The 68535-nt window shown below is 33.8% G+C and overlaps 10 protein-coding genes across 16 annotated transcripts; 4 read left to right on the top strand and 6 right to left on the bottom strand.

The window, feature by feature from the left end:
* The first annotated feature begins 1308 nt into the window (after positions 1-1308).
* On the top strand, positions 1309-5313 carry LOC8280665 (ankyrin repeat-containing protein ITN1). 2 transcript variants are annotated; one of them, XM_048379363.1, is made up of 7 exons: positions 1309-1887; positions 1973-2122; positions 2720-2884; positions 2983-3138; positions 3635-3805; positions 3959-4296; positions 4602-5313. In XM_048379363.1, the coding sequence occupies exons 1-7, from the start codon at positions 1392-1394 to the stop codon at positions 5172-5174; spliced, it is 2049 nt and encodes a 682-aa protein (XP_048235320.1). In that variant the 5' UTR covers positions 1309-1391; the 3' UTR covers positions 5175-5313. The 2 variants fall into 2 exon arrangements, with proteins under 2 accessions (XP_048235320.1, XP_025012917.2); XM_025157149.2 differs by having other exon boundaries at positions 1310-1887; positions 3503-3805.
* Positions 5314-6966: 1653 nt separating this feature from the next.
* On the bottom strand, positions 6967-11596 carry LOC8280667. Its single transcript, XM_015718633.2, has 4 exons — positions 11461-11596; positions 10422-11084; positions 8211-9808; positions 6967-7529 (listed from the first exon to the last, which is right to left on the bottom strand). The coding sequence occupies exons 2-4, from the start codon at positions 11026-11028 to the stop codon at positions 7470-7472; spliced, it is 2265 nt and encodes a 754-aa protein (XP_015574119.2). The 5' UTR covers positions 11029-11084; positions 11461-11596; the 3' UTR covers positions 6967-7469.
* A 13448-nt stretch (positions 11597-25044) lies between these two features.
* Positions 25045-28225, top strand: LOC8280669 (probable myosin-binding protein 6). 2 transcript variants are annotated; one of them, XM_015718574.2, is made up of 3 exons: positions 25045-25924; positions 26069-27288; positions 27415-28225. In XM_015718574.2, the coding sequence occupies exons 1-3, from the start codon at positions 25243-25245 to the stop codon at positions 27472-27474; spliced, it is 1962 nt and encodes a 653-aa protein (XP_015574060.2). In that variant the 5' UTR covers positions 25045-25242; the 3' UTR covers positions 27475-28225. The 2 variants fall into 2 exon arrangements, with proteins under 2 accessions (XP_015574060.2, XP_002518101.3); XM_002518055.3 differs by having other exon boundaries at positions 25045-25930.
* A 5430-nt stretch (positions 28226-33655) lies between these two features.
* Positions 33656-36887, top strand: LOC8280670 (receptor like protein kinase S.2). The gene has a single exon (XM_002518056.4). It carries the CDS (start codon positions 34227-34229, stop codon positions 36735-36737), a length of 2511 nt encoding a protein of 836 aa, XP_002518102.2. The 5' UTR covers positions 33656-34226; the 3' UTR covers positions 36738-36887.
* A 141-nt stretch (positions 36888-37028) lies between these two features.
* Positions 37029-40101, bottom strand: LOC8280671 (probable calcium-binding protein CML22). Its single transcript, XM_015718568.3, has 5 exons — positions 39515-40101; positions 38037-38273; positions 37745-37947; positions 37464-37638; positions 37029-37363 (listed from the first exon to the last, which is right to left on the bottom strand). Exons 1-5 carry the CDS (start codon positions 39528-39530, stop codon positions 37230-37232), a joined length of 765 nt encoding a protein of 254 aa, XP_015574054.2. The 5' UTR covers positions 39531-40101; the 3' UTR covers positions 37029-37229.
* Positions 40102-40243: 142 nt separating this feature from the next.
* Positions 40244-45235, bottom strand: LOC8280672 (protein PHR1-LIKE 3). Of its 3 annotated transcripts, none has more exons than XM_002518058.4 (6): positions 44604-45235; positions 41973-42049; positions 41823-41877; positions 41441-41516; positions 41283-41352; positions 40244-40867 (listed from the first exon to the last, which is right to left on the bottom strand). In XM_002518058.4, the coding sequence occupies exons 1-6, from the start codon at positions 44788-44790 to the stop codon at positions 40421-40423; spliced, it is 912 nt and encodes a 303-aa protein (XP_002518104.2). In that variant the 5' UTR covers positions 44791-45235; the 3' UTR covers positions 40244-40420. The 3 variants fall into 3 exon arrangements, with proteins under 3 accessions (XP_002518104.2, XP_048234877.1, XP_015574106.2); XM_048378920.1 differs by lacking the exon at positions 44604-45235 and adding an exon at positions 44537-44555; XM_015718620.3 differs by lacking the exon at positions 44604-45235 and adding an exon at positions 42537-44490.
* Positions 45236-51136: 5901 nt separating this feature from the next.
* Positions 51137-57775, top strand: LOC8280673 (protein arginine methyltransferase NDUFAF7 homolog, mitochondrial). Of its 2 annotated transcripts, XM_048379294.1 has the most exons (15): positions 51137-51459; positions 51558-51634; positions 51751-51862; positions 52403-52485; positions 53058-53123; positions 53714-53814; positions 53971-54089; positions 54652-54692; positions 55011-55099; positions 55885-56047; positions 56120-56236; positions 56683-56727; positions 56894-57022; positions 57237-57508; positions 57587-57775. In XM_048379294.1, the coding sequence occupies exons 1-14, from the start codon at positions 51402-51404 to the stop codon at positions 57369-57371; spliced, it is 1335 nt and encodes a 444-aa protein (XP_048235251.1). In that variant the 5' UTR covers positions 51137-51401; the 3' UTR covers positions 57372-57508; positions 57587-57775. The 2 variants fall into 2 exon arrangements, with proteins under 2 accessions (XP_048235251.1, XP_048235252.1); XM_048379295.1 differs by lacking the exons at positions 51137-51459; positions 51558-51634 and adding an exon at positions 52001-52253.
* Positions 57776-58207: 432 nt separating this feature from the next.
* On the bottom strand, positions 58208-61239 carry LOC8280674 (probable pectinesterase 29). Its single transcript, XM_002518060.4, has 5 exons — positions 59748-61239; positions 59406-59565; positions 59085-59291; positions 58740-58966; positions 58208-58459 (listed from the first exon to the last, which is right to left on the bottom strand). The coding sequence occupies exons 1-5, from the start codon at positions 60170-60172 to the stop codon at positions 58300-58302; spliced, it is 1179 nt and encodes a 392-aa protein (XP_002518106.4). The 5' UTR covers positions 60173-61239; the 3' UTR covers positions 58208-58299.
* A 148-nt stretch (positions 61240-61387) lies between these two features.
* Positions 61388-63344, bottom strand: LOC8280675 (60S ribosomal protein L13a-4). Its single transcript, XM_002518061.4, has 4 exons — positions 62988-63344; positions 62376-62492; positions 62195-62282; positions 61388-61758 (listed from the first exon to the last, which is right to left on the bottom strand). The coding sequence occupies exons 1-4, from the start codon at positions 63257-63259 to the stop codon at positions 61615-61617; spliced, it is 621 nt and encodes a 206-aa protein (XP_002518107.1). The 5' UTR covers positions 63260-63344; the 3' UTR covers positions 61388-61614.
* Positions 63345-65799: 2455 nt separating this feature from the next.
* Positions 65800-68273, bottom strand: LOC8280676 (transcription factor FAMA). 2 transcript variants are annotated; one of them, XM_048378798.1, is made up of 4 exons: positions 67784-68272; positions 66998-67681; positions 66434-66859; positions 65800-66294 (listed from the first exon to the last, which is right to left on the bottom strand). In XM_048378798.1, exons 1-4 carry the CDS (start codon positions 67805-67807, stop codon positions 66205-66207), a joined length of 1224 nt encoding a protein of 407 aa, XP_048234755.1. In that variant the 5' UTR covers positions 67808-68272; the 3' UTR covers positions 65800-66204. The 2 variants fall into 2 exon arrangements, with proteins under 2 accessions (XP_048234755.1, XP_048234754.1); XM_048378797.1 differs by having other exon boundaries at positions 66998-68273.
* Positions 68274-68535: the final 262 nt, after the last annotated feature.

Here is a 68535-nt window from a genome sequence, read left to right as displayed (position 1 = left end):
ATGTAGATGATTTTCTTTGTTGGTGCTCATTGCTAAAGTGCCTAATCTAGAGAGCCTCTAACAAATGTCTAACTAGTACCTCCTTTTGGAACTAGTTTAAGGTACCAAAATATCTCCTTCTAGGATTAGTTTTTAGGTTAGAATTGTTTTGTTCACTTTATATGTCTAAACAAGATTTAACAAAAAGGTATTAAATTTGATAAAATAAATAGAAAGGACCGAGTTTGAGTTAAGATAATTTTATTAGGCTCGATAAAAACTTATTTACTCTGGTCGGACACTGGGCCTATATCTAGGTGAATAAAGTTCGAATTTAAAATTTCTGACATTAGTGAGGGAGAGTTTTAAGGTTCTCTGCAATTTACTCTTCTTATTTATTTCGATATTTCAAATAACTATATTACTTTTTCAATAATACACGATCATTGTGGTTCTTTAAATCTCTTAACCAAATAGTAAAACTGCATTTTGTATCCCTAATGTCCACTTGTACTCCACTTACAACAATAATTCACAAAAGTAATTCACAAAAGTAATCCACTCACGACTCATAATTCACTCAACTCACAAAAGTAAGTCCTATGCATAATAGGATAAGATCCTAATAATGCACTCGTCTATAAAGACAAGCAATAATGTAGAAGTAAAAAATAATTAATAAAAATCACACTAATAATATATCGCAGTTCACCATTTGATTTAGTTTATGTCTACAGCAGAAACTCTAAATTCCACTAATAAAATAGCATGAACAATAAATGAGTCTTTTCTAGTTAATTTTCTATCAGCAATATAATAAATAAAGATAAATTTAAAAATAATGACACTCAATATTTTTCAAAATCCCAAATAGTTTTTCCTCAATATTTTAATCACTCCGTTTTTCATGAGACAAGTTTCCCTAAACACTCGCTCTCTCACTCTTACTACACTTAATTCATCAAGGATCTTTTATTCCTTTAGCTTGCTCTTGTACTATCCCAAACATGCAAACTCTTCCCTATCTACAGGCAAAAGTGTGCATGAACTTGCTAAGGAACCAACTTGCGAGCAAGTCGATGAATTTCTCTTATTTTCTTTTAACATTATAAATTTCATGGAACCTCTAATAAGAAGGACCCACTATTAATCATTAGCTTCTGCTGTATTTTCCTTTTTTTTCTTTTCTATTCACCTACCCTCCTCACTATTAAAAATAAATAAAATTATCATCATTACAACTATCATTTTCCATCTAATTCAGAGGTAAAATAAAAAATTATTATTATTTCCTTTTCAACTTCCACTATCTACAATACAAAATCCAAGGAAAACAAGTCAACTCACTCGAGTCAAGTAGCTTGCCAAAGACTTCCTAACTGTTCGCAAAGAAGAAGATCAGCTCTTTAGAAATGGAGGTAGGTAACTTGTTCGAAAGTGTAATGAGAGGCAACTGGAATGAAGTTGCTGTAGCCTATGAGAATCCTGTTGTTCAACAGCAGAAGATAACTGCATCAGAAGAGACAGCCTTGCATATGGCTGTACGGTTTGGCAAAACAAGAGTTGTGCGGGAACTAGTGGGAATGATTGAAGAAAATAATGCATTCCGAGTCCTGGAGTTATCTAATGACAAGGGCAACACGGCTCTACATCTAGCAGCAGCACTTGGGAATGTGCCCATTTGCTATTGCATAGCAACAAAAGATCCCAGTGGCGAACTCATGAAAAAGCAGAATTCCAAGGGTGAGACCCCTCTTTTCTTGGCAGCTCTTCATGGCAAGAAAGAAGCCTTTTCTTGTCTTGACTTTCTTTTCAAAGAAACACATGGAAATGCCATTGCCTATTCTTTGTGTACAAGAATCAACGGTGATACCATACTTCATTCTGCTATTTTTCAAGAACATTTCAGTAAGTGCGATTCTTCTTCTTTAGTTGTTTGTCTTTTCTTAAAAGAAAAAAATTTGTTATCATATAATTCGAATCACTTTCACAGGCTTGGCGTTGCAGATCATAAGACTTTACCCAGATCTTGTGAATTGTGTCAATAAGGGTGGTTTCTCTGCTCTACATATTTTAGCCAGTAAGCCTAATGCATTCGAAAGCTGTAGTCTTCTTGGGCTGCTTGATTGTTTCATCTACAGATGTAAGAAGAATGCTTCCTTTTCTTTTTCTTTTATATATATATAGTTCAAGATATAAACCTTTTAACAGACATTCATTATGCTATTGGACAATCTAACTCCAGTGTATTACCACTTTTGCATCCGACCATAGGGGCATTGCATACTACTATTAAATAATCAGAGAGTATTTGTTAAATCTCATTCAATGTTTAATTGTAAAATATTCAAGATATCTCTCAATGAGACTTGCCTATTTTAATCCTAACAAATCAGTGATGGATATATAATCTTTAATTATTAGGTACCTCCACTTGATATTAATAGATACAATTGGATGTATTGGTGGGAATATTAGTTTTGGAATAGATAAATGCTATTTTTGTCACCTATTTTCTAGAAAACCTTTCTGCCTAATCAAATTCTAATGAATTGCTATATTAATTTTCACATTGAAGTTCAACCCTCTTCCTCTTCATGTAGATATGTTTATCTATGATTACTAATGCATGTCATTTTTAATTTCTTATCATACATTTCTTTTCATTAGCTATACACTTTACCTGTGTTAACTGATTAATCATAATCAAATTATCCCATGTTAAAATTTTATAATTAAGGTATAAGGACAGATCACCTTGTTCGGAAGGAACTACGAGAGAATGTAGTCAACCACGCAGTTCTTTGTACTGTGCTTGGGAGCAGTGACAATCACACAGAAAACTACCGAACATGCTGTCACTTCCGAATAAGATTAAGAGATGAAGAAAATCCCCAGGCGGAAGGTAGTTTATTCCAACACATTAGGAAATAATTAAATTAAGACCTAATGATCTATCAATTGTTAACTACTAATGGTTATTCTATTCATTGGCTCTTTCAGGATGTGGACACATTATCGAGGATTTCCCTGCAGCTATGCGTTCTCTTATGTGTGTTGTGATAGATTTTGTTTGTTTTGCAACTCTGGATACAGTGAACAAGTTGCTGAAGATAGCTAGCTTCGGACTACTAGACATGGGACGTGTAATCTTGCGTGGTTAGCCTTAACTATCTTCACCTTCCCTAGTTTCTTTTGGCTAATCTAAGTAGTCCGGGCGCTCTACTCTGGGCAATAAATGAATAACATGGATCCACTTAGTTACTTACTGCCCTTTATTTGTTAAGAAATTAGTTTACCATTTATCTTTCAGCGGCGTGTAATACTAATATACTTGGAAGGTAAGAATTTGTTTTCTGTTATCATTCTTTTGTTATGATGACTGTCCTCTGGCAATATCTACTCTCCGACTATCATTCAATTGTTTTGCATTCCCAAGTAACCAAGAGAGTTAACAATTATTGGTCGTTGTTAAAAGTTTTCTTTTTTTGTCTTTTTCTTCTTGTCGTATGGGATTTTGTAGGCATCTGGAGGATAGACAGCGTCAAGGAAACCAAGAAGAGACACAAATTGGCGATTTACCTGTTAGACAGACTGGTTACGTGTTCTTGGATGTATAAGTATCATCCTGATGCAGAGAATCTTCTTAATGCAGGAGATGCAGTCTCTGACAAAAGCTCCTTCTCGAGCAGCAACTGGGCATTCGAGAACATAAATCCTCCTAATACAAATGCAGAGAATCCAGTTAATCTTGCTATTGCAAAAGCAGGGGATCCAGTTAATCTCCCTAATACAGCACATAACGAATATCAGGAAAATGATTCAGGCAAGAAAATAATTTTCTTTTAGGGTACAATGAAGTGTAATAGAAAAAAACTGAAGTTTCTGTTTATTATTCCATCATATTTCAATATGCTCCATTACAACTAGCAAACGTTTTGTTTTCATTTTATTGTCAATAAATCTTTACATCCTACAGAAGATGAAGAGAGAAATACCAAGAAGGAAACTCCCATTTTAACTGCAGCAAGAATGGGAGTTCCTGAAGTGGTTAAGAGAATTCTTGAAGCATTTCCTGTGGCTTCTTTGGACTTGGACTCTGACCACAAGAATGTGGTACTGCTAGCAGCTGAGAACAAACGAACTAAAGTTTACAAGCTTTTGCTGGAGCAGAAACATCTAAAGGAGAGTATGTTCCTCCAGCTTGACTACCAAGGGAACAGTGCATTGCACCTTGCTGGGACATTCAATGAGAACCTGATACAAAGTTTTCCGGAGGCTGCAACACAAATGCGGTGGGAATTTGAGTGGTACCAGGTAATTTGACCCTCTCTACGTATCATATCATAATTGGCCACAATGTTACTTCAATTTATGAATTTTAAATAATTTAGGAAAAGGGAATGGCAGAGTTGTTACTAGTAATAAGAAAAAAGGACTAAACGATATAGAAAGTGCTTTCTACTCAGCTAGTGATAGGGGAAAGGTGGGCGCATATGCATGCAGCAAGCCTCCCACCTATGACCTATAGTCATCGAAGAAACAACTGTCCATTTGTTAAGTTTATACGTGTAAATAATTGAATCTGCAATTTTTCTTTGGAACAACAATTGTATATGCAGTTTGTGAAGCACTCCATGCCACCACATTTCTTTACCCTCCACAACAAGAAGGGCAAAAATCCAGACGAAATCTTCACAAATACACACAAAAAGCTCGTCAAAAGTGGTAGTCAATGGCTTGTAAAGACCTCTGAATCATGCTCAGTCGTTGCAGCACTCATTGCAACAGTAGCATTTGCATCATCAGCAACCGTACCTGGCGGTTATGATGAACGGAAGGGTATACCAAACCTTGTTGGGCTTTCCGCATTTAATGTCTTCGCTATCTCATCTCTGCTCGCTCTTTGTTTCTCTCTAACTGCCCTGGTCTACTTTCTGGCAATTAGAACCTCTGGTTTCAAGGAACATGATTTTGCCGTAGACTTACCTAAGAAACTTTTCGTTGGCTTGGCATCACTTTTTGCGTCTATGGCTTCCATATTGGTCTCATTCTGTTCGAGTCATTCTTTAACGGTTGGTGCTAAATTGAAATCCTTGGCACTCCCGATTTATACATTCACAGGCTTGACAGTGATCATTTTGGCTGTTTTTCAGCTCCCCTTTTATTTTAACCTTCTGGTATTTAACTTTTGAGGTTCCTGAAAGTGGGTACTGGTGCTAGCAATGTTCTTTATGTACTTGTTTTATCCTTCCTGAACTTGTTGTTTTGGAATTAACTTTATGCAATGTATTGTCAAAATGCATCATATACCAAGAGCAAGTATTTTTACTATTCAAAGTATTATACAATTAATTGTTTACCAAATCGGAAACAGGGCAATTTTCATGAAGGTAATTTTGTCATCAAACACACATTACCAAGAAGACACTGTTATAACAAACACGAATGAAGGACTAAGAAACACAACAAAAAAGAAAGAATCAACTAAAGAATACATAGAAGTATAATAAAGAGATATTTTAATAGTCTTGTTTGGGATAGGAAAGGCCCTAATAAGATTTCAGACATTCCTTTGGTTGGTTGCTCAAGACAGACTTCCTACAGCATCATTATGCCATAGGCGTTGAGTGATTGGCTCGAACTCTTCTCCCCGTTGCAATAATGGGGAAGAGACTGTAATCCACTCTTTCAGAGATTGTCCCTTTGCTGCAGCAATCTGGTCTTGTTTATTAAGACTTCATTTACTTCTTTTGATTATAATTGGAGGCTTACTTTGGTGTTAATTGTAGGCATATTTGGTTTTGGCGGAATAATTAAATTTTATTTTTAATAATTATCCTGTTATGCCTGATGATCCTATTGTTTGTGTTAAGCATAGGTGTGCAGAGATTTTGGCCAGCGAGGAGAGATGCCGTTCCTTGAGTATGTCTCGCCCTTGGCGTCCCAACATTATGGTCTACCGGTGTCCTCCTGCTGAAGCCTTTGTTAAGATTAATTCGGATGGTGCTCTGAATAGAGAAATAGGATAGCTTCTGCCGGAGGTGTCATCCGCTATTGTGCATGAAATTGGTTGAAAGGTTATGTGCCTTTGATAGGGTCATGCTAATGGTCTTAAATTGACTTGGGATTTGGGCTATAGACAAGTTGAGGTCGAGACAGACTCCTCTGAAGCTTTTGCTGCTATTTCTGGGAATTCTTGCTTAATGGGGAGCTGTCATTCTCTTTTTCTCTCCAAATTCAAGCTCTTTTGGGTCAAGATTGGATTGTGCAATGTTCTAATCTGTATAGGGAAGCCAATTACTGTGCTGACTGGACTGCTCACTCGAGCCCCTTTCATTCTTTAGGCATCAACGTTTATGATCAGCCTCCTTCAGGAATTTTTAGTTGGTTGTTAGCTGATATTCTTGGCCTTGGGCATCTTAAAGATGCTATGACCTGATTTGTCTTTGTTTTGGGCTTTGCCCTTTCTTTTTTACCCTTTCTTTGACCTAATCATTTTTGAGCCATGATAAAGAATAAAGGAAAAAGCAAGCAGCAAGTTCAAATACTTGCTCTTCAGGAACCTTTTTACAGTGAGAATAGTAATATATATTATTTAAGATTGAATAGAAATTAATAGGAAGTACTCTGTGTTAGAACCAAGATATGAAAAAAGAATTTATTTCAAGCCTCTTAATAATATATACTAGTTTCTGTTTCTGCGTGTATACTGAAACCTACCAAAAGAAAAGACAAGGAATCGATTTTTGCTCCACCCAATTATACGACACCTGTTAATTACTTCAAGTTTATGGTTAAACGTTTTCTAAAGCTTCATATATATATATATATATATATATATATATATATATATAATCTAGATGATACAACTGAATATCTCAACTTATGTGCACCTACTATCTGCCAATCAACAACCACATTCTTGTCCTTGACAACTATGTAAATAGAAATGTATCCTACTCCATCCAAAATCAGAATCGAAGATTATAAAACAGAACTACTATAACAACTCAAATTTACATAATCTGAGGAAATAACGTTTCCATACCAGACTCAACTAGTCTCCAGTATTCAAAAGAAAAGAATGTCAACTTATTCATCTTTATTTCAAATGTAATCCAAGAAACAGTTTGTAACAGAAATTTACCTTCTCAAAAGAAACATTTCATGGCAGAAATTTTCTTCTCAGGTGGTACTTCCTTGAACAGTTCCCAAATAGGTACGACTTCTCAAGTGGAACCAACAAGGCTCATAGTTAATAAAGCTGCAAATTTTACAAGAAAATGCACTTGCCCTACTCCAATGCTTGCGTATAATCCTGCCAGCAGCTTTGAACAAGATCCAACATCACTGGTTTAGCTTTCTGCTTGTAGATGTAAGAAGCACAGAGAAGTTGGTAGATCTGCCTTATAATTCCTCTAGCAACTCCCTTATTTTAACACAGCTTCCTTCTCCATAAAGTTCCAAACTAACTCCATGATCATTACTTAAGTGCTTCTATGAACTTCTAAAGAAACACTTCGCCAGCGCCTTTTCTTTGACATAATCTGAAAATATTGGAGTTCTTTTTTTATCAGAACAAAATGACTAAACGAGTAAGTTGCACCACAAGCATCAGCAGCAGCAGCAGCAAGAGAGCATAAAAATGAAAATGAAACAGCTCTGTTGTTATGACTGGATGAACGAACATGCACTAGTAGTGCACACCAGAACAGGAAAAGGATTGTCAAACCAGAAATTCACAAACACCATAGTGGTACTCAAATATTGTTCTTATGTACAATAGACATAATTAAGCATATATCAACACAAAAAATAAATGCAAATTCATTAAACAAGCACCAATTGTAGGAAGAAATGTCCAAAAAGCAGTTGTGAGAAATTTGGGTGCAAAAAATAACCCACAATTATAGCCCCCCCTACAGAATTTAGTCCAGAGTAGAACTCCATGTAGACCTAAATAAAAATTGCTTTAGAACTTCACTTAGACTTCAAAAAGAAATAGGTTTTGTAATCTACTAAACAGAAACATTTCAAGGTCACCACTTTACTGCAGGTGTCTAGAACTGAGTTTATTATGTGCCAAAACAAAACACCATTCAATTACCAAGAGGCACAAGTTAACTACCATACTCTGTTTATAAATGAAAAGATGAAGAAGATGTCACAGTATAATACACACCAGCCAATCATTTAAACTGTATTAAATAAATCATTAAAGACCATACCTTACAGGATGGAGGAGGCAGTGAGACCTGGCGAACAGCATTTCCAGGTTCTGTTAATTGACGAATCTCTTGAAGCTGGCTCACAATATTCTCCAAAAGTAGCAACTGAACATTCTCTTTTTCCCGATGCTCCAAAGAGATATTGAGCTTTTCTCTACCCTCTTGTATGATCCTTAGCCTTTCTCTTAGCCACCCAACTTCGTTGTCAATTTTAAACCTCTCATAGTCAACCGCAGACATGGAATTTCTCCGGAGATCAGAAACCAAGGGTTTTCTTTGCAAGAAACCTCTGGGTGGCAATCCACTAGTTATTTCTGAGCAGCTTCTGCTGATGTGCTGCTCAGTTTGCCTTCTGTTCATTACTGGACTATTGCATGATTTTGGGAAGTCTAAGGAAACAATTTCTGATAATGTTTCCCTTCCATTTCCTCTGACTTCATCACACAAATTTAATTTATCATCAATCACATGAACATCATGCACACATGGACCCGTGTCGGACAGTCCATTGCTTGAATCTTTGTCATACTTCTTTGAATCATCACATCCATATGGAAAAATATTCTTGGTTACATCGCAAGGCTGGATTGAATTTGGTGACCCTTGGCTTGTACTGATGACATCACCTTGTTGCTTTATTTCCCCAACACTGGTGTTAAATCTCTCGCTCGAAGTATACCCTTCTGCGGTAGGCAAGTTAATTTCTGTATGCATCTCTAAACTCTGCATATCTGTTTCCTGAGAAAATGAACTTCTTTCCCATGATAATGATCTGATCTCTTCGAACTTCTCATTGATTTCTCCATTGCCACCTGACAGACAATGATATTTGTTAACACTTGGTTCCCTAGGAATACACCCTTGTTTTGAAGAATCAGCTCCATCCAATTCTGGGATTGGTAACTCTTTCCCAAAGGCAAGAGAATGATCTTGTGATACAATAGAAGTAACTTCACATTCAGAAAATTTGTTTGTATTTTCCACATGTTCTGTCTCATAAAAAGATTCACTAATCTTCTGCAGCATCAGCACTGGATCCTCACTTGAATATAGTAATGAAGAGGCCCTTCTTCCACGTGAGGTTCCTATATCTTGTGCATCAGAATCCAACTGCTCACTCCCAAAAATCATTTGCCTGTAAGTTTCAACTTCCTTCTCCAAGAAGTGTTTTTCCTTTTCCCTTCTTAGTAGGATCTCTTTGAGAATGTTCATCTCTTCAAAATCATAAGCAGACTTTTCTTCTATCATCCTCTGGTACTGCCTAGCTTCCATTTCAATCGATGCCTTCTCCCCTTGTAAACGTAGTATCATTGCCATGGCCTCATCTGCAGCAGTAGCAGCAGCACTCCTCTCTTTATCAAGCTCAAGGTACAATGCAGAATGAGCTGCTTGCTCTTCCTCTAGTGCTTGTTCGAGGACTCTAATTGTATGCTTTTCATCATTGCCATCAGAAAGCTCCCCTTCTACATTAAATTTCAAATCATCAGCATATAATCCATCCTTCTCTGTTGGTTTCTTATCTTTTGTAGGTTCCTTTGATACAGAACCAGGGGACTCTCTTCCCAGCAAACCCAAGTCCATTAAAGAGTCCCTGCCATCTAAAGTCACATAATGGTGTACGTTAGAAGCAGCATTTGAAATACACTTTAGCATGAGCATATGCAAGAATGTAGATACATTCTGGAACATGTTCAAAACATTTTCTTCTTGGGATTAAATGAAGTAAAACACTCAAGAATTATAACTCAAACTTACATGCCATCTTGTAATAATATACAGTCTAGAAAAGATACCAAGTCTTCCTCTTATATTTGAAATTGGAAAATTAGGTAATTATGAAGTTGAGATACACTACTTCAATGTGTCAACATAATTTACAGGTTTCAATCAGTAAACCATACACCTCTATGTTTGGAACTTCTGCAAGCATTGGACTATCATTGGATGGTTCAGTTCTATCATTTGGACCTTCTCATGGACAATGAAAGAGAAATAATAGTAATCATTTTTTGTTAAGTTTAGATATGGAAACAATTTGTCACAATTTAAAAACACAATCTTATGTTGTAGAACCTCTTTACTCTCTTCAATACGATTGTAATTCCATTGCAAAAACCACAAAGTTTTTATCTTCTTAAAGTGGCTTAAATTTTAATGCAAAGATAAATTATGAGAATAATGCTAACAGAACATTATCTGCTATCATGGTACCTTCTTTACTTCCATTCACCATCTTAATAACACTGGCAGGAGACTGAGGAAGTGTTTGTGCATCCGAATGAAAAGTCTCAGATGAAGCAACAGAAGAAGACCTTCCATTCACCATCGCACCTTTCCTCCGACGCCTAAGAGCTTGTCTCACCTTCTGATTCCAAACCCCCTTCCCCTTGATATCAAATTTCTCTTCGTTCACACCACTTGCACACATTACACCACTCCTCTCCTGAACCAAGCTACATGATGCTTCATCATCTAATCTAGCAAATTTATCTTCTAGATTTTTCAGGTTAACACCAGATTCAGGTTTCAACTTTTTGTCCCATATTTTATCAAAAGGGATCTTGCTTCTAACAGAGAACTGCACAGAGGATATATTCTCTGACGGACAATCTACCATCACTCTTTGCCAGCATTTACCACCATTAGGATCACCAAAAAGTCCATTACAAGGGCATGGAAGACATAAACCAAACAAACCCAGAAATTTTGAGACAAAATAAGCAAGAGTTGATGCACAGAGAAGCAGAAAGGCAATTGAAAGATCAAGAAATGCACCCACTAGCCCGATAAAAGTCCATGATTGTATCTCATTACACATCTTTCCAGAAAATAATTCTTCAGTAATCCAATTGACTAAGCATATTAACGAGTATCCTGTTAAAATGAAAGAAAAAAATAAAAAGAGGATAATATGTTAAAATTCAACATTTTCCATTGAACTTATCATTAAATAAAAGAATAGTAAATCCCAAAAATTTAAACAAGGAAAAAAGCGTTTTGTTGGATTGCCAAAAGAAAGCAACAACCTAGAAGAAACGCAACAAGACTACACTAAAGCTAAACCCAATGCAGCTATAAACTTGCTTAGGTGCATAACCCAGATACTCAAATAGCCAAAAGTCCTTTTCCTTTCATTCACAAACTTCATTTTCCTTCAGTTTCTCAGCAACCAAACAAGTAAAAATTCTGTCTTTAAAAGAAGAAGAACCCAAATAACAAACTAAGAAGCTTATAATTATCATGAACTCACCCGAGTTGGTACTGAGTGGACTCAGTCATGTGTTTTGTGGGTGGTTCATTACAAGCCAAAGAGAAACTCTTTCAAGTTCTGAAGTACTGAGAAATGAAGAAGTTTCAAAGACATTGACGCAAACTTGTCTAATGCAAAAATATGGGCTCCATTTCCCGAGATGGATACGACGCCGTTGCAGTCCCCACAGCTCTTGTAAGGATTTGTAAACACACGCGCTGTTTGTCGGTTTTAGATCTTTAATAGACGTGTTTTACAAGCGCTTTGTGAGAGTGGGATTGATTATTGCATGATTGCTTTAATGTGGGCGGGTATTAAATGGAGGCTTAGCTGAGAAATTAGGGTAGTTAATGCCTAATTAAGTGCTATTAACACCCTCATTCTTTACCGTTATCTATTTATATATTTGTGGTATGATTTAGATGTTCAAAAAATTATCCTTTCCATTATGGGAAAGTTTTCGAATTATTTGTTTAAATATTCATAAATTGAAGAATTTTCCCAAAGGCCGAATTTAAATAACGTAATATAATTCATATTATTGTATATTTAAAAATTTGAATTTCCAAACTTTTGATTATAAACGTATATTTGATATTTATTAGAGTGCATCTTAGCCTAGAATTGTCAAAGTTTCTGATGTTTATTTATTTTTTTATTGGTTCTATTTTTGGATTAAATCTCTTGTTATATTAAAATATTGATCAATTTGTTACTGATTATAATATGGATATCTCTTTCTAAAAATATATTATATAAATTGATATATAAATTTTTTTGACATATTTATCTTAGTAATTTTAATATATACACCTACCCTTATGCATAATCATAATATTAATGTGGAGTTTTTATATTATCTTTTAATTAAACAATACTTTTAATTTTAAATATAGCATATAATTTATATGTTAATTAGAAGGAAATTTGATAATTAAAAAAATTATAATTTTAAAATAATTTTTTAACTATTTTAATATTAGTTAATATATTAATAGATTAATTAATTAAATTTTATCATTTTATATGATGTATTATTAATTATATCTTTCACTGAATATTATTATATATATTTGATTTAATTTAACTAAATAAATATAAATATTCTTAAATCAAATATTAAATCTAAATTTTATGTATTAAAAGTATTTATAATTAAAATAATAATAAAAATATTATCGTATAAGAAATAGCTAGTGATAACTAAAAAGAAATAATCATTATGTCCTACATATTTTTTTTGAGAAAAAATGTCCTATATTAACTTTTGAATTGAAAAATAAAAATTATTGCTCAATAAATATATGATTCTTTTAAAGCTATATTTCTCTTTATTATTTATTTGTTTAATCAAAATATATTTTAGATTTGAATTTTAAGTGAATTATCTATATTATTTTTTTATATTTTTTTGTCAGATATTTTCTTTTAAATAGTAATATTATTAAAAAAAATAAAGTGACACTTGACATTTAGCTAACGTGATAAGAATATTAAATTTTTAAAAGTGATAGATTTCATATTTGAATTTTTTATTCTCTATATATGGATTTTGTCTTTTACAATGAGTTTAAGAAATCTGTTCATATTTTCCTTACATATCCTTTTCTTAGTATATAAAAGGCAAATGCTCACTTTTTTTTTAGAAAATCAAAAGACACTTTTTATTGGTAATTATGAAATTGTTATATGATAAATTTGAGTCCATGATTTATTATGCATCCAACATTCAACAAATGTGTGAACTTTCTTTAGGTCTTGTGTTAAATGTCAGAAATTGTTTTACAATATCGGAAAACTATTTTTTTTTTGTTTCTACAATATTCCCTTTCTTTTTTTTTATTATATTATTAATAATTTTCCATTATATTTTTTATTTTTATTTTTTTAATGCATCTTATATTTTTTTATTACAATACTAAATTTATTTAAAAAAAATATATATTATTATTATTATTATAATGAAATATCAAATATTATTATTAATGATTCAATCTTTCTATAAAAATATAAAATTTGACCATATTTTAAGGTATATTATATTTTAGCTCAGAAAATTTAAATTCTAATTATTTTTTTTATTATGAATACGGCTAATGAGAATGGTGCAACATTGGAAGGGAATATAGAGAATGAGGCATAGAGGAACATGGTAAAGGAATCACAAAATCAATAACGGTCTACAGAACGAGTTATTATGAATTATTATGATTGCTAGATGATGGCCTTATCTGTTATAAGATGGTTCTAGTATGGCTAATAGCTGGCCAATTTGGATTGATTTATTCTCTTCAGTATTGTTATTAATAGAGCAGGAACATTCATATGTAAACGATTTGGGGAGTTAGGCTCCAACGACATTGTTGAACAATTTAAAAAGCTTAAGCAGGAAAATGTGGTTTCTGAATATCAAGAGAAGTTCGAGGAGCTCAAATCATTGATGCTCAAGCTGAATCCAAATCTTAGTGAGACCTATTTCGTGTTTAGTTTCATAAGAGCAATCCATTGAGGCTATTATGAAAAAACATGGAACAAGTGCCCTAAGACAAGGAATCTGCCTGATCTTTCTCAATATACTAATCCTCAAAGACCACTTGCACATCAAGGGAGGAGCAATATGGTGAATCCTGGAAGTACTACAGTGGTGGATACAATGGGTAGAGGAAGCAAATCCACGATAAGGGAGGGGCCTAAGCCTAACACATTTACAGAAACATGCAAGTCTAATAATGCTTGTTATAGATGTGGGGAGTGTTATTTTCCAGGACACTAGTGCAAGAACAAACAGTTGTTAGTCATAGGCAGAAAAGAAGCTGACAAAGTGGATGAAAACAACAGCTGGGTGGAAATAGAAGAGATTCCAGGGGTAGAGATGTCAATGGATGCCATTAATGGCAGTGCAGCCACTAACACTCTCAAGATAAAAGGGGGTATTGGAACACGATCCTTGGTGATACTCATAGACAGTGGGAGTACCCACAGCTTTTTAGATTTGAAGGTAGCGAAAGAAGTGGGGGTGTAGATCGGAAGAGCTTCGCCGTTGACATTGACAATAGCCAATGGGTAACAGATGTGGAGTAAAGGCAGGTGCGTTAATCTTCAGTGGGAAATGCAAGGACGTATTTTTTGTTCTGATATTCTGGTTCTTACTCTTGGGGGTCATGATATTGTATTGGGAGTAGATTGGATGCAGATGTACAGTCCCATGACATTTGACTTCTATAATTTGAAATTGTCATTTGAAAAAGATGGGCAATATGTGGAGTTGATTAGAGTCACCAAAGAAGGCTCTTTAAAGGCAATGAGTGGTAAACACTTTAAGAAACCAGTTAACTAGAGGCCATATCACTATCCTCACTTTCAGAAAGATGAGATCGAGAAACAAGTGGCTGAAATATTGAGAACTGGAATTATTTGTCATAGCAAAAGTCTTTATGCTTCGCCGGTGCTTTTTGTCAAAAAAGGGGATTGGTCATGGAGGTTTTGTGTCGATTACAGTAAGCTTAATGACCAAACCATCCAGGATAAGTTTCGTATACCAGTTATTGAAGACTTACTGGATGAGCTAGAAGGTGCAAATTATTTTTCTAAATTGGACCTAAGGGCAGAGTATCACCAAATAAGGATGGAACAGACAGACTCATTCAAGACAACCTTTAGAACTCATCATGGGCATTTCGAGTTCAAGGTTATGTCATTTAGGCTAACCAACTCCCCGACTAACTTTCAAGCTTTAATGAATAGTATTTTTGCATCATATTTGAGAAAATTTATATTAGTATTTTTTATGACATTCTTGTTTACAACAAAAATGCTCAAGAGCATTTGGAGCATTTACAGATCGTATTTCAAATTCTACAACAATAACAGTTATTTGCTAAACAATCGAAGTGCGTTTTTGGACAAGGGCAGGTGGAATACTTGGGCGATATTATCTCGGGGGCAAAGGATGCTCTCTTAGCCCGTTCCAGCTAATTTAAAATCGGTGAGGGGTTGCTTAGGCCTGACTGGTTACTACCGTAAATTTATCTGCAATTATGGGCTAATCAGCAAACGCTTAGCAGATATTTTGAAGAAGGGAAATTTTGGTTGGAATGGAGAGGCTCAAGCAGCTTTGAAAAATTAAAGGACGCCATGGTTACAGCTCAAGTATTAGCCTTGCCCAATTTTTCATTGCCGTTTACATTAGAAACAGATGCTTGTGATAGTGGCCTTGGTGTCGTGTTGATGCAATAGAAAAGAGCTTGAGTCCTAGAAACAGAGCATTGTCAATTTATGAAAAAGAATTGATGGCTATTATACATGTAGTGACTAAATGAAGACACTACTTGGAACATGGTCAGTTCATCATCAAAACTAACCATGAAAGCATCAAGTACTTGCTGGAACAACACCTCCACACCTATGCACAACAAAAAGGAGTCACTAAACTACTTGGACTAAATTATGTGATTTGATATAAGAAGGGGGTGGATAATAGAGCAGCGGACGCCCTCCCTAGAAGAGATTGTTCTATCATGACATCCTTTAGTTGTGCCATAACTGCTATAGTCGTCCCGACATATTTACAAGAGGGTAAAGAACAATTATGCAAATGACTCTATGCTACAGAAGACTTTGACGGCTCTAAATTTAGATGCAGGTGCAAAACCTCCCTATACTCTACACACAAGGGAATTTTACGTTACAAGAGCAGGTTGGTGATTGACAATTACGACTCATTACGGTTGAAATTGATAAGTACAACTCATGATTCTCTAATCGGTAGGCATTCAAGCATTCAAGCTACCTATCAAAGGCTTTGTTGAAGACCAACAGAAGAATGCCTTACCCAGTCCAGAGGTCACAGACCAAAGGATAAGGGGTCTAGAAGCATGGCCTCAGGTCTGTACAGCTTTCAGCTCTACAGACAGATTATCACAGGCCTAGCAGAAAGGAAAAAGGGAGCAACCTTTCTTCCCTAAGGAGGAAAGGTCGCTTCAACCCATCCCAAATCAGAAAGTAAACGTTGACATAGAACATAGGAGCTACACTGGTAGCTAAAGAATTGTTATAAGCTCAACCATGTATATAATAAAGCACACTTATATTGTAAAACTCAGAATTCTTATTACTGTAAAGAATCATCATAGTTGAATAAATTTCACATGGTATCAGAGCAGGTATAACCTGTCATTATCTACCCCAACCAAAACACAAATCCAGCACTCAAAATGGCTCACAACGACACCACAAAAATAACCAATATTATGCTGAAAGGAAGCCAAAATTACTTTGAGTGGTCAAAATCAATTTACATTGGTCTCAGCGGCAGAAAGAAACCGGGATTCATCACAGGAAGTAAACAGAGACCAAAACTAGTAAATCCAAAAATCCAAACAGAGGAAGAATTGGAAAAAATGGAGGAGTGGCAAACGACTGACCATTTGGTCAATGTCAATAATCACCAACACCATGGAAACACAAATTTCCTGATCTGTATTCTAATGGAATCATATCAAGCAATTTGGGAAAAATGAAAGGACTCTACGGGCATTAAAATAATTTTGCTCATATTTTCAGACTCAAACAAGAGCTTTCACAAATCACACAGGGAACCAAAAGTTCCTCAGAATACGCAACAGAGATCTTAACGAGATGGGAAGAATTGCAGAGTTACTTACATCAAACAAACAACCCCGAAGAATTGCAAAGAAGGGAGGAGCAAGACGTTGTTTACACTTACCTGGGGGGCCTAGATTCCAACTACGAAGGTTTGCGATTGCAAATCCTTCTGTCTAACAGTCTACATAGGATCGACGCGGTCATGGCCTATATCCAGCAGGAAGAGACCCAACGCGCAGCCATGAAACCCTGCACATGAAGGGAGCGCCTGTCTCTGTCGAAAGGTGCGACCACTGCCGAAGGCAGGGTCACACCCACGACAGGTGCTGGCACCTTCACCCACACTTGCGGCCGTCTCATGGTCGAGGAGACCGAGGAACGCATGCTAACAGTAGAGATGGAGGCGGAGGAGAAGAGAAAGAAGGGAGAAGAGGTTTGGCAGCGTCTGCCTCGCCAATCCTAAAATTGGAGAGAATAGTGAGGAAGGGTTGCGGGGTGACGTATGTAGCCTCCCTCGCGGGTCGGGTATGTGGCTTGGAGTGGGTAATTTTAAGCAATCCGAGCCCGCGGACTACACTTGACCCGAGCTTAACAATCCGACCCGCCTAGCTGGCCAAATCCGGACCCGACCCGTTTTCCTCAGCAGACCCGACCCGATTCCACAGAAAATTCGCAACTCTCTCAGCTTATTTCCCAGCTCCAATCACTTGTCAATCAACAACAATCCCATAGGTCAGGTTTGGTTTCTCACTCTGGAAGTCACTCTAACATTTTTCACTCTCATGATTGGATTATTGATTCAAGAACAACCGATCACATGACATGGGACTCTGCAAAACTTCACAGTTTTACTCCAATTGTGTCTCAGCATGTGACAGCTGCAAATGGTGGTCAGGCTCTGATTTCTGGCTGTGGCACATCTACTTTACTTCACATAACTATCTTTGATATTTTATTATTACCTCATTTTAAATCCAATTTATTATCTATTGGTAAAATTACTCGTCATTTAAATTGTAATGTCATATCCTCACCTACTTCAATCATGTTTCAGGATCGCATCATAGAGATGATGATTGGTGAGGGATATTGTAAAAATGGCATTTACCACCTTCAAGACTCCATCCCCCAATGTCTTGCATCGACAATCAAGGGATGCTGATGCATCGGCGGTTTGCAAGTTTTAAACAAGCTTTTTCCTTACAAATTAAATTCTAGTTGTTGTGATATCTGCAAGTTTTCAAAACATACTCGATTGCCTTTTCCTTTATCTTCTAGTACCTTTGAAAATTTGTTTGAATTGATTCACTCTGATGTTTGGAGATCGGCCCCTGTCACCTCTTATAATCATTTTCGTTATTTTGTCACATTTATTGATGATTATTCTCGCATTACTTGGCTATATTTATTAATAGGAAAAATGAAGTGTTTAATTGTTTTCAAAATTTCTTCAATTTTATTCACAATCAATATTATGCAAAAATTACAATTTTTCATTCTGACAATGGCACTGAATACATTAACAAAAAATTTCTGAATTTCTTACAACCCAAGGTATTCTCCATCAAACTACCTGTGTTAATACTCCAGAACAAAATAGTGTTTCAGAATGCAAAAATAGGCATCTTCTTGAAGTCACTTGGACTTTACTTTTTCAACATAATGTCCCCAATATTTTTTTGTCGGATGCTCTCCTAACCGCCACTTATCTCATCAATCGCCTACCTAGTGTCAAGTTAAACAATCTTAGTCCTCTCGAAATTCTCAAAGGTCAAAAAATCGATCTTGGCCATCTTCGCGTCTTTGGTTGCACTAGCTTTGTTCACATCAAATGTCAGCATAAACTCGACAAAAGCTCCGCTAAAACTTTGTTCTTAGGGTACTCCTCTGAAAAGAAAGGGTACAAGTGTTATGACCCTATCACTCACAAAACCTATTTTTCTTAGGACGCTTCCTTTGCTGAACATGAACCCTACTATCCCTATGATCCAATCAGCATCACTAACTCTCATCATTTGTTATTTCCGCATACTATTTCCGTTTTTTACAGCTCAGCACAAGACACCTTTTCCGTTGGGGAGTCTGCCCAAAACCCTCAGGCAATTCCTTCAGGGGGAGATATTGAGCCACATGAAGAAATTGCCTTACGCAGATCTACTCGATCCACCAGGCCTCCTATCAGGTTAAGGGACTATGTGTCCCATAAGGTATCGTATCCTATTCAATATTTTATTACTTACCATTCCATATTAAGTCAGTATAAAGCGTACCTAGGAAGTCTCACTAAACATACTGAACCTACCTCTTTTTATGAAGCTAACACCAACTCTAATTGGTGTAAGGCTATAGAGGAGGAACTTCAGGCCCTAGAAAGAAATAACACCTGGGAACTCATTCCCTTGCCACCAAATAAAAAGCCCGTAGGATGTAAGTGGGTATATAAAATAAAATATAGGCATAATGGAATAATATAGAGATATAAGGCTAGATTAGTGGCAAAAGGGTTCACCCAAACCTATGGGGTCGACTACCAAGAAACCTTTGCTCCTGTAGCAAAAATGAGTACAATCCATATTTTGTTATCTGTTGCCACTAATTCAGGATGGAGCCTATTCCAAATGGATGTTAAAAATGCATTTCTTCAAGGACTCTAGAAGAAGAAGTCTACATGACACTTCCTCCTGGTTACAAGGCTACATCAGATCATTCCCTGGTATGTAAGCTGAAAAAGGCAATCTACGGATTGAAACAATCTCCAAGAGCATGGTATGCCAAGCTAAGCCATTTCCTTCTAAAAATTAATTTCCATAAATGCTCTTCTGATTCCTCTATGTTTGTAAAGCACACTCACACAAGCACCATCATTATTCTAGTATATGTAGATGACATCATCATAACCGACAATAACAATAAAGAAATTGAAGAAGTAAAACTGGAATTAAAAAGAGAATTTGATATTAAAGACCTCGGTCAATTGTCTTACTTCCTTGGGATAGAAATAGCAAAATCTCATAAAGGCATATTCCTGTCCCAAAGAAAGTACGTTCTTGACTTGCTAAAGGAAAAGGAAAAATAGGAGCCAAACCTATAAATACCCCCATGGAGGCAAAAATAAAGCTCAACCTAGAAGATGGTGATCCTCTAAGTAACATAAGTTACTATCAATATCTAGTAGGAAAATTGATTCATCTGACTGTTACTAGACCAGATATTACCTACGCAGTAAGCATGGTTAGCCAGTTTATGCATGCTCCTCGTACCTCTCACTTAGATGTTATTGATAGAATCCTCAGATACCTTAAACGCATTCATGGATAAGGTATTTGAACGAAAAATAATAATACTAATGCTATTGTTGGTTTCTCCGATGCAGATTGGGCCAGAAGTTGTGACAGAAAGTCAACTTCAGGATTTTGCACCTTCGTAGGAGGAAATCTAGTAACTTGGAGAAGCAAAAAATAATCTGTGACCACAAGATCCAGCGCAGAAGCAGAATATCGAGCCATGGCTTCAACCACCAGTAAGCTCATTTGGATCAAACAAGTACTAGCCGACATGAAAATAGAAAGCAAAGGACCTATGAAAATGTACTGCGATAATCAGGCAGCTAGACACATCGCATCAAATCCAGTTTTTCATGAACGAACCAAACACATAAAGGTTGACTGTCATTTCATAAGAGAAAAGGTCCAATTCAGAGAAATTGAAACCCCATTTGTCAGAAGCAACGAACAATTAGCTGATATACTCACAAAAGCGCTTGACAAAGTACATCATCAAAATCTTCTTAGCAAGATGGATTCTATCAACTTGTTCGAACCCATCTTGAGGGGGAGTGTTGAAGACCAACAGAAGAATGCCTTACCCAGTCCAGAGGTCGGGGACCAAAGGATAAAGGGTCTAGAAGCATGGCCTCAGATCTGTACAGCTTTCAACTGTACAGACAAATCATCATAGGCCTAGCAGAAAGGAAAAAGGGAGCAACCTTTCTTCCCTAAGGAAGAATGGTCGTTTCAACCCATCCCAAATCAGAAAGTGAATGTTGACATAGAACATAGGAGCTAAACTGGTAGTTAAAAGACCGTTATAAGCTCAACCATATATATAACAATGCACACTTGTATTGTAAAACTCAGAATTCTTATTACTGTAAATAATCATCATAGGTGAATAAATTTCACTGACTTAAATCTCGATTTTTTTAGTTGGGAATAAAGCAGGATGTGATTTCATGGGTGAATGAATGTGAAATGTGTCAGAGGTGTAAATCTGAATCGGTGGCTTATCTCGGACTTCTTCAACCATTGCCCATACCGCAGCAAGCTTGGTCTCACATCTCCATGGATTTCGTGGATCAATTACCAAAATCGAAAGGAAAGGAAATAATTTTGGTAATAGTAGACAGACTCACAAAAATGGCTCACTTTATTGCCTTGACCCACCCTTATACCGCAGCTAAAGTAGCCAAATTATTTATGGATCACATCGTTATACTGCATGGATTACCCAACAGTATGGTATCGAACAGAGATCCCATTTTTACTAGTTTATTTTGGCAAGAGCTTTTTAGGATGGTTGGGACGAAATTACATCCAAGCACGGCCTACCATCCTCAAACGGACGGTCAAACAGGACGGGTGAACTAATGTTTGGAGTCTTACTTGCATTGCATGTGCTTTCTAAAACCCACCAGTTGGCATAAGTGGCTAACACTGGCTAAGTGGTGGTATAACACCACTTTTCATATAAGTCTGGGCATGACTCCATTTCAAGCCCTCTATGGTTTTCCCCCACCACATTTTAGTGAGACTGCTATTTCTGAAACTCTTGTACAAGCTGTGGAAGAACTCTTAGAGAAAAGGCAACAAATGGTGCAACTATTGAGAGAGAAGTTATTGGCTGCCCAAAATTGAATAAAACAACAAGAGGACAAGCATCGTTTGGAGAGGGAATTTGCAGTTGGTGATAAAGTCTATTTGAAGTTGTAGCCTTATAGACAGACGTCTATCGCAGTAAGGAAAAGCCTCAAACTCGCTGCAAAGTTCTATGGACCGTTCGAAGTTATGGCACGTATTAGACTGGTGGTTTATAAGCTTAATTTGCCTGAGGACGCTCGAATTGATCCTGTATTTCACGTGCCTTACTTGAGAAGGCAGTTCAAGCCGATGCGGTAGCCAACCAACAGCTTCCATTATGCATAGAAAAAGGACAAATTTAAGGTTAGCAATATTGGCTCGTTGCACCATCAATCATCGTGGCTAAGATGTTTCTCAAGTATTGATACAGAGGGCTAACTTGACTAAAGATAATGCCACCTGGGAAGACTTCTCTTTTATTTCCAAGCAATTTCCAGATTATTTCCTTGAGGACAAGGAAATCTTTAAGGAATTGAGTATTGTTATGAATAAAGCTAATGAGAATTATGCAACATTGGAAGGCAATATAGAGAATGAGGTATAGAGGCACATGGTAAAGGAATCACAAAATCAATAACGGTCTACAAAGCAAGTTATTATGAATTATTATGATCGCTAGATGATGGCCTTATCTCTTATAGGATGGCTCTAGAATAGCTAATAGCTGTCCAATTTGGATTGGTTTATTCCCTTAAGTATTGTTATTAATAGAGCAGAAATATTCAGATGTAATGATGGAAGAATATACAGTTATTCCTTTCTTCTTTCTTTCTTAATCTTAACTTCAGTATTCTTATGCTTATGAACCCTAGTCATAACATTTTTATCATTGTATAATAATTTTTTAATTTTTAAAATTTAATAATATTATTATTATATTAAAATTAATTATTTTATATTTATAATTATAAATTAAAAACACAATTATAGATTATGAACACATGTTTATTAATAAAAACTATAAATATCAATTATAAAACTGCAGGTTCATAAGGTAACAACAAATTCATAGATTATAAACTAAAAGTTCATCTACATATACTTGAGATTCATATATAATAGCATAGAAATTTTTAGAATAATACAGATCCATAGATTAAAAATGAAAGGTTCATAAATTATATACTATAGATTTATCATACATACACATGAGATTCGTGGATTATAATTTAGAATTTTATAATTTAAAAAATAAAGCATATATTAATTGATGAATTTACAGTTCAAAAATGATGAATTCATACATTATATTTAATAAACTTATAAACAATACTTAATGATTTTGTTATTTATAACTATATTTAATAATAAGCTTTTAATGAACTTACATCGTACTACCAATAAATCTACAATAATTGTTTAATAAATCTATAATATATATTTAATAAACCTACAATTTATCAAATATGAATTAATAAACTACTAATGAATCTATAATTCAAGTTTAATGAACCTACAACTTACCAAATATGGATATGCATGATAATAATAATTCAATTTAATATAAAAAATATAAAATTATCCTTAAAATTTATTTCAAAAAATTACTCATAAAAATGTTAAAATTTATAACTAATGCCAATAAAAATTAATTTTTTTATTTTTATATTAATATTTATGATACTAAAATTATTATTAGAAGATAAATAAATACAAAAACTCAATCATTAATATAATTTTTTTTAGAAAAATTAATATAATTTAATTAAAAGTAAACAAATAAAAAACTCAACAATTAATATAATCTTTAGCTTAAGAAATTTTATATATTTTTAATTATCTTTTAATACTGAAAAATAAAATAAAATAAATATAATTTTAATTGCAAATATTATAAATAAAATAAACCAACAAAAAGATTACGTATAAAACATGCATATCTTATATATCGAAACTTGTTGTTGGATAATGTTGGATATACTTTCAAAATTATAGATAAAACAACAAAATATTCAGATAAAAATAAAAGAAAAAAATCCATGCATGTTGGACCTAGGCACATGATGCATTATGTCTCTGATAATTTATGTATTTATGTCAAACTCAATTTTGTGTTTCATTCTCTTACCCATAAATTTAGAAAATATTGGATATGTTTGGAATTGTCATATGGTATTAGGAAACACGAAATGCATATTTGTCCTACTGAATTTATATCAACTAATTAATTTTTATTTAATTTAATAGGTTTTTTAATTTTATTTTTAATATTTAGATATTTTAATTTTTAATCTAATTTAATATTATATTTTAATATATTTTTAATGATATTTAAATATTTTTATACAATTGGTGTACATGTATAACAAAAGTACATAATGCTAAAATATCATAAAAAGACTAAATATTCATTTAATTATATTAAAAATTAGAGTATTAAACTAAGTATACGGTGAAAGTTTAAAAGCATAAAGATAACTTTCAGTAAAAAAATCATTTAGCCTAAAGAAATAATACGAGCGGCAATATTAACCTTCAATATGATTCTCAAACGACAGAAAATGGTGCAATCTGCAGCAAATCCATGAACCATGCAACACTAATTCTTTCCTTCTCTTCCAATTGTTTCATCCTTTGAATCTATTTTTCTATATAACTTTTGTCAATGTTTCTTTGAGTTTAGTAAAGATTTGAACTCTACATCAACTTTTAAGCTGAGTAAATTTTTACCACGTTTATATTCTCAAAAAAAAAAATTAAAAAAAAAAATATGCAAGGATGTGAACTTGTTAGTTGTTACTCATCATTTACAGGGGAAGTGTATTTAATTCTAAAAAAGAAGAACATAATGCAACAAGAACTGTAATGTATTGTGATTTTCTTTTTCTTTACTTACAGAGCTTGTGGTGGTTTTTTCCTGAAAGATCCATTCTTACGATATATATTATATTTGTAACAAGAAACAGGACTTCCAAGAATTAGGGTATGTCTGTCCACGTATGTTTTGGCCAACAACTCCAAAAATTTACAACCGTCCAAAACTAGGGGTTGTGGTAAGATGACAGAAACTAACTAGGAGATTCACTACCCAAATCCGATCATAATCTACTTTCTTTTTCATTTATTTTCCTGTATTAAATACAACTTTCAAAGGTTTCATTCGATCTGTACATTATTTGGCATGCAATCTTGTAACTCTTTTTCCCACATGAAGTGAAAGAACGTTCTTAAAATTTGATGTTAGCAGCATTTTCTTTGTTTTCCATCGTTTCTTTGATTTATACAATTTCATAAGCAAGAATTAAACAATTTCTCAAGGAAAATGCCGTGCCTTGCCATACGTAGATGGACATTTAGTGGTCTAGTGGGTGCATTTCTTGATCTTTCTATTACCTTCTTTCTCCTATGTGCATCAGCTCTTGCTTATTTCGCTTCCAAGTTTCTAGCCTTTTTCGGATTGAATTTACCATGCCCTTGCAATGGATTTTTTGCAATTCCTGACGCCAGCAATAACTGCTTGCAAAGACAATTTGTTGATTACCCTTTACAGAAAATATCCTCTATTCAATCATCTGTCAAGAGCAAGTTCCCTTTTGATTCGATAGGGAACCGTTCGCAATGGAAATCCAATTTGGAAAATTACAGGAACATTGTTAAAAATGAAGTTGCTGGATCGGAGGGCGAGTCGTCGTGTATCTCATCTTCAGTGACGAGAGCAGAAAATAGTAGAGATGGGGATTTGGCTAAGATGAAAGAAAAGGGTTTTGTGATGGGTGCAATGAACTTGCAGGATGTGAAGGAAAGAAAATTTGATTGCAAATGGAAGGGTCTTCTACGCCACAGATCAAGAAATAACCTCAGACGTCGAAGAAAAGATAACGGGAAGTTATCACAGGTTTCGTCATTTAAATCTTTATGGTCTGATGCAGAAACTCCACAATCTCCTCCTGCCAGAATCAGGAATGAAACATGTAAAGACGGCATGGAGCCTCTTAATTATAGAGGTACAGGTATTTTCTTTGTTGCTTGGAAACTTTTCGCTTGCATTTTCAAATAAGAAGTGTATGCATTCCTGAGTGTTTGCGAGCACCCGCGTCTTTAATATTATGATGCAATCATTTCAGTTATTTATTTGCATGCTTGTGCAGTCTCTGAAGTGAACTGCTATGAGATTTTAGATGGAAAGGAAGGTTCGGTGGTGGACATTGGTTCGAAAAGAAAAATTTCCCAAGGTTTTGAATTGTACGAACCAGTAGATGAGAATGAAACATCGGATCATGAAAATACTTCTGATTTAGATGGAAATGCAAGAAACACAATTAGGCTCCTGGAACTAGCACTGGAAGAAGAGCATGCTGCTCGAGCTGTCCTGTATGTCGAACTAGAGAAAGAGAGAAGTGCTGCTGCTACTGCTGCAGATGAGGCTATGGCTATGATACAGCGTCTACAGAAAGAGAAAGCGTTGATAGAAATGGAAGCAAGGCAATGCCAGAGGATGATAGAAGAGAAATATGCATATGATGCTGAAGAAATGAATATTCTGAAAGAGATACTATTAAGGCGAGAAAGGGAAAAGTATTTCTTGGAGAAGGAAGTTGAGGCCTATAGGCAAGCAATTTGTAATGAGCAATTTGAAGCTGATAACACATCTGGATACTGGTATCCAAGCGATGAAGATTTAGGGTCGATGATGCCGCAGAAGATTGGTGACTCCACTAGCAGGAAGTACAAGGGAGAAAAAGAAACCTTCAAAGAATTACCATCTATAAAACTAAGCGAAGATGATATCTCTTCAATTCATGGTGACATTGCAGGACATTCAAGTCTTTCTGATGAGGAAAGCATACAGCAGAAGGCATGTGCAAGTCCAAAGTTGATTCAGACAACTACTTCTTTAGTACATAAAGCTGTTGATAAAGAAAGCGTTCATGATATTCATGTTATTGAAGATCAATCTAGTATGTCTAAGCAGGTGATAGAAGACAAAAATAAGCAACTATTGGCAAATGCTTCCACCTTAACCCACACTGCAAAAATAGGCAGAACTTCCAGCATTATACCAAGCGGATTACCGCCAATTGGCAGTTCAAGAGGCAGATCAATGCGTTCTGAAATGCGGAGAAAATCCATGTCTGCATTTGATGCTGAAAGGTATAAAATTGACAATGAAATCATTTGGCTGAGGGAAAGACTAAGAAGTGTGCAAGAGGGAAGAGAGAAGCTGAAGTTCTCAAAAGGGAGCAAGGAAGGGGAAAAAACACAGCTACAGATGCTGGAAGATATAACTAATCAGCTTCAAGAGATTCGACAGTTGACAGAGCCTGGAAAGGCTCTCCGCCGCGCTTCATTGCCTCCTCTAACATCTAATGTATGCATATGTAACTAAACTCTTCATTTCTGTATAGTTGCTAGTGAATAGTGAGTGACACAGATTAATTACCACTCCTGATATTCTCAAAGTGTACTAACCAGAAAAGCTTGCTTGAATTTTCAGGTTATGTCAAAGAAAAGGCGTTGGCGAAGTGGTCCTTTGCTACTTGAAGGAAGCATTTAATGGCTAATGCTGATAACGTCATTCTGCTTTATGGATATAAAGAAGACTCAAACTTGTAAATAGTAATGCAATTCGTTGCCATTTTTCCAGGTGCAGGAACCCGTTCTTGAATATCTGAAAGTTAAATGTATGGATAGTTTGCCATTGGCGTGGAGTTTTTGTCTTCACTTTAGGTTAAGTTTTTACTGGGTTAGATTTGGAATGAAATATGTTATGACGGCAATTACAGTGTTGGAATTATTTCAATTTGTTGCAATTTATGTTTATTTATTTTTATGTAGATTAGGCGGTATTATTCGTTATCTATTTATTTTTTTTCATCGCCATCCGTATCGATTTTTTTTTAATTTATATTATTATATTGCGATCAGTAAATGTCAATTTTTAAAATTTTTCTCGTTAATTATTTGAAATCTTTTAACTTTTCCTTTCATAGAATTTTAAAATTTCTTTATGAAAATTGTAATTAATACCATTTTATGAGCTTTAAATTTTGTTTTCTGAATGTATTGGTAGAATTTTGTAGAGTTACAATGTCAATAGCTAAAATTTTTTTATTGATATTCTTACAATCAAACTTATTTAATGACTAAAGAGTAAATATATGGTTTAAAATAGTCACTAAATGGAGTGTGCAGACTGACAATAAAAATTAAAAGAGTTTTATTAACGCAATTGAAAAATATAAGTATAAGTTCTTACTTTATATTTCTTGATTGTAATATTTTTATTCTTTTTATTGATCCAATTATATTTTTTATTTATCAATAAATGGAAATTTCATAATTTTCATAAAAAAAAGGTGTATAATAACTAACAATAATTATATTATATTTAAAGAGGTGATATTTAAGTAATAAATAAAAATATTGAAATGAAAAATTAATTAAATATTAAACAAAATTGAATAAGTGGAAACTCTATATATATATATATATATATATATATATATATATATATATATATAGAGAGAGAGAGAGAGAGAGAGAGTAATATGTGTAAAACTTGATAATTTGGATAGAATATAAGTTGATTATTATATTCGTTTATTCTATCAATTCAATATTACTTTCCCGAATATGAATTTATTAATATTATTATATATTGATAGCTAATTTGAATATTACCCAATTGTAATTTGATAAGAGTTTGAAAAGGGAGAAATTATTAAATACCAATTGCCATGTATTCTAAATTTCTAGGTGGAACAATTTTTAGTCTCTTGAAATAAGCATACATCATGTTAATGATTCTAAAGAAATAACATTAAATTAATAAGAAATTAATTAAATCCTATTAACATCAAATTTCATTTTCATTCTTTTCAGATAAAACCAAATCAAACTTTTACCCTTTCATTTTCATTCCTGTCTTTGAACATCAACTTGGCTGCTATTCACTTATATAATTCCACAAATCCAACCTATGAAAAGTTGAAAAATTAAGAAACAATTTCATATTCAAATAAAACAATTCTTTTATTTTATTTTTAAAAAAAAATAAAAAAGAGAGAAAAGAAAAGGACTGAAAAGAAAGCATACCAACATGTCTTAAAATTCTTATTATTCCACTGTCTGCGGCCAACTAATTTTATATTTTCGGTTCAAGTCCTCATTCAGAGGGCTACCACAATTTTGACAAATTCAACATTTAATTGACGTGATTAATGTTATTAATCACTTTTCTTAATTACCAATTAAATCATATGTAGAAAACTAATAATTAATATTATTTTATTTTTTTTAGTTTTCGTCATTAAAATTGTTTCAGAGTTTTCCTATATTTTTTCCACTTTATTAGTGGTCCTAGAAAGTTTCTGTCCCAGATTGTCCTTACATAACAAATTAATTAACCATGCTGCGACCTTAATGCCCCACGGTCAGTCGGATAGGGATATTAAATAAATAAAAAAATATAACGATAAGATAATAATAGTCTTTTTTAATTTAATTAAAATATTTCTTATTATGTAACTGGTATTGAAATCGTAAGAGCTTAAAATCTCGAGTTAGAACTTTTAGTATTTTAAAACTCTTAATTTTATTACTCGTAAGAGTTTTATATGACACGTTTTATATTAGCTCTAAATATATTATATAAATTTAAAAAAGAGTTCCATAACTCGAAAGTGTTCAAAGGTAGCATTATTCTTTTCTTCAACTTTTAGTTTTAATTTTCTTTCTTTTACTAATTCATTTATGAACCTTTTTTCTCTGTAAGGAACATTCAAATCTCACTAATATATATATATATATATACATATATATATATATATATATATATATATATATATATATATATATAATTTTGGTCATAATTTTATTGAAGCAATTACATGTAATACATCAAGAAAAGGTATATGCACAACACACATTCTGACAGAGTCTTAGCACCATAAATTGGATTAATTTTTGTTAATTACACACTAAAATGATGCAAGCGGTGAAAATTACCAAAAAAAAAAATAATATTATTTTATTAAGTAGTAACGGTCCATTTAAATAGTATGATGCATCTCTTATGTATTAAGAGAAAAAGATTAGTAGTTCACTAAATTAAACAAAGTCTTTGTGATGCACCCAGCAATTCAATAGTCAAATATTTTACCTTAAAGTATGAAGGATCGAGATTTAATAACGGTCCCATTTTTTCTTTCCTAAAGTTCTCGAAATGCCTGGAAATATAAAGAAATTAATTCTCAAGCACTTAGATTTTCAGCATAATTAACCAATCAAATAGAGTTTTATATAACCTAAGTGTCCACCAGAAGTAGAGTAGATGTGTAAGGTAGGAAATCAGGAATGTTTGAAATTATATTCTTGATAGTGTCACCTTCTGAGAGCTTAGGTTTGGTGAAAGTGCAGTGGTTGGAGGTTTTGTAGTTGTTGAAACTGCTTGAGAATTGCAAACTGCAAAAGAATGAAATCATCATTTTGATCTTTGAGTCATCTTTTTTTATTGCTATTATTGGGCTTCAACCACTTTGATTTTTTTATGCATTTTGGTACATTTACCATTGATATTATAAGTAGGTTGAGCAATTTAATTATAGTTTTCATTAGAAAATATTATTAAAGATATAATAAATTATAAAAATATATAATGGAAAAATAGATATCATTTTATACTCGTTATATATGTGAAATTCTAAAAAGGAGAATTTTATGTTCTTAATCTCGAATATTATATTTTAGTTATGTTATTCTTTATTCATTTGTTATTAGCAAAGTCTTAGTATTGTAATCCAGATATTAATGGTTTATCTATTCGTCATTAAAGTTAATGATTGCTTTTTTTTATAAAAGAAGAATAAAATTTATTAATTTTTTTTTTCAGGATAGTTCTTTTTCTTTTAAAAAATAAAAGACTCGATAATATTATATGGAAGTATGACACTTTTTAATTCGAATTAAATTTTTTAAAAAGAGTGTATACACTAAATGCTTATTTATTGCAATTAATTGTAAAAAAGTTCAGAATCTTGGCTCCTACTTTAGGTGGATTAATTCAAACCCCATTGAATATTTCACACATCCTACCAAAATATTTCAATAATAGCACTATTTCTTATTCAATAATAAAGCATGCTTCCTATTAAGAGGCAATTTTATCATTATTATATTTTTTAAAAAAATCTTAAAAGGACTGGCTGACAAGCAACCCAAAATCATTTTCAAATACTGAGAATTCCAAGTGTACTTTGTATCTATAGTAATGAAAGTATATTCAAATTTTAAAACTCATTTAAAGGTTTATCCTAGACATTTATAAGCTCACTATGTCATCATCAATGGTGAATATAATTAAATGATTCCAAAACAATGGAGAAATTATATGTTATGAAGTGGGGATTCCAATTCACAAAACTGAGCTGAAATTATAAATCTGGCATTTGGTTTTAGAGTTTTTTTTACATAAATTAAATGGATGATTTTAGAAAATATCAAATTTTAAAATATAACCTTTATAATCTTACATTTTTCTGTTTATTTTTATTATTCTAACTCACCATAACTACGGTGTAAACAGCTGAAAATAATTGGTCTAATAGTAATCCAATCATCATGCATTACAGCTAACTAAGGAGTTCAAATTTCTGGTTTTCTTTTTTCTATATTCATGAGAAAGAAGAAAAAAGAATTGAAATCTTGCAAATCTAGATATGGTAAAGGACCCAACAATAGCGCAATAAAGAACTTAAACCCACATTGAAAAGAAGATTGCCTCTGAAAACCAAGACCAAATGGGACCATAATAATAAATAAGAAACATAAAGTAGGCAACCCACAACACCCACCTTAGCATTTACCTCTCAATAAACAACAATATCCTTAAATGAAAAACTATATCCCAATACAACAATCCCCTTCTTTAAATTTCCCTTCTTTTCTTTTTGCATGCAAAGCCAAATTGCCCAAATTAAATCAATCAAAGAAAATTGCCCTTTATCTCTTATCACACAAATGTGACAAGAATTGACTTTTGAACAGCACCTATCCTTCACCATTTGGGCCTGCACAGGGGGGGTTCACATAGGTTTTCCTGTAGTGGGTGTTTGATGATTTGATTAGATCAATCACTTTTTTGTTATTTACTAAGAGATTAAGCATCAAGTTTTGGTTTATTATGAAGAAAACATGTCTAATACATGTTTGATTTTCTATGCATGAGTTGTAGAAGGAATCTCTTTTTCCAATTTATTTTCTCTTGGGTGCTCTTATTCAAAACCCTAATTCTCTTTTTACATTTGTGCTCTCTATCAAATCATAAAGCACTAGCTAAGGTGGTGACTAAAAGATGATCCCCTTTTAAGAGTTCCACTCCTACTCACTAGCACCTAGTTCAAGTATTCAATTTATTTGGCATTATTTGAAGAGATTCAGGTTAAATTATGTCTAGATTGGAAAAGAAAATATTCCCCATCAATCAAGTAATGTTAATAGATTATATTAGATAGAGTTGTGCACTAAATTTGAAAATATCAAAATAGTAAATGAACAAATTCAATGGAAAACTGCTTTCCATCTAAGCATGACATCTAATCAAGTATTGAGAGTTTAATTAAAGCAAACTTAAATTTGCTTAGTCCATCTAATTGCAAATTTATATAAATAATATGAAGTTGCTCTCTCAAAGTAGGGGAACAAAAATCTGATTTCTTGTTAAGTGTTATCATAAAATTGATGTCTATTCAACTCTTTTTTTCATCTTCTTCACTACTTGCATCTAATACTCAGTTTCTATTTTTAGAAAAATCTTAGAGCTATGAAGATTTCTAAAATTCCATGTGTTCATATGTAAATATGGAGGTTCATTTTCTTTGCAAATACATTTTCTTGCTTGGATTATCATTAGTTAGATTATTAGACAGAAAAGATAAAATGTTTTATGTCATCTTTTGTTATCAGTCTTCAAGCTAAATTAGAGTGTAATGTGATGACAATTCAGATTTCATTTTAATAAATTTATACCTTTGTATGTTTTATTTTAGTAATTTAGAATATTTACTTTACTTATATTTTTTAATTTTACCAGATTTATATATTTGATGGGTTAATATTTAGCTGTTGTACAAAAAAAAAAAACTCTCATAAAATAATGGTAATTAGAGTTTAAGCTATAGTAGAAATGAAATTCAAATGTTATATGGATACCTGTTTTTATATATAAATTTGCTTATTATAAAAATGAAATTATATTTAATAAAACATTAAGAACATATTAATATAAAGATAGTAAGTTAAAATTCATGACTAATTGATAATATAATCAACCTTAACCTTATTCTTTAGTTGTATTTATTTATACCCAATGTTGATTTGTTGACAATGTTTTTAGTGTCAACCTCTAACCCATTAAGGTGGACTCATAGTCCTTAAACAATTTATTTTTCTAGATAAAATCTAAGGCTTCTTTCCATTATAGAGGTGTCTCTAACCTAATCCTATTAATTGCACTCCAACTGCACTAAATGCAGTCCACCCAACTCATCTCAATTTTCCAACTTCATTTGACACAGAAAGTTTAGCGGTGAAAGTGAAAAAATTACTAAAACAAAATAGCAGATAAAATTTAGCTAGGGTTCATCTACAGATGATATCACAGAATATAAATAATGCCACTGTAAATAAGATTATATGATTAAAGGAAAGGACATGAACCCTGTCAGCAAAGTGATTATTTGTTTTAAAAAGTGTCAGATTCTAACAAGTTGTGTTGAGAGGCTAGTTTCCTGAGTTTTGACCCAGCAAGAAACAAAACAAACTTGGAACATTCAAAAGCTGAAGACTTGTGTTCCTACACGGCTTAAAGGTCTCCGGGCGACTGTGTATGACCAGGAAGCACGCAGGCCTCCATTTGAAAGCCATCCATGAAAATTCAGGTGTGTTCCAGAAAGTACAGAATTAATATAAAAGGGAGTGAAGAAAGTTCAATAGTAGATTACAGTTTATGACTGTTTTGGAATCTCCTTCGGTGATGATGTGTGCGCTAGCTGGGGTAGGTTCCTTGTAATTGGCTGTTTGATAGAAGTACAATTCAACCATGCAACCTAACAAAGTTGAATAAAAAGCACGCATCCTGGAAAAGACCCCCCAGTCCAGGATTTCACATAAATACACGTTCAAGATAATTTGCCTTTCTATTTCTTTTTTTCCTTTCTTATTTCCTTTTCTTTCTCCTTTGCCATCACCTTCTTCATTCAATGCCTTTCTAGTGCTTATCTCAACCCAATTCACGGGCACCCCACCGCCATGAAGCAACTCAACCGCCTTTGCATCATCTTGCCAGAATTGGATGAACTCGCAACCTATGACCACCGGCAACACAAATTAAAACTCCCTCCTTCACCCCTCACGGAAGCGATGAAAACACACCCCAACCGCGGTTGTGGGACTCGAGTACTGGCTTTTGTTGGTGATTCGTTACGAAGATTATATGACTCGAGATGGGTTAGTTGTTATCACCACCGGAGACCAAGAAAACAACAGTCTAGCAATGTGTTTCAGGATCTGGAAGGAATACAGATGTCTGAGAAGGTTGGGGGCGATAATCCAAGGATTTTCAGTTATGCTGAGCTTTATATAGGTTCTAATGGTTTTAGTGAAGATGAAGTTCTTGGGAGTGGAGGTTTCGGCAAAGTTTATAGAGCAGTTTTACCTAGTGATGGTACTGTAGTTGCTGTTAAATGCTTGGCTGAAAAAGGGGAGCAGTTCGAGAAGACTTTTGAAGCTGAATTGCTTGCAGTGGCTAACCTCCGACACAGGAATCTTGTCCGGTTAAGGGGATGGTGTGTTCATGAAGACCAGTTGCTTCTGGTTTATGATTACATGCCTAACCGTAGCCTTGACAGGGTGCTTTTTAGAAGGCCTGAAAACCTGACAGCAGACACTCTTAATTGGGAAAGGAGAAAGAGAATAATTGGTGGCTTGGCAGCTGCATTGCATTATCTCCATGAACAATTGGAGACTCAAATAATTCACCGGGATGTGAAGACGAGCAACGTGATGCTTGATTCCCATTACAATGCCCGCCTTGGTGACTTTGGCCTGGCGCGATGGCTTGAACATGAACTTGAGTACCAAACCAGGACGCCTTCAATTATAAACCACCAGTTTCGCTTGGCAGATTCAACTAGAATTGGTGGGACTATTGGTTATTTGCCACCTGAGAGTTTCCAGAAACGGAGTGTTGCTACTGCAAAATCTGATGTTTTCAGCTTTGGAATTGTTGTGCTGGAGGTGGTGTCCGGAAGGCAGGCAGTGGATCTTACATGCCCAGATGATCAGATCATTTTGCTTGATTGGATCAGAAGGCTATCAGATGATGGGAAGCTTCTACAAGCAGGGGATAATAGGCTCCAAGATGGGTCCTATGCACTCTCTGACATGGAACGGCTGATTCATCTTGGACTTCTTTGCACAGTTAACAATCCACAATTTCGGCCTAGCATGAAATGGATTGTGCAAACACTTCCCGGCAACATTTCAGGCAAACTGCCACCTCTTCCATCATTTCAGTCCCATCCTCGATACATCTCCTTATCCTCCTCATCTAATACTAGCACAAGCAACACCAGCAGGTCCACTACCTCCACGCCTAGCTCCAACACAACAACCACGTCCATCACTTCATCATCAATCTTCGTGACAGCCATAGGAGAAACTATATATGCAACTGCAGAATTCGGGAACAATGATCTTAGTTCTTCTAACAACAGAAGTCATCGGCGAAACACTTACTTGATGGTGGAAACTCCCAGGGAAATTTCCTTCAAAGAAATTATTTCAGCTACAAACAATTTCTCCGACTCACACAGGGTAGCAGAGGTGGACTTTGGAACTGCCTACTATGGCATCCTTGAAGATGGCCACCAAGTCCTGGTAAAGAGGCTTGGCATGACAAAATGCCCTGCAATTCGAACCCGCTTTTCATCTGAACTCCAAAATTTAGCCAGGCTCCGCCATCGAAATCTAGTACAGCTCCGAGGATGGTGCACCGAGCAAGGAGAAATGCTTGTCATCTATGATTATTCAGCTAGTCGACTCTTAAGTCACCTCCTTTTTCATCATGATAAAAGAATCGGTCATTCAATCCTACAATGGCGTCATAGATACAACATTATAAAGTCACTTGCTTCAGCCATTCTTTATCTTCATGAGGAATGGGAAGAACAAGTTATCCACAGAAATATTACCTCTTCATCTGTCATTCTTGATACAGATATGAACCCGAGACTTGGTAACTTTGCCCTTGCAGAATTTTTGACAAGGAATGACCAAGCCCATAAAGCAGCCAACAAGGGAAATAAATCAGTTCGTGGGATTTTTGGTTATATGTCACCAGAATACATAGAGAATGGCGAAGCAACCCCAATGGCTGATGTATATAGTTTTGGTGTAGTATTGCTTGAGGTAGTTACTGGACAGATGGCAGTAGACTTCCGGCGACCTGAGGTGCTATTGGTTAATAGGATTCATGAATTCGAGACACAGAAAAGACCATTGGAGGATTTGGTAGATATAAGGTTGGACTGTGAGTATGATCACAAGGAACTGCTGAGACTTCTCAAACTGGGAATTGCATGCACAAGGTCCAATCCAGAATTAAGACCAAACATGAGGCAGACGGTAAGCATACTCGATGGCAATGATCAATTCTTCATGAAAGCCGAGCAACAGAAGGAAAGCAGAGAAGAATGGAAACACAAGAATGCTTCTTCCCTGTCATTGATAAAGAGAATCCAAGCTCTAGGAATACAATGAGTAACAAGTACACAGCAGTGACAAATAGATAAAAGACTCCAACGTCTTTGAGGCAGTCAAGGGTTCTTTTGTTCTTTTTGTTTCTGTAATATCTGTATACCACCCAATGTAGATGCTTTCTTTTACAATAGATTTTCCTGTTTTCAAATATATCTTTCGTGGAAATGTAGATAAGCTTTAGTTAAGACTCATGAACATGACTTATTTTCATGAATATCTCTGTTATTTTCTTTGAACATAGTCCATGAGCAATTCTTCCAACAAAATTTAGACAGAAGAGGAAGAACAGAATCAAGAAAGGAAAAGAAGAACGTAATAAATTATCAAGATTATCACAGTACTATTGGAACCGTAATAATAGGAATTTTGAAATACATGAACATGACAATGTAGCAGCGATTCTGAATGAGAGACTTGAATTTGTTAGGTATTTACATCAATTTATTATCTGATCGCATGTTAGACTAGACTAGTATCCAGCACCTTTTTCTTTTAACTCCTCTGCACTTGGTTTAGCTTTCCCACTGCACTAGTTTCTTCATCCGCGTCAATCCCGACCCAGTTTACTAAAGCAAATAGGAATTCTCTGAAGCTGACCTTCCCATTTCTGTCCCAGTCCAGTTCTTCTGCATTTATTCACAAGAATCACCAAGAAGATAGTTAAAATAACTTAACCAGTAGCACAAAATCAAAAGTAGAATGAAAGAATGTGAAGGAGATTGATACGGAATCGGGACTTGGTGATATGTGCTGGTGATTTCTCCCAGGGAGAAGCCTCATTCAAGGCTTTGAGCACATCTTTCTTTTTCAGCTTTCCAACACCATTCTTATCAAGAAATAAGAAAGCTTCAACTATGGTATCAAAAGTCGCCTCAAGCTCCGGTGAACCAGTTCTTGATGTCTAAAAAAGTTCCCGGGCCATTAAATATATTGAATGATAATGCAATCAGTAAGATCTTCAATACTAGAAAGATTTGAAAAGATAAGATTGATGCTAACGTGCATACACTATGAGAAAAGGAAGGAGAGTCCACTAGAAGATAAATGAGACACAGAAGAACAATGAACTCATTGAATTGTATCCCCTGGCTTCCATCAATGTCACATGAATGAAACAGATCCTCAACCTCCTGCTCTTTTAGATTGATTTGCAGTTTCTGCAAGCATCGTTTGAGTTCCTCACGGTCAATAGCACCATTTGCATCTTCGTCTACCAGATAGCGCTAAGGAGATTAAATAGGCAGTACATGTACATCATTAAATCTCAGCCACAGAAAGTGAAACCTTACTGAAACTCACCATACTGTTCAAATACTCCTCTGATGTTCTTCAGTCCCTCTTTGAACTGAGGAAATCTCAAGATAATGCTGTCAATAGACTTAAAATTTGTAGGCCCAGATGAACTTCTCTTGAATTCTATCATCTTCTTTTCAAGCTTTGCATCCAACCTCTTGTATTTGTTTTGTGAACCACAATGGCAAAACATCCCTGCTATTTTGGACGAGTAGGACTTCAGCAGGCCAAAAGGAGATGTGCCTTTGAACAGGAAACAAACATGAATCAAATTATAGGTTCAGCAGGCAGAGCCAATGTGGATATATTACATAGTTCTATCACAGGGTAAACGTTATCCATTAACATATGTTAGTTAGACAGAAGGGCACACTACAAAATTTTTGCTTGATCCTACTTTTGTACGCCACACTTATGTGCTTTGGGAAAATTTTATCACTAACTACATTTTTCCATAAAGTAAATCACAAGCATTTCACCACTGCTCCTGCAAAAGAAAAAGAAAAAAAGAAAAAGAAAGTCCCTCATTGAGATCTTTCTTCTTGATGTCACCACAAGTGAGAGGTAACAACAGTCTAAAGTTTTTTAGTAAGAGTTTAAAGGTTTAGTGTTTAAGGGTTATATTAGCATTAGTCCTTACCGGCATCTTAAGTGTGTACTTATATGTATCTAGTCAGTTATTTAGCATGATAGAGGTGGGCTTGAATGTAAAGGTGAATGTTGTTCTGATTTTTTAGGGGTAGTGCCTTGAGGCTATAAGGCGTAATGGATCGCCTTCCTATGAGTTACTGGGCTAGTTCCGAGTTTGCAGGTGTAGGCGCCTCTAGGCGGGTCTCCATTACTTCTCATGCATTTCGAATAGAATAAGTAACTAGTAGAATTCTGAGGTCAATGCTATTGTCTACCCCAGTCTAGCCAATTACAGATGACTGCTAAAGAAAGGTTGAGATAATGATGTATGGGGATATTGGTTTTCAACGGTCTAGCATTGTCACAATGCTCAATTAGGTTTCTTTTGAACTGTTGTCGTCTACCACCACGCAATCAAAGCCATAACCTACTAAATTAGAAGAAATTCTGGAGGCTATTATCAAATAACATTAACATTAAAGAAAATACCATAAGTCTCAGTAATTCCACCATAATCCAAAGGAAACAATTTGAAACAATTACAATATAACTAACAAGAAGGAAATGGCAAGCTAGAAGCAGAGCTGATAAGACTGTACGGGAACCTTAATCTGCCTGGAATTACACAGTAAGTGAGCACTAACTGTAGTTAATTGGATAGCAAACAATGACGTTGAATGATTAACTTTCATACCCAGAAACTTTCTTGCATCTATTGACATTCTGTGTTAAATTTTTAACTTTCCACTGTCGGGTTTTTACAGAAAATGGTTAATTCAACAAAAAAAACAACGAATATGAGAAAAAGAATAAAGACAAAACTAGAAAATGAGACGAGGCAAAGAAAGACATACACAGTGAATCTTTCATAGCTGTTTAGGGAGAGAGAAGCAACAGCTGCTTGTTCCAAGAAAGTAAAAGAAGAAAAAGCCACTCAGGTACATATATATAAAATATAGGAAATGATAAATAGAAGATGATAGTATTTAAATGCCCATAAAACAAAGAGAGGAAAAAGAGAAAAAAGTGCCAACATTCAACCAACAATAAGCAAATTAAGGTTCTCTAAAGTGGAGATGCCATTATGGCTTTTGACAAGATAGCTGTGTTAATCTCTCTCTTCTCTTATTCTACTCAATATTAATTAGTGGAGCTTTTATAATTATTGAAGGCAAAGAATAAACATTTGCTTGTACTGAACTTTAGAATCCAGACACCAAAATTCAAGCCACTTGATTTATTCATATACAGTGAAAATTGGGGGTCCAATTAATCCCCATTATATAAATATATAATGGCGAATGAATAGTATTCAAAACCAGCGCCCTGAGCATTCAGAAATTATCCTAGGAATAACCCTGACTAATAGAGTGAGAAGCAAATTCAATAAAGAATAACCTCCTGATCCACACTCAGCAGCATTCTGCAAGCATCAGTTCTTGATGGGATTCTTTGGCAGAATTTCTTTTACTATTACATGCTTTCATCACTTTTCTAAAGTACTCTTATGCCAACTGTGAACAGTAAACTACATCACCCTAATTCCCTAGGCTTTCTGCAAAATGGGAGAGAAATGCAAGTTATAAAGACAAAAGTTATCCTTTTTAACTCAAAAGATCCAAAACTATACAGACCACCAATGCTACAGTTGATTTAAGGAGACGATGACGTTTAGATCAACTAGAAAAGGAAAGGAAAATCCCCAAAAGAGAAACAATTTAGTTTCTATTTCTAGGATGGAAATGAAACTTCATTGCCAACTATCCTATATTACCCATCATCCACTCCACTTCTTGCCGCATGCTGCCTTCCAGAGGCAATGAATCTCCATTACCAAATATAGGCCTTGGTCTTTTCTTTATTGAAGCAGTGTGTGAACCCACACCCATTGGAGATACTGGACTCCCAGTTGAAGTCAGGCAGCTTTCGACAGAGCAATCACCAATTCGAGCTGGCAAATTCGAAGTACTTTTGCTCTCTAGAGCTACGGCAAGTTCAGACAGTGAAGGCATTTTCATGTTATCAGCTGGGACTATTCCTTGACATTCATTAGAAACCTTGATTGCTAGTTCAGATAATTCTTCCCTGGCAGCTTCAAGCCCAGCAGACACAGCAGCCTGATCATTCAGAGCTTTACAAGCTTTCTCAAGAATTGATTGTAGGTATTTTCCTTGTGCTTCAATACGAAGTTGGAGACGACGTTGCACCTGCTTCAGTAAAAACCCTCAAAAAGGGTATAAAATCATGTTTCAGCTAGTGCATACTTGGATTAAAAAGAAATTGCATACTACAAATGGAGCTGAAAAGAGAGTTTGCACTTGTTTAGGTTGAAAATAAATCATCGGGAGAAAAATTTCCCAGTGAATAAAAAAACAAATGGATTTCATTATATTATGATTCACGAGGATAATGTTCCCCAAAAATCAATTTAAAAAAAAAAAATTGTAGTAATTGACAAACTAAAAACTGTCAGAATCCTAATATTTTGGCTTATCATGGTAACTGCATATTCATGTTTCCCTAAGTAACCCAAATGCATATACGCTCAACTACTGTGATAATTTAGAAGAGTGCAAAAGTCATATGTTGCTGCCCATATCAGATGCAGGTATGAACACTAACCTCCAGCTGCTCGTGTAGTCTTCTTTGTACTTCCATCTGTACACGCAAAGCCTCAGTAACCTGGTAACCACTGTTTGGAAGATGAAAGCAAGAGTCTTAGGAGGGGACAGAAAGATGGGGCATGTTTGACAGAAAAAGGGAAGGGAAAGATGACATACTCATTTACATCTTGTGCAATCATTCTAGACGATGTCGATGTAGATGAACCAGTATCCTGACTTTCTGCAACTGATACTGCAATCCCAATTACACATCAATTACTAAGCATTTCAAACATTTTCAAATTTCTGCAAGAAAACAGTTTACTTTTTGGCCAATCTGTAATGATAGATGATTGAATTGACTTTGTTAATTCCTCTACCTGCCCAACCACACACCCATGACCCATCCCACTCCCACCTACCACCACAACTTCCACGCCCAGACCATTCCTAATCTTAAGTGAGCATTTTCATAATCATCTTAAGCCCCTGGAAAGAACTTTCCATTCTGGAAGAATATATCAAATTCATAAGGTTCGAGAGTGATAGAGACTAATACCATCTTTAGAGTTCTCATTTGATTCTTTGCAAGATTGCCTTCCCAACCTGTATTTCTGCATGTACATACATCATGGAACAGCTATGAAAATCAAAGGAAAATAAACACCTTGAAGATAAAAATAACTGAAGTGATATTTGTTCAACATACCTGTAGATGGGATTTCAAGTGATAGAGAGTGAGGCCCTTTACCCCCATTGTTCGCATAATAGTCTTCGGTGTTGCTTCTGCAGCAAAAATCAAGAACACGACCAGAATAAGTTTGTTCAGCAATCTGCAAGAATTGTCTATTCCAGAATACAAATTCATAGCACTTAAAAGAATATTGGCTAATGTAAATTGGTTTCAGAGTGTCAGATGTCTATGTCCCAGGCTTGGTCTGTAAAGAAACCAGCCAGATGACTTAGGAACATAACTTATATGCCTGTAAATATATAGTTATATTTTCATTTGAAACCGGTTAAAAAACCACAGCCACTAGTAGCAGAACATCACTAAGCATAATGGTCATAGAATAGAAACACTAAATACAAGATCACTACTATTGGATTATTTCAAGCAAGAAAATAACTAAAGGGAGGGGAGGTTCAGGGCTGAATATGGCTTTCAGAAAACGGTTTATTTCAAAAAGCTTCAGCACTTTCTAGCTCCCTAACATTTGGCACTTCTCTGACCATTTTAGAGAAGGGATCACATAAAAAAATTAGGTATTACCAGCAATTGGATGCAAGTGGAGAAAGCAGCTCGGTTGGTTTCCCAGAAGCATGGTGATCAGACTGCTAATAGCAGTAAAGGGACAGCTGCAGCAGCTGGGATTAGAGGAGCCAGCACCAGACTACTGGCAACAGGAAGGTAGTGCTAGTGCAGTGGTGCACAGCACAGAGAAAAAAAATGGCATATCAATCATTTAATTATGGAAATAAGCATAAGAACAATTTTCTCATTCCCTAGCGTATTGGGGAAAAAAGAATCTCCAGCCCTTAGTCAAAGAGTTAAGAATGACTTGAAGTTGAAACCTCGGTGTAAGTTGCCAGTTTGACCCAAAGACTCGGAGCTCTAAGAAAAAAAACAGACAAATAAACAAAAATAACTCTAATATCTTTCTACTTCTCTTAAGTTACACATTCCTGCCCACATCTCAAGTCTATGATAATGCTTACGGAAAGTAATGGTTACCCATTATTTGACCCATATTGACAAGCTGAGATTCTTGGTTTAGCAATGATAAATGGCAAATAGTAAATGTTTACAAAGAAAACAAGTAGGATCAAGTGGCTTACAAAAATAACATTTGCAACCAGAAATACTACACCCACACAGAATCTTGCACAATAAAATTGCAACATTACACTGGCTGCATCCACTTACTACAACATGTCATGTTTCTTAATTACATATTGCTGAAAAATCATCTAGGCAACATATTGCTGAAAAACCATTGAATCTTTTTATGCTTTTGCTTTTATAGCATGTAGTCTTACTATTTTGACATTCCATTCACCAAATACAAGAAACCAAATATAAAACTGATCCGGAAAAGCTCTATAAGCCCTCGAACACTGGAATTACAATGAAATGACCATCCTAGTAAGGTTACTCCAAAAACTTTGCATAATTCGGTCTATGTGCATTACTTGACTTTTTCCTGTATTACTAAGATTGATATTTGCATTAGAAGGAACTCGGAAGTAAATCAATTGGAAACTTTGAGATATATACAAAGATAAAGAGCTTGTATTTATCAGTTATTTTGCTCCTTTCTTTAGACAATCAAAGTGTATAGAGCAAACAACTTGATGTTTACCCTTCCATAAAATATCCATTTAAAACAAAAATCTATTGACAATAGAAATAATAGAAAACATTCTTCCCGGGCAAGGACAAAGTTCAATAGTGCTTTAATTTGTCCCTTTAGTTGTATAGTCCCAGCAGTAAATTAAGTTAAAAATGGCCAATGGACCCACAACAACGACAACCAAATTAAAAGATAAAACAACTACAAGTAACAATAAGCACACAAATTCGAGGATCAGTGGTGAGGCAATTAAGAACAAATGAAAAACGCCGAAGATGATGCTTCTTGTAATGTCAATATCATATCCATCTTAAAAACAAAAGACACTATTAAGAAAAGAATAATCCAAATGAGGTCATCTACGCTAACAAGAGAGAGAGAAGCAATATGAACCATTATAACTCTCAATAACATGATACTTGTGGCAGTGATCAATACTTTTGAAATTAATCCAAAATATTTTTGCAGAAAAAAAAAGTACATGAAAATTATAGAAAAAAAATAAAATTATCGAAACATTTAAAGTCTATACCGTAATCACTCGAGAAACATCATCAAATATTTGTAGTTAGTAACAGGCCAAATCACTAATCACCAAATCTATTACTCTAATCACCCATAAAAAAAAGAAATCACAGTTAATTAAAAGGAAATCGTTGAATACGTAATAAACACGAATTTCTAGGGGAAAAGATAAACAAGAATTTCTAATCCCATGAAATGAACCCAGAAACAGCCATTTTAAGCTCTGCAAATTAATAATCGAAACGCAGATTGAACTCAAAAGCAAAGACTTATAGCTAAAATACCACATTCTAGATTGACTAATACTAGAGCCATAAAACACACAAACACAAAAAGAAAAAGAAGAAAAAAAAAAAGCTCACAAACACAACAAGGAAAAGAAAAATCAACACACCAGACATAGGATATGTGTAAGTATAAGTAGAGAGAGAGAGAGTGCGTGTGTGTAAGTAAAAACGCACTGTCAGGTCCACCCAGTTGAGTAACAGCATCAACAAATCTCTCATGGAGCTCCGCCGTCCACCGGAGTCGGGGCTTCGGATCCGTAGTAAGAACCAAGCACGCGTCCCCAGGCAAGTTAGTCCCATCTAACGAGCCCTGAAAGTCTCCGTGTCCATCCAACGGCAGCGAATGTATTGCTGAGTACATTTTTTCTTTTCTTCCCGTTGATGCAGCACTTGAGAAAAAAAGGCGGCAAAGATCCAATTTGGATAACCGGGTCGGGGCAGAACCCCGAACGAAAGGAAGAGAGGAAGTCGAGGAAGAGAGATGTGTGTATCAGTTAAAAGGGTTATTTGTGTGTAAGAGAGAAAAAGGGAAAAGAGTGTGTTTTAAGACATGCAGAGGTTAAGACAGCGATGGGGCTGATTTATGTGATGTGTTTTGTGTTGTGTCTCTCAGTCTCTGTGTTTTATTTTTTGTTTTTTCATTTTCTTTCTCTGATTGTTTTTTCATTTTATTTTTCTTTTAACTCTGTACTTTGTTTCTTCTTTTCCTTTAATCCAATGTAAGCCTTTTATTTTTCTGAATTCGTAGACAAATGGGAGGGAACTAAAGTCGCCGCCCATAATATAATTTCATGTCTGGTTGGCGCATTGTCCGCGACGGAGCAAGAAGTTTACATGATAGGCAAAGAGAAAAATGCTTTATCAAATTTCTGGACGGTCGATATATAAGGATTTTTTAAAATTAAGGAGGAGAAAAATGAAAATATATATATAATGGATAGGAAAAGATTTAAGGAGTGATTTGGATTAAAAAAATTAGATGAATTTTTTTGTAAAGTCTATGAATTTAGCTTAAATTCATAAGTTTATGAGGTTAAAAGAAATAGTTTAAATCTATAAATTTAAAGAAATTTTTTAATTTTCTAAAATCTCTTGTTTGTAATAATGGCAATAAATTGTGTTTCGCCTTGCATCTTTGTTTTGTCAATGAAGGAGCGAATACAATATAGAAAAATATTTTAAAACGAGACTCAATTCGGATAATAGCAACTATATCTATTTTATATTAAAACTATGTCTTTATTAATTATTAAATATATTTATTTAATATTTTAACTATTATTCAGTATAGTTGAGTCTATATTTAAATAATATTTAATATATTTTAAAATTATATTTATTTATTTATGTCTTATAAATAAAATATATAAATATTTTTATATAGTTCGAAGTGGAAATGAAACGGAATAACTTAAATCTATTTATGCCTTATCACTAATAGCAGAGCGAGTATTACTCGCCCTATTTAAGTCAAGTTACATATTTATTTAGAATATGAGACAAATTATCGTCTCTTTTCAATTTTTAGGGTTTTAGCTTTTCATCTTGAAAGTTAGAAACGTTTTAAAAAAAATAAATTGTTATAAAATATCATTCCTAACAATTTTATTTTATTTTTTAATTTTAAATAAAAACTCATTGTTTCCATATTTAATCGAAACTATAGATTTAAAATCTATAAATTTTAATTCCATAAATTTTAATTAAATCTATAGATTTTAAAATCTCTCTAGATAGCTAAAAGGTTTAGAAGCATAATAAGAGTGATCTTTTATCCGATTAAGTCCAAATTCAAATTACTTAAATTCAATAAACTGAATTATTTATATATTTATGGAAATAAAACCAAATAAGATATTAAATTGAATAAATTAACTTTTTAATGATATAAACTAAACTGAATTGGATTAAATTAAATTAAAAGAAAAATTGGTTGGCTCAATAGTTAGTTAAATTAAGAAAGAAAAAAAAGCAGTCATGATAATGCAAATAGATAGTTAAATTAAGTTCCAATTATAGGTTCACAGCTTATCTATTTATGATTTTGATAATAATAATAATAATAATTAAATGTCATATGGCTGTGACTATGATCTTTAAACTTTTGACTGTACAAATTTCACTTTCTTCAGTCAATTCACACATGGGAAATCATGTGAGTTCCTGTAGTTCGACTCTTCATTTTCTATACACCAAAATTTGTTGCCCCTATGTTATGATATGTTTGTTGTTTAGGTTATTCACATTCCCTTTTCACATCCACTTACCTAAGGTGAACTTTAATAACATAATGTGAGATTTCACTGAAAAATACGGACTTACGATTAATAAGCGAATGACGTATAAATTAAATATTTATGTCATTTCTTAATATATATATATATATGAGAATATTTTTGAAATATGTAAGATATTTCTTTTTATGATAAGTTTTATGGTTCAAAAACTATTAATTTGATATTTATGTAATTTAATTGTAGAAACTAAGTAAAAATCTTTTTACAATATTTTTAGAATTAAAAGTTAAATATTTAATTTGAATATAAATTCATTATTATATATTTATATAATGCAATATGCTTAAAATATGTTAGTCAATCAGCATCTTTTAAATTTTTAACCATATGAATTTAATAAGTTAATATCTTTAGATATTTAATTAATAAATTAATTATAAAAAAATCGACTGTATGAAATACTCTCAAATAATTGATCCACACAATAAATAAATAGAAATGAGGTTATGTAATACATGGAGGTGGGTGGATAAGGGAAGGGACAGAGAAGGCCAGTCCAAGGGCATATTGGAGGCCACCAAAACAAAAGTCGGCCAGTTTTAGACCTCACCTTTTGTACATCTGGCGGTAAATTCTCAATCTCTCCTTCATTCTGCAATTTCTTCTTTATTAAATTAATTTGGCCCGATTTTAAATTATTAATTTATTAATTAACGAATTTTTAAAATATTATTTTTTTATGGTTTATTCAGATTAATTTACTTTAATTTTCTATTTGATTTCCAATTCTGTTAAATTTAAATTTAAGAGATTTTCAATCCAAAATCTCTTATTTTAAGACTTGAATTAAAACTAAAGTATACATATATATATATATATATATATATATATATATATATATCAAATGGAGTACAGACAGGAAATTTCTGCAATAATGGTTGCCACTCGAATGGATATATGAAGATAAATTAGAAACTCAGGACAAGTATATATAAAGAAGGACAAGCTGACAATGAACCTTGAGACAAAATTTGTCTTGCAAATTTCCCAATTTCAGTGAATGTATGTAGTGGGGGGTTTTGCTTCTTCTTGTTGATAAGACCCATTTTCACTCTTTTTTTTTTCTTTCTCTTTTACTACTATTTATTTGGTGCATCTATGACCCAAATATGTAGTAAAGTTGAAAACTAGATTCTTTCATGTGCAGTTATGGGTTAAATCAATAACTGTGATTCTGACCCATCAAATACTGTAATAAGGTGAACCAAGCAAAAGATATGAGATTCTTTGCCTTTGTTGTTTTTGGATTATTGGTTTATGTCTTAATCATCACCTATGGTAGCTCAAATGAGACATACCTTCTCATTCCATTCTCATGCTAAAAGGGTTTGTACTAAATTGACAGTTTATGGGTTTTCATAATTTTGCACCATAAATTATTGCTCCAGATCCACTGTATATGTGTATGCTTTCTTTTTTCTTTTTTCTTTTTTTCCTTTCTGGCCCAATTTTAACATTTTTTTTACTTATGTTTAAGTAAAAAAATAAAATAAATTAAACATAAATATTCTGATAATTATACATAATAAGGTTGAAGTGCATGATGAAACCAAGAAGAGTTGGTTATAATTGTTTAATTAATCACAGATTAGTTAAGCCAATACAATGCAAAAGGAGGGACCAGAAATGAGGCCAAGCCTCCCTCCCTAGTCCCACATCAAGAACCAATATAAATATACTCATGAAATTGAGTATGGTGAAAGAAAGAAAGAAAACATTTGTTGAATGAATTATTTGGATATCCAAAAAAAAAAAAAAAAAAAAAGCTTCCACATTTTTATTATGGATAGCTGTGTAGGTAATATATTGTCCACTCTCCTGTCCTTTCTTATACATAAATTATTTATGTATGCCTTCTGATGTTAAAAGAGTTGACTCATTGCTCTTCAGCTGGTCATGATAAAATATACTTTTATTTTTATTAATATTTAAATACTTTTTATTATATGAATTCACTCAATATGTTATTGTGTATTACTAAAAAAATTTAAATATTTTTCTGATTAAATTAATAATTAAAAGTATTTTAATCAGTTACAAAGATATATTTTAATAGGTTTGTTAAATTAAATTAAAAATTATTAAATAACTAAAATTTAAATACTTAAATATATTCTGCTACAAAAAATATATATCGGCACTTATAAAAGTAGTCAAGGAATAAATAATATCTCAATTTAAAAGAGATTTCAAACTTAAGACTTACAATAATAAATGTGTAATATATTAAATGGGTATGCAAACTAATTAAAAAGCATTTAAACCCACTTGGATTTTTTTATTTAAAGAAATCATAAAATGTATGCGTCAAGAACATGTATTGTAATGATAAATGAGGAAGTTAAGCAATGATTAAGTGGATTAATTACCCTAAACTCATAAAACATTTTGACTTTTGGGTCCCCTCCTCTCTCCACCTAATTGCTAATAAGTAATAGTCTTATAGCACACACATCATTCTCTAAAATAGGTCATTTGTTGATTTTAAAGGGTTGTGAGTAGTGGACAACTTTGCTTGAAACTGAGGAGTGATAGCTCTTCAAGTTTATGTTCAAGAACTCAACTCAGTCTCGTCTCATCAATGGCAAGGACCAACAATATTTGTATTGATTGATTTTAATTATAAATAGTTAATCGTAATAAATAAAATAGTCATTTATAAATAATATAATATTTTATATTTATTTCACTCTTAAAAATAAACACTCGCTAAAGTTTTATTTAAGGCCATTATAATAAAGAAATGAAAAAAAAAAAAAGAAAAATGATTTGCTGGGGAGTGATGAGAGTGCTTAATAGGAGAGATATAATATGAAACATGTGTGTTTTAAAATTGTAAAATCCAGGTGTAATCACATGGCAAAGTTGCTTGTTGAATCAAAATCAACTAATTTATCTAAAGCTCTGATTGATTATCAGAGCAAGAAATAATAAATTAATAATATTACAATTGCTTTAAGCATGCCAATCCAACTACAAACACACCATTTATTCAATATTTAATACTGCTAGTTGAATTAAATAATTTGCAACTGAATTTTGTGAGAATTAAAAATGAAGAACTGCTATAATAATTGGAATCAAATAAAATCTATTAAAAAATTCATATTATTGAAGTAAGAGCAATAATAACAAGGAACATTCTGCAATGTACATTATATAAAAGTAAAACAATTGTTTTTTTTTTAATTAAATTATTATTATTATGTAGCAATTCATATAAAAACAGTATGTTGTACCTTTAATTTAGGAAAGTTGTTGGCAATGGTCCACATTTCCCCTCAAACAATTGTTTTTCCTTCAAGTACCCTACCATAAAATATTAACCTAGATTTTTCAAAATAAAATAATATTAACAAAATAGTGTTTGAATATTATGTAGTGTAAGAGCAACACCCCCTTTTCTTTCTCTTTTGGGTGATCTCTTTATTATTAGGGTCCATATTTAATTCAAAAGCTATGTTAATCATTTAACTAAATAAATAAGTAACATGACATTAATAACATTCAATATGTAATAAAATAATGAGGGGTAAAGTGTATTAGGTAAACTATATTTATTTGGGTATGAATTTATTGATATTATTCCTCCAAATTGATTGAAGCAAGTTCTCTAATTTATTACTTTTTTTTTTCTTTATTCATTAGGCTTTGTTTCTAGAAATCATTATGCAGGATAATATTTTGTGGTGTTTGATGTATCTAGAAAGATCTAATCATGAAAGATAATTTTCTGATCAGAAGAAAAAAATAAAAATAATATAAGACCTATATAAATTTAAAATAAAAAAATAAATTTGTATATATATATTTAAATTTTATGTGTTAAACATATGTTAAAATAAAAATTTATATATTAAAAATTAAATATACATATTAAAAAAAATTTAAAATTAATACATATATAAAAGATTAAATAAGAGAGGCATGAGCTATTTTTCAGAAAAATTGTTTGCCCGTTAGAGGATGATTAGAAATCCCTATGAAATGTTCATATAGGGGCATTAGGCAACAAATGGGCCTTAAAATCAGTGATGGGCCCTACTCACTCTTCAGACCAGATGACAACTCGTTTCATTATTTTGTTATTTCTTCTTTAATGTAAAATTCTTCTTCATTTATATTTTAAAATTTAATTACTACGGTTTTCAATTAATAATTAAGAAAAAACTGAAGTTTCTTTTTATAAAAATATGGGACTTCTTGCCATGTATTTTTTAGAATGCATGTATTATTAATTCTTTTCTTGTTCTTTTTCCTCTCTGCTTTCTCATATTAAAATAAAGTTTATTTTTTTATTTTTTATGTTATTTTTATTTTATGTATCGAGTTTTTTATTAATTTATTCTCTCAAAATACAATAGTGATTTTTTTTTATTGATGATTTAATTTTTTTTAAAAATACTATTATTTGTATAATTGAGACATAAGGTATAGAAACATAGAGAAAATTTAGAGGGGAAAGCTTATTTTTAGCATATGTATTTTTTAAATTATCAAAACTTATTAACTTTATTTTTATTCTTTTGCAGCCTAAGAAATAGCATAATGAACTATTTGTTTTAACGACAGGTCGTTTCTTTGTAAACATCAAACTGCACCAGGTGGGGTTTTAGACCTGTAAACAAAACCCTCAACACAGAATCCAGCTTCTGTTGATGATATTAGAAGCACAATGTTTTCTCGTTCTCTGACTTGTAAAAAGCATTGGCTTTTCTTACATGGACGCAAAGGTGACCTCTCTATCTTTCTCTTTTCCTATGTATAACAGATAATCAATTTTCCTTTTTTAAACACTCTTTTTACCCTCATTTTTCATTTACTACTGCAGTGATTTCATATGAATCCGCAACTTCTCCATTTCAAGCCCTCTACTCTACTCACATTGTTGGTGATAAACCAATTCTTGTAAAGTCTTTGCTTTGGCTTTCATTTATATCATTTACATTTGTTTTTGCTCTCAGCTTCTTCGGTTCAATTTAATTCTTGGTTGGTTTTATTGTAACATGTGATTATGTCTGTAGGTGAGAGATTTTATTCATTCTGCATTGTACCATCCATTACATGGATACTTTTCACAAAGATCAAGGTCTGTCGGCGTTCTTGAGAAAAGCATCAAGTTCAATCAGCTTGAAGGTGCTTACTTTAATTTTGGTTCCTCACTTTGTTATTCTTGAATTAATTTGGAATTCTATGATCTCGTGATTCATGATATGAATTTGTGGAATTAATGTTAAAGGTAATAACTGTATAATGCATGATGTATTTTTTCAGTTTGTTCCTTACTTGTGACACTTTCGAACGATGTGCTGCGCAAGAAGCAACAGTCTGGGTTCTTGTTTAGGAATTGCATCTTAGATTGGTTGAGCAACGGGGTTCCGGGTTTTGCAACAAACAAAAAAGAACAAAAATATCAGCTAAAAATATGAGAGCACAATGTGCACAAGCTGTCATTTAATATTCAAATTCCAATGATATATTGGAGATATGCTTCTGCTTGTTCTTTTACATAAAGAGCCCATTGATTGTGAGTATGATGCTTGTACTTGAATGTGATAAGATGATGCTAATTCTTGCCATATTTGTATGCGATTGAATATGTTGAACTAGATCCATATTTATCAGTTCTTTTAAACTAGTTTTGAACTAATGCATTTTTCTCCTACTGTGTTTTAGGCAGAAAAGCTTATTTGAACCACTTGGATAAAATCTACAAGCAGAGTGACATATCATGGTTTACACCAGTGGAGCTTTTCAAGGTAATCTCTCTTTCTCTCTCTTTCTCTCTCTCTCTCTGCACCTACTTTCTATAATTTAAAAATTGAATTTATCTATGTAAGAAGATAGGATTAAGTTCAAAATTTTCTAATTTCTATTTTGATATTTGTAAAAAGACTTTCTCATTGGAATTTATTATTACTACTACTGTTGTGTGCATTAGAACATTCTCCCCATTTTCCTTTTATCTCCCCTCCCTTCTTTTTTTCATGAAACCTTTCAATATATGATCTTGTTCTACATATTACTTAAGTTGGTGCTTTTTATAATCTTAGGAGCTCTTGACATACCTTTTTGATGTTCTAGTTTTGGTTGCTTTAGAGTTTGACAATCTCAACCAAACCAGCTTGGAGTTATTTAAATGGTTTCGTAACCTAACACACTGTCATGTTCTAGCAAAGAGTTGCTATCTATAATGCTTGGTGCCTTGTTCATGATGGTAAATCATTTATTACCGTAACAAAAAATATATAGAAAGGAAGCTTTTGTGCTTATTGCCTCTATTTGTATTGGTTCTAGCTCTTTAATGCTGCGAATGTATCCTTCCTTGTAGCCTTGGTATGCTCATGGTATTGCTGAAGCGATAATGCGTACGGCTAACCTTTCAGTTCCACTAAGAGTAAGCACCATCTTTCTCAATCAACCAGTTGACATCAGCTATATTCATGTGTATGTGTTGTGTATTTGGTATTTGCATGCTTCTCTGGCTTGTGGTCATGTTCTAATATATTTCAGGTCTTCAGGACAGAGCTTATTATCACAGTGGTGACTTAGGGTTTGGCTTGCTTGGTCTGATTCAAAATTTATCAGGAAAAAGCAGTAGTCAATGTTGAATGCTTAGTTTGTTTATGCAATGTGTAGTTTTGTTCTTCTAAGAATTTAATGGGTCTGAACTATGAAGGATTACCATGACAGTAATATGCATCAGCTATTTAAACTTATATATCGGGTAACCTTAAATGATCTTCCTTTATTCCTTTGTTTGAGGTCACAACAAACTCAATATTTGGCATAGCTTATGTTAATTTTTTTTTCTTCATAAAAATTGTGCAACATTCATGCCTGATTGTCAAATTTCTGAATTGATTTAGAAGTTATCATGCAAGTCAATTGTGTCATATTTCGAATTTTTGTTTATTCATTGGGATTTCACTTGGTGAATAACTTGAGTCTGAAAATTGATTCTGCTGCCATACGCTGTGCCCTCAGATATATGAAATTGGAGGTGGTTCTGGAACTTGTGCAAAGGGCATAATGGATTACATAATGTTGAATGCTCCTTCAAGAGTGTACAACACTATGACTTACACGTATGTGTACTACAATCCCTTTAACTACCAATAATATTTGAGAATTTAGATATGAGAGCATTAAGCTTACTCATGTGTGGCTATCCATCAAAGTTTGGTGGTTTCTTGGAACCATAACCCATGTCTTATTCTTAGCTTGTGTTTCATTTGGTGCAGTTCAGTGGAAATCAGTCCATCACTTGCTGAAATACAAAAAGAGACGGTTGGAGAAGTTCGTAGTCACTTGTCAAAGTTTAGAGTAGAATGCCGTGATGCTGCTGACCGGAGTGGATGGGGTATGGCTCTGGACTCTTTTTTTTTCCTCATTAATACTAATTAGATATTTTCTTATCATTGCCATGCATAATTCAATAATTTAAGTTCTCATGTAGCTTTCATTAATATGTTTAAACTCATTGGAGATGACTAATTACAAAACCTATGACTTCTATCATAATCCCTTTTCCATTGGTTATAATAAATGCAGCTTGAAAAGTGCTGTATTGCCTATAGAGTTTGAGGGCTTTATGAAAGAGCTTCTAGAGATAACATACTCTGTACTCTATTATACAGAAATTCTATAAAGCTGACAGTTCTATTATATGCACAAGTAGAGAATTAGTTTATCTTATGTTATTCATATTATATTTGATCTCTCAAGGCTTGCTGTACAGAAGAGAAAAAAATGAGCATGAGATCATCTCCTTCTTGTCTAGATGTTAATTGTTTCTTCTTCTTTTTTCCTGTTTCTTATTAAGATTTTATCTGGTTATTTTAAGTGTGCATCTAGATTCTTTGGTATTATCTATCTAAGGTCTTGAAAAGTAAGAAATTGGAGCTTCCTTGTTTTTTGAACAGGCGATGTGGAGCAACAGCCATGTTGGGTAATCATGCTCGAGGTATGTTCTTATGCAGTTATTAGAAGTCTGCATGCAAATTATTGCATTAGAGCAATAGCATAATCATGATTGGTATTTTGCTATTTCTTCCCACCTACTTGATTCATGTTAAATCATGATATTGTGGATAATTAATTTAAGCAATGGCTTGAGGAACATGTCAAGACCTGAGATGTTTTAGTTATGGAGGGCAAGTTTTCAATTGTTTCCTTATTTCTGTAAAGAGAAGCTTTCTTTCCTATTTTGCATGCCAATTGCAAGTATACTTATAGATACTTAGCCTGCAAATTCACATTTCTTGTATTTTTTTTCTTGCAGGTTCTTGATAATCTTCCACATGACCTTATTTACTCTGAAAATCAAATTCTGCCATGGAAGGAAGTATGGGTTGAGAAGCAACATGACAAGTAAGAAGCAGTGTGATTCAGTCTCCTGAATACTATCTTGCACATATTTAACTGTTTTACAACTTTTCATGTCATGATTATAAACTGAACAATGAATTAGAGATGATTGTACACAAAGGATATCTCAAATTGTCATTATTATTTCCTTCTGTGTGACACCACGCAATAAAATCAGAGTTGTCCATTCATCAACCAACATGAGTTTTTAATTTGAAGCTTCAACTTTTCCCTTTTTAAAATTCTGGTATGGATGCCATTGAATTTGGATTTCACTCCACTCTTTAGATCTGGACTGTTAGTCAATTTGGTGAACTTTTGAGTATCTAGCTTGCTAAGAAATCCAGAGGGAAATTGCATGCGCAAGTTTTACTAGTGACATTATTCTGCAGCCATAACCAAAGTTTTTAAAAGTAACCTTTCATTTGCATATGCTTGTGCCTTCTGTTGGACATGCTTATCTTATATCCTCTTAGAACTTTTAATAAAATTGACTATAAGCCTTTTCATTGATCTACTCATAATTCTGAGCATCTGACTGTCCTGTGATGTTTTACCACTTCAGTACAGATGTGCCATATGTTTGCGTTACATCTATTATGTGTGGAGTTGTGGGGGGTTATTGGATTAATTGATTGATTGTAAAAGGTTTAGAATCTTGAGGGCTCACATGAAGTTACCATAGTCCTCTAAGTTATTATTTTTAGCTTATGAAGTTTCTGTGTTAATGTCCATTGCTGGACAACTTGCATGCCAGCCTTGATTACTTAGGTCTTACACATTTGCAGGAAAACACTCTCTGAATTGTACAAGCCACTACAAGATCCATTAATTAAGTGCTGTGTTGAGATCATTGAATCAAACAGTGATCAGTCAGCATCAACAGCAAAAAGTTTTTTGTCCAAGGTCTTCCCAAGACCCCGAAGATGTTGGTTACCCACGGGCTGCTTGGTAAGGAAGCAATGATAATTGTATGCTTTATATAACCTTACCTCTTCCGCTAATACTTCCTTGAATATGCAGAAACTATTAGAGGTGTTGCATGAGGCATTACCAAAGATGTCGTTAATTGCCTCAGACTTTAGTTTCCTTCCTGATGTAAGCATACCTGGCGAGGGGGCTCCTTTGGTTTCAACCAAGGTAATCACATCACACTATCATAGCTATATTTTTCTCTTGTTCATGCTTGGCTAGCATTTTTTATCACAGAATTAGCAATATAAGATTCTAAAGATGATTAGATCTATGAGCATCAGCACATTAGAAAGAGATTTTAAATTGATGAAAACTCAAAATTGACGTTAACTTGATCTCTTTTCTTGAATATAAGACATTTAGAGCATCCTTTTCACATGTATGTGTAAAATTTATATCAGATATATGCATTGCTAAATTTTTTTAACTGCATATCATTAGTTCTAACTCTTCCCGAATAATAATTCATGATCCTTGGCTGGAAATGTTCTAAGTTAAACCAAACAAAGTAGACTTTTCTCTCACATACGAATGAAAAGATCTTTAATTTCTCAAGGGCAATAGGCAAGCATGCCAAAGATGATTAAATTAGTTCATGTTTTAATCCACAGAAAGATGGCTGCAGCTCTGATTACAAAAGCTATCTGGAAGCAAAGGTGCTCTCTCCCTCTCTCTCTCTCCATCCATCTTACTCAAGAACACACATTTTTTTCTTGCGTCATGTGTATGGTGAAATGTCTTTCTAGAGGTCATTTCTGTATCTTGCAATGTTATTCTATGATCTGGTGATCTGTAATGATATCTTAAGCATACTGATTGTAGGGTGATGCTGATATATTTTTCCCTACGGACTTTTGGCTTTTGGAACAAATGGACCATTATTGTTCCGGGTGGCTGAAACTGCATGAAGATAAATCTTCCAAGCAAGGGAAGAAAAGGCGAACACTTGTAGTAAGTTATTTCTTAAAGTTTAGTGCTATTTTTTCTCATGTCTCGGTGATTTTTCCCATCTAAAAGAGGATAAGTCATTCCAAGGGAAATATGCGTTTTCTTTTTGGCATTCTGCCCTTCATCTCCTTTCATTCCAAAACATTTCGCAAGCTTACTCTTCCAAACAAGATAGTAATTTCTCTCTGCATGTCACTAAAACTTGCGTCTTATGTAGCTTGATACATCATCATTCATGGAAGAGTTCGGTTTGCCCTCCAAGACGAGAACAAAGGATGGATACAACCCACTTCTGGATGATTTCAAGAATACTAAAGTTTATCTAAGTGTTCCAACGCACAACATAAAGTAGAGAGTCTGCAAAAGTAAGGAAGGAAGAAATGAATATTCTGCATAAATTCTCAAAAACTATTTGCAGAAGCATCAGTTCGAGAGGACTTGGCGTAGCTAGTCAAATAGCCTGGATCGCATCATCTGAAAAGAAATAAGGTATAGAAATCAACGGATACAGAGCATATCTAAATTTGAATGGTCTTTCTGAAACCCTCTTTATGTACTCTTATACAGGATTATTTATAAAGGCAAGTAGCTAATGACTGCTTCAATTCACATTCTTTGTGGGAGAAACTCAAACAGGAAAATGGGAGCTTGATATTGGAATATCTGAAGATCAATAAAATCTTCTATTCTTGATTCTCTTCTTTTGTGTATGAATTCTATTACCTAATAATTCTTTCAAGCAAACATATTAAAGCAGTTTCTTTTCTTCTTCCCTGTAGGAAGCATATGCTGTTTGGTTTCTAGTTCAATAATTGCCATGTCCTGTCTCTCTCATGGTCATGATTCTGTTTTCAAGTTCCCTTGGCTATATAAATTACTGGAACTACATCTGCATGTAAACAAGTTAGGAAGTTTTATGGACACAGAGTATTACATATTGTGCCTTCGTTCTTACCCATGGGTACAAATACTTCTTTACAACTAAACCAGGCACCTGAAAACTTGATTTTAAGATCAATTCGGGGCCGATAAGTTTCTCAATCTAAATTTAATATATTTACGTAAAATCAGCTGTTAAAATATGTGGGTTCGGTCAAGAAATATTAGTATTTCTGCGGAACCCTCAGCATTAAATCTTCAAACAATCTGAAGAAACTAGTAGTCAGGCTAAGCTTTGATTGCACGGGAAAATTTTAAAACTTTTTGGAGAATAATAACAAAGTTTATTTGTTACTATCGGGGCAAGTTCCAACACAAAACCATAAAAAGAAAGAAAGGAGCTATAGAGGTTGATCTTGAATCCAATTTTCAGTATCAATGAAAGACATGCTAACTAATTTACATAACGTTTGATGGCTCAGCTTCTTCGCCCAGCTCACCCTGTTTTTAGTGTCGGCTCCTGGTCCGAAGTTACCATACTCTGCAAATGTTATCTGGTTCCTGTTTTTAAACATACAAGCACCAATTACAAGATAATACAAACTAGACAGTCTCTTGTCTTCACATAGATTCAACGCTTGTAATATGTTATTGGAGATGATGAAGAATCAATGAACTAAATTAAAGAATTTGAAAATCACTGAGAGAAATCATTGAGTTTGACAGGTTAACTCGTTAAATTAGCAGAAAAATTTATTTTATGTGCGTAATGCATTCCCTATGTCCGATCCATTTAACTCTTCCTTTCAAATGCTTATATAAGATAGAAGGAAGGACTTACTCATGGTGAACAAAATCCCAAGCATTCCATCCCTCAGGATGTATCACATTAGTAAAGTTTGATTGATAGAATAGAACCCTTGAATAACCTCTCCAAGGTCTGCCTAAGTAGGCTGAACCTCTACCAAACACATTGCATCTCTTGAACACGAAACCATTTGCATCACTTGGATTGGTTCTCCCCTGTGCAGTAATAAACCCATCTCCAATTACTTGTATGGCACAACCCTGCAAGTACACATAAGGTATAGAAACACAGAATAAGTAATGTTATATACCTCACTTTCTCATAAAATTTCACTTTAGGGACACAACAAACTACATGCCAACCAAATATTTTCATTACCTCATAAATAGATTGGCCACTACCAAAGATAAAATCAACAGCACCCTGGATGGTGCATTTTTTGAAGTAATGTCTGCCTTGATCATCCCACAGAGTGTCTTGCACCCCGGCAAACCCACACCGATAAAATGCAGACTTATCGCCGGCAATCATAGCAGCAACTGCCGGTACTCTAGGGTTGTTGCTGTTAAGAAAGTTGTATGAATTCTGTTCAAGAAAAATAGGGAGAAAAAAATAATAGGTTAGTAAGAAATACTTAAATAAGATTTTTCTAGAGAATCTTATTAATGTTGCACATAATCAAAGTAATTAATTGCTTACCACAAACCTAATGCTTTTAACTATGATATTATCTGCTAAAGACATGAAAGTAGGGCTTTGTGCTGTTGAGTCATGGTCATCCCAGATAATCTGAGTTCTTCTTTTGGCTTCTCCTTTAAGTATGATATATGGTCTATCATATGGGATCTTCACTTTCTCCCTATAAATAACACACAAGAACATTTATCTAAGAAAATGCATTAGGATGATATCATTTTAGGCATCGATAAGCTTAGCCTGTCAGTAAATACACTCAGATTCAATTTATGTAACGAATAAATTCGAGTTTACGTAAATTATGGTTATAAGAGAAAAGCAAAAGAAACAAGAGGGAAACTGTACCTATATATGCCAGCCTTGATATAGATACAAATCCAATTCTTGTTGTTTGATGGAACAGAATCAATAGCAGATTGTACAGTGGAAAAATTGCCATGGCCTGATTGATCAACAAGGACTGATACATAAGGAAATTTCTTATTATTACTATACCATTTACCACTTGCATGGAGTTTTCCATTAGCCATTAGTCCTAACTGAGTGATGCCTATCCATAGAGCTAAGTAAAAACAAGAACACCATTGAAGCAATTTCTTCATAGCTAATGATGAGAACTGAGAACTGAGAAGACAAACACCAGGTGAGAAAAAAAAAAAAAAAAAAGGAAGAAAATGATAAAGCAGAAGAGAAATGATGGAGAGTAGAATGCAAAGGAATGATATATTTTTACAGTAATAATTATTCTTGTAGATCAAGCAAAAATGCATTGAAAGAAATTTTCATGAAGGGAAGAGGGAAAGTCGAGAATCTTCTGTAATGAATTAGAATCAATTCACTGATCCTTGAAAGCAAATCATATTAGGATTATATGATAAAAGAATTTCTATCTTGGTGCTAAGGAATGATCATATTTTCTTTATATGGATATATATAATATATGATGCTCCTTTCCTGATACTGTGGAGACTTGAGTACTCCTGTACTAGAACAACAACATTATAAGCAAATCTTGAAATATAAGGAAATGAAAACTTGAAATCATGGAACCTGTTATGGAAAAAATGCTCCAAGCAATAAAGTAACTTCAATGTCTCATGTTCATAAGGGAAGTGGACGACAGAGTTAGTTAAATGGTTTTCACTGAGTGGGATCTGTGTGTTGTGTCCCCAGAATGTGTGTGGGTTAATGCCTAAATTGTAGCTTTTATTTATTTTTTTTCTTTTTAATGAAAAAATAAATAAGAAATACAAAATTCGATTTGATTGATGGCTATGTAAATCTATCAAGCTATGATGTGGAAACTCTAGCGTTTTAGTGTTTACATTATGAGAATGTTTTTAGGTAAATAAATCATATAAATAAAATTACTTATGTAAATTATTATATTTGTATTGATTAATTTAATCGTATTATAAAATGACAACCATAATTTAAAGTTTGTGCCCATGCATAAGCAAGTTTTTTTCAAGCTTGTCATCTTCTGAAGCTGAATTATTATGCCCATGCATATCCTGCTAATAATATTTATTCCAGACTGCATTTGTTGATTATTTGATTGAAACCAACTAAAGGTACCAAGGTCAGCTGACAATATAAATTTTGCCACAGCCCAACCCCAAATGTAGAAATTACAAAAAATAACTGTTGGTTAAGCCATAAATAAATTCATTTATAATTTTAGGGTTACAATAGTTACAGTAAGATAATTGAGCAGCCAACTTATAATGAAACCACAACCCAAAATGAGCATCCATTGTAGCTAGAAGACTTGAAGATCACACAGTGGATGCAACTGCAAGCTCTAGATAGATAAGGATGTTCCCATTCCTTGACAATAAAGACCTCAACCTTGCAGTTCTATTCTATCCCCCCTTCCCAGTTCATGTTGTGAATCCAAGCCAACCCTCCAAAACAAACTAATAATTACATAGCCTCAATCCCACATTTTCAATCAATGATTGATAAACTATGAGAAATGAAAATAATAACAATAATAATAATAATAATAATAATAACTGACATTCAAAAACAATTGCTAATATCAAAAATCATTTTAAGAAAAAAACTCTATATAGCATGAGATTAAATAGAACAACTACCCAAAATTAATCCACTCAAAAACAGAAATAGTTAATGCAGTAAACAGAATTTGGCTGCAACAACAGTATTCTCAAATTTTCCACTTGACAAAAACAACCTTCTTTCAAAATCAATATTTGATAGGAGCAATAACGTCTAGCTGAGGACCGAGTTTCTCCTCTGCAATCTTCTCAGCTTTAACCCTCAGCTTTGTCAACTGCTTCTTCCTCTCATAGGCCACTTGAGCCCTCTCCTTTCTCTTCCTCTCAAGTTCCTACAGAGAATGACAGTACAAAATTCAGATTACATTACTATCATCAAAGAGAAAAAAGAAAAAAGTGCAACCATGCCAAACATGAAAAACTTAATAATTAGAGGTTTCTCTGCCATAAACGATGATAATGACCCATCTAACATCTGATAGAACTACATAGAAGTAATGCAAAAACCACCATGAACATTGACTTTTTGTCTGTTAATAAATGCACATAAATTAAGATACAAACATACACAGACACAAAATTTTCATGTTCCTGTGCTCTATATGAGATACTAGCACTTGTTAAATGAGACACAAACAATTAAATTCAGTATTGAACTATATAAAATCCTATCTGAGCAAGACAGGAACATCCCATCACTTGAAATTTACATAGAGAAAAATGTGGCAATTTAGACAAAGTAAAACAAATTCGGCAACCACTGCATACCTTGATGGTCTCATAGTGGTTCCATCCAACCTCAGAAGAAAGTCTGCCCAACAAACAGTATTTGTGTCCAGCTTGAAGCCTCAACACCCTGAGTTTTAGAAAATCGAGCAATAACAAACATCAATACAACCAACAAAAGCAACAAATGATTAGTTTTTCGAGGATGTCAACAAAGACTCACTTGAGCGCATCAGGGATAACCATCCTCTTCATCTTATCATATGGAGGAGGAACACCCTCATACACCTTCAATCGAGCAAGAGCAGCTTCTCCACGCTTAGTCTTATGGGGAATCATCCTTCAAAACAAAAACAAACTTAGAATTACCAAAAGAGGACATAAAAAAAAATCACACCTTTACATTTGCAAAACAAACAAATCGTGCAACAAGTACCATTGAATCCCAAAAAATAACCAGCAATGAGACCTTTGGACTCTAACAATATGCATTTTTTCAACTTACCAAGTATTACAATAAACAAATTCTAGAATCTAAAATAAAACTACAATAAGTAGCTAAAATGTTAGCCATTAGAAATAGAGCTATCTTAGCTAAACTAAAGAACAACTACTAGCAGCATAAAATTTGTTCTCAAGACTTCAAACTTTTCATAAATCAAAGATGGGCTTTTCTCCAATACTCTAAATGTCATCAATGTAATACATTCTACTAAAACAACAAACCAAGCGCGATAAGACGCAACACTTATAACCCAAAAATCTATCAATCTATTGCAGTCCGCGTACAGAAAAGGGAAAAAAAAAAAAACAAATATACAAATCAAAATCTTACCCACGAATAGTGCGCCAAAGGATCTTAGAAGGTGCGCGGAAGTGAATAGGACCATGAGAAGGCTTAGTGTTCATGCGTTTACGCAAGAACCTCATGTACTTCATCTTTTGCCTAACTAAACCACCAGAGATACATATCTCTTCACACCTTACAACAACAACTTTTTGCCCATTCAACAACTCTTTTGCTATGATGGATGCTAACCTACCCAACATGTGGTGCCTTGCATCCACCACCACTCTCTTTGCGCAGATCCCTGACCCTGACACCATTGTTTCTCAACTCACACTTCGGCCTAGCGGCTGCTGTACGTAGAGAAATGAGAAGAAGAAGAGATATTAGGGTTTTTGGTGATTTGGGTTCTTGAGGGTTTATATGGGTCTGTCAACGGTTACGGATTTGGGCTTTAATCTTTGTGGCTAGTTTTTGAAGTTGGGTCGGGCTGGGCCCATCAGGAATTTTATAATTGTACAAATTTGGTATTTTATCAATTGAATATTTGAATTATCCTTTACCAAATCCAAAAGTATTTCTCTTGATAAAAAAATGAAATAGAAAAATATTTCTTAATTTGAAAAAATCAATTTGAGAAACCTAATTTTTCTTTAAAGCTAAAAGGATCAAGTACTGCCCCCAAAATGGATCACTTAGGTGGTATTACGACTAAAATCCCAGCTTTCTTTTTATCTAGCAGTCTACAACGTGTTGTTTTGCAGGTGACAAAGCCCATTTGGGCCCTTTGCGAGTATCTGAACATAGAAAAATGTTATTTTTACGTCATATATATCTAATATGAAGCTTGGAAAATTTCCCCATGGGAGACGATCTCTAACTTTAGCTTCCTCGGTCTTTCGCAATCAGCAAGTTGGAATTATCTAATTATGTGCAAGCCCTGCTTTACCAGCATGGGTACAAGAAAAATCCAACTAGCCATTGACCAACTGAGCATGCACAAAAGCTACCTGTGGTATCACTTCGTATTTTACACCTTAATTTAAAATGATTGGCACGGACTAAGTCAATTATTTATGGGTATGATATATATAAAAGGTGCACATATATACAACCTGGTATATATGAGAAACGTTTTCCCTGTGGAACACTGTTGTTAGCAAGTTGGTCATTTCAAATGGCTCGTTTGGAAGGGCATACCACAGCATTGTCTTCAATAATAATGTAAATATATATTATATTATATATATTTTCTCGGGTTCTGGGATCCTGTCAACCGACTTATGCTCCACACACTTAAATGCAGAAGTAGCATATATCTTGCTAGTGAGGGAGTCTCTTGACGAGAGTCTTGACCCAAAGACCCCACCATAATCAAGCACCTTCTACCATTGTATATATTTTTTTTTTTGCTTCAATCTAATTAATAAAAAAAAAACGCCTTTTATTTTTAGATTTTTTTTTGAAAAAAAATATCAATTTTAAATAATCTACTTTACACTTGATACTTGCCAAGGCATGTATTAAATTTAAAATTAGATAAGAGTTATTTTTATTATTATTAACTGAATTTGGCTTTATTAATTTTAATATTTCAAAAAAAAAATATTGCATTAAATTGACTCTCTCAAGCTCGACAATTAAATAAAAATGGATTATTATGATTTCGAGTAAGTCGCTACGGTGAAACCGGTAGACATACTGCTCTTAGAAAGCAGTACTAGAGCATCTCGGTTCGAGTCCGACTGGAGCATATATATATATATATATATGATTGACAAAAAATTAGAGTAAGCGAAAACTAAATAATTATTAGAATTGAAAAGAGAATAATTGTGTGAAGTTAAGGGGGTGAATTTAAGTATAATGTGAAGAAATTTAGTAAGTTATGTAAAATAAACAAATAAATTTCTTAGTTAATGTAACAATACTCCTACGGGTAAGAAAAGAAAATTGAAAAGGGACCAGCCGGGTTAATGAATAATCATTTTCGAAACCAAAAAACTGAGTCGACCCTACAGCCATATGACAGCATTTGCTGGGTGCAGCCTAATACAACCAAATGTTGATCTCTGGCAAGTCAACCCAAGGGCAAGAAGGTACGGGTCTCGTTGACTTTGCACCACCTCATAATAATAATAATAATACATGCAAATCATTGTATTTCAAACAAAAGAAAACCCGTTGCAGAAACTGTCTCCACATCTCCTTTTCTTCATCTATGGAGACCATGGCATCTTCTTATGGCAGATAAGAGACTGGGAGATTGCAATTGGATTATTCTCAAAAGTCAACCTACTGTGTACTGTTCTGTTGCTGTGATAACTATTTTCTAAGCTAAGAATTTAACATTTTCTTGGTCTTTTTTTAATAGGATAAAACCATTTTAGTGCTAAAGGCCTTTAGCAAATAGGAAAAGTCTGTAAAAAACAAGGCGGTGCAGATAGTATTACTGATAATCTTCTTTTTTTTTTTTATCTTCAAAAGATTGTAATCTAGCTACCTAAATGGAGTTAGTTGTCCATATAAATGCCCTTTGAGATTTACCATGTGTAAAAATAATTAATCTGTAAATCACAATAAATTTATGCATCAATGTATATAATATTTTATAGCTAAGATGATCGATTTTTATCCTAATTTTTGAACGCCTGACATGATATATAATTCTGATTGGATTAGAATTGAAGATATAATTGATTTGGTAATCTACAGCGATAAAAATGGCTTCATTTTAACTCTGCTTAGCGAAATTAATGATCAATGAGTCTAAAACTAAGCAACGAGGGTGGCAGCTCCATCATTCCACCACGTCAAAGGGATGAGTAATTAAGATTCAAACATTTCAGTTGGAAGAAAAGAAAAACAAGTTCAGTTGTGCGTAGTCGCTCTATTATATATAATCAATTGATGTTTGTTACAAAGTGTAATGAGTCAGAGATGAAGTTGTAATGATCATCATTATGTATATCGCCCCATTACCCACATGCAATGACAATTCGTTAATTACAAGGAAAGGGAAGATGTACAGTTAACAGAAGCAGAGTGAGTGAGAAACGTGGAAATGGGTTCTTGGGAATTTACCTTTACGTGGTTATACTACTACAGTAACAAACAACATTTTAGTATTCGTTTCTGCAACAATAATAAGGAATCCAATAGAGAAAAAGTACTGAATAGAGGGATCCATGGAAAACCGAAGAAAAAAATAAGAAAGAAATAAATTTGCACAACAGCTCATCTTTTTGTCCATTTCAGATTTCTATCACATGCTGCTGTTTGCATGAATGAAACTGAATATTTGTTGAACGGAGCTTGCTATATCTTCTGCTGTGCACCTAGATTCATTTGCTATCTGCGCGCACACAATGTTTTACATTACGTCAATTTCAAAGCAGATAATCAAGAATCATTATCTCTTGATTTTGAATCTCGAAAACGATGAAAAGAAAAGGAATAAGAAGAAATATTTATACACACACATATATATATACCTTGACATTGAATGAGTAGAGAACAGTTTGTTCAATGGTAGTAATGTTGGTGTGAAGGATATTAAGCTGCAAATCTTCTAAAGCTGCAATGGTCTTAATGAGTTGGCCTGGCCTTCTCCTCGAGAGAATCTTGATCATGGCATCAAACCCTAAAAGCTTCACTTCAACATCAGCTAAGCAAGACTTGTTCTCAGCGGTTTCTTCCCGCAGTCCAGTTTCGAACTGCACCAGTTTCATTTGATCATTTGGCAGAGGAAAGAATGGCGATTGAGGTTGCTGGACTGCAACTGATGACTCTCCAGCCATCTGTCTTGAAGCAGCGTCTCCATATAGTCTTCGTCTCTTTTGAGATTCTAGGCATTGAAGAAGCTGCTCCAGTTCCCTCACGAATTCAATAGCTCCACCAATAATAGAAGCTTGATCTCCCTGAAATAAGAGACACACAACAAGATCTCGTTTTAGTTTATACAAAAGAAAACCATTAGAATTGACAAAAGGGCTTTAGATCCAATGACGATATATATATGAATCTCTTGATTGAAAATTAAAGAGAAATTGATGTACCCTTTGTACATAAGACCCTGGCATGAGAGATCTCAAAACTCGAAGATGTTCGTTCATTTGTTTCCTCCGGTTTCTTTCTACTGCAATATGAGTCATTCTTTGGCTCTCCACTTCCTCACTTGTCTTGGTCGTTCTTGGTCTTTTTCTCTTGTTCTTCACTTCTGGTATAGGATTCTTGTTCTGAGCGTCCTGATTTTCAAGAAACTGGAGTTGCACCGACGCATTATCAGAAACCCTAGTTTCTTCTTCCTCTCTACCAGTAAATCTCTCTACACTACCCATTCCTTTAAACCTCTCTTCTTCATTCTCTTCGCCCAGTTGAGGAATCATTAGAGACTGTCCCTCTCTCTTATCATTCAGTACAGGAAACTTCAAGAAGTAAACTGGATCAATACCAGTTTCTTCCTCAGATATCTTGGTTTGGTTCAAGGCTAACTTAGGCCCAAAATCTGCAAATTGCATGACATCTGCAAAGCTCAACTTATCAAGCGAATTAGAAGTACAAAACCCAGATGATGATATTAGTTGTTGATGAGGATTATTCAGCATATAATCAATCATTCCACTGTTGCTATCACCGGAAGTTTCACCAATTCGCGGCTTAATGAGTTCGTGTTGTTGGGGTTGATGGTGGTGGTGGTGGTGGTGGTGGTCTAGAGAGTAGTCTAGACTAGTAAAAGTTGCCTGCAAGAAGTCAAGCTCAGACCAATATAACATGGTGGTAAAATGATCTATCAGCAAAAACAAAACAGACAGTAAAGATGATAAGCTATGAGCTAAAAGTACCGAGTAGTTCTCTTCTTTATCCATTGCTATATATATATATATATATATATATGGCTGACTTTAATCAAAAAAACCCTGAAGTAAAATTGCTTCAATTCAGGCAAGGACAAAACCTAGCCGAAGATGGGCCCTCCTGAAAAATAAGAAACTAAAGAAATTACAGGACAGAACCCATGTTACTTTACAGCCATGGTAAATAAAAACTTTGGTGAATATGCCAATAGGAGTAGAAATTTTCAATTAAGAAATTGAAGAAAAGAAAAGACGTGTAAGGTTATGAAATGGAAGTTGCATGGAAGTTAAGGGAAGACAGAAATTGCCAACAAGAATCCGAGTAAAGAGAGAGAGAGAGAGAGAGAGAGAGAGAGAGGTGTAGTAAGACAATAATGGAAAAGGAAGTAATAAGGTTAAAAGAAAAATATAAGGAGAAGACAGAAACATGGGTACCAACCGAAACTGAAAATTTTGTTGAAAAGGGTGGTGGGGTTGTGTCTTATATATATATCTATATATATATATATATATATATGATGTGTATGTAATAGGTTTTGCCTTTGACTTTAGAGAGAGAAAGAGATAAATGTAGAGAGAGAAGGGGAGGAGCCTTGTGGATTAATGTACACCTCAAAGTTTCACCATTTTCGCTTTATCACCTCCTAAATATTTATGTACGTCACAAGCAACGAACGCTCTTCTTCCCTTTGCTTTTGCCACCTCTTTTCATGAACCTAATTAATTAGAACAAGGCTGCA

The sequence above is a fragment of the Ricinus communis genome, chromosome 9 (genome assembly GCF_019578655.1).
Source record: "Ricinus communis isolate WT05 ecotype wild-type chromosome 9, ASM1957865v1, whole genome shotgun sequence".
Taxonomy (NCBI): domain Eukaryota; kingdom Viridiplantae; phylum Streptophyta; class Magnoliopsida; order Malpighiales; family Euphorbiaceae; genus Ricinus; species Ricinus communis.
The sequence above is the reverse complement of the archived record's forward strand: the minus strand, read 5'-3'. Positions and strand labels throughout refer to the sequence as shown.

What these genes read in the sequence shown, in the direction of transcription:
- LOC8280672 (XM_002518058.4), bottom strand. Translation starts at nt 44,790, where the DNA reads ATGTACTCAGCAATACATTCGCTGCCGTTGGATGGACACGGAGACTTT. An exon ending in ATTGCACAAGATGTAAATGA is followed by an intron (nt 41,353 to 41,440) that starts GTATGTCATCTT and finishes TCTTCCAAACAG; the next exon opens with TGGTTACCAGGTTACTGAGG. An exon ending in GACTACACGAGCAGCTGGAG is followed by an intron (nt 40,868 to 41,282) that starts GTTAGTGTTCAT and finishes TTACTGAAGCAG; the next exon opens with GTGCAACGTCGTCTCCAACT.
- LOC8280675 (XM_002518061.4), bottom strand. Translation starts at nt 63,259, where the DNA reads ATGGTGTCAGGGTCAGGGATCTGCGCAAAGAGAGTGGTGGTGGATGCA. An exon ending in CTTTGGCGCACTATTCGTGG is followed by an intron (nt 62,493 to 62,987) that starts GTAAGATTTTGA and finishes TTTGTTTTGAAG; the next exon opens with GATGATTCCCCATAAGACTA. An exon ending in ACCACTATGAGACCATCAAG is followed by an intron (nt 61,759 to 62,194) that starts GTATGCAGTGGT and finishes CATTCTCTGTAG; the next exon opens with GAACTTGAGAGGAAGAGAAA.
- LOC8280669 (XM_002518055.3), top strand. Translation starts at nt 25,243, where the DNA reads ATGCCGTGCCTTGCCATACGTAGATGGACATTTAGTGGTCTAGTGGGT. An exon ending in TCTTAATTATAGAGGTACAG is followed by an intron (nt 25,931 to 26,068) that starts GTATTTTCTTTG and finishes ATGCTTGTGCAG; the next exon opens with TCTCTGAAGTGAACTGCTAT. An exon ending in TGCCTCCTCTAACATCTAAT is followed by an intron (nt 27,289 to 27,414) that starts GTATGCATATGT and finishes TTGAATTTTCAG; the next exon opens with GTTATGTCAAAGAAAAGGCG.
- LOC8280670 (XM_002518056.4), top strand. Translation starts at nt 34,227, where the DNA reads ATGAAGCAACTCAACCGCCTTTGCATCATCTTGCCAGAATTGGATGAA.
- LOC8280674 (XM_002518060.4), bottom strand. Translation starts at nt 60,172, where the DNA reads ATGCATTTTTGCTTGATCTACAAGAATAATTATTACTGTAAAAATATA. An exon ending in GTGGCCAATCTATTTATGAG is followed by an intron (nt 58,967 to 59,084) that starts GTAATGAAAATA and finishes GTGTACTTGCAG; the next exon opens with GGTTGTGCCATACAAGTAAT. An exon ending in TGGGATTTTGTTCACCATGA is followed by an intron (nt 58,460 to 58,739) that starts GTAAGTCCTTCC and finishes GTTTAAAAACAG; the next exon opens with GAACCAGATAACATTTGCAG.
- LOC8280665 (XM_025157149.2), top strand. Translation starts at nt 1,392, where the DNA reads ATGGAGGTAGGTAACTTGTTCGAAAGTGTAATGAGAGGCAACTGGAAT. An exon ending in TATTTTTCAAGAACATTTCA is followed by an intron (nt 1,888 to 1,972) that starts GTAAGTGCGATT and finishes TCACTTTCACAG; the next exon opens with GCTTGGCGTTGCAGATCATA. An exon ending in GGGACGTGTAATCTTGCGTG is followed by an intron (nt 3,139 to 3,502) that starts GTTAGCCTTAAC and finishes GGGATTTTGTAG; the next exon opens with GCATCTGGAGGATAGACAGC.
- LOC8280673 (XM_048379294.1), top strand. Translation starts at nt 51,402, where the DNA reads ATGTTTTCTCGTTCTCTGACTTGTAAAAAGCATTGGCTTTTCTTACAT. An exon ending in GGTTACCCACGGGCTGCTTG is followed by an intron (nt 56,048 to 56,119) that starts GTAAGGAAGCAA and finishes TTGAATATGCAG; the next exon opens with AAACTATTAGAGGTGTTGCA. An exon ending in CTCCTTTGGTTTCAACCAAG is followed by an intron (nt 56,237 to 56,682) that starts GTAATCACATCA and finishes TTTAATCCACAG; the next exon opens with AAAGATGGCTGCAGCTCTGA.
- LOC8280671 (XM_015718568.3), bottom strand. An exon ending in CTCCTTCCTTTTCTCATAGT is followed by an intron (nt 37,639 to 37,744) that starts GTATGCACGTTA and finishes GAACTTTTTTAG; the next exon opens with ACATCAAGAACTGGTTCACC. An exon ending in TATCACCAAGTCCCGATTCC is followed by an intron (nt 37,364 to 37,463) that starts GTATCAATCTCC and finishes GAATAAATGCAG; the next exon opens with AAGAACTGGACTGGGACAGA.
- LOC8280667 (XM_015718633.2), bottom strand. Translation starts at nt 11,028, where the DNA reads ATGTGTAATGAGATACAATCATGGACTTTTATCGGGCTAGTGGGTGCA. An exon ending in GGTGAATGGAAGTAAAGAAG is followed by an intron (nt 9,809 to 10,421) that starts GTACCATGATAG and finishes ATGTGACTTTAG; the next exon opens with ATGGCAGGGACTCTTTAATG. An exon ending in TGCCTCCTCCATCCTGTAAG is followed by an intron (nt 7,530 to 8,210) that starts GTATGGTCTTTA and finishes CAATATTTTCAG; the next exon opens with ATTATGTCAAAGAAAAGGCG.
- LOC8280676 (XM_048378797.1), bottom strand. Translation starts at nt 67,807, where the DNA reads ATGGATAAAGAAGAGAACTACTCGGTACTTTTAGCTCATAGCTTATCA. An exon ending in CAGGGTCTTATGTACAAAGG is followed by an intron (nt 66,860 to 66,997) that starts GTACATCAATTT and finishes CTCTTATTTCAG; the next exon opens with GGAGATCAAGCTTCTATTAT. An exon ending in TCTACTCATTCAATGTCAAG is followed by an intron (nt 66,295 to 66,433) that starts GTATATATATAT and finishes GTGTGCGCGCAG; the next exon opens with ATAGCAAATGAATCTAGGTG.